The sequence below is a fragment of the Miscanthus floridulus genome, chromosome 2 (genome assembly GCF_019320115.1).
Source record: "Miscanthus floridulus cultivar M001 chromosome 2, ASM1932011v1, whole genome shotgun sequence".
Taxonomy (NCBI): domain Eukaryota; kingdom Viridiplantae; phylum Streptophyta; class Magnoliopsida; order Poales; family Poaceae; genus Miscanthus; species Miscanthus floridulus.
In genome coordinates this window covers 3,664,615-3,725,562 of record NC_089581.1, presented here as the reverse complement: position 1 = coordinate 3,725,562, position 60,948 = coordinate 3,664,615, and the positions used below count along the sequence as shown (strand labels likewise).

Sequence of the window (60,948 nt, the reverse complement as noted above, 5' to 3'; positions counted from 1 at the left end):
ATCGCAGTTGCTGCATTGTGTTCATGATTTGTGATTTGGTTCCGAGATGAAAAGTCATAGTTGCAGAGTCGACAAACAAATCGCGAACGCCAATCTACTAGACTGTCGTGGGCCTTAACGAGCCAACTAAGCCATATACTAATACAACTACGTACTGAGTGTATACCTAAGGAGGTGCCCATGGGATTTGGGCAAGACGGCCGCCCCGCTTGCTCGCCCTCAGGCCGACCATGATCCCACCCTTGGAACCAAATACAACTAAAGTTACCGGATGGCGGATGTGTTCCAGCTAATGTACCATAATTCAAGCTAATATAAAATATATGTTGGTTGCTTCCTCGGTCTTTGAATAAATCAATTCTTATAATTATTTTTAGTTAAACCTTTTATGTTTGATTAAATCCGTAGAAAACACAATAAATATCTATGACACTAAATAAATACACTATAAAATATTTGTTATGGTGTATTTAACAATACTAATTTCGTAAATTTGACACTAAACCTTTTATGTTGTGTGGCCGCCGGCGTAGGAGATCCGGATGAGGGCTGGCATTGGCACCACAGCAAACGTACATGGAGGATGGACAGGTCAGCGTGGGCCCATGAAAGTGGCACTTTAATTTAATATATATATTGTATATTTCCCTCGATCTTATCTTCGGTGACTCATTTCCGCATGTGAATTGTGAACAGCCACGACACTCTCACTCTACTTATCAAGTGTCACCGGTCACCCTATCTTGGTGGCTCTTTTGCGCGTACCCCCCTCGAGTTATGGAACTTGTTATCCTCACATAGGAGCACCTCCTTTATCTTCAAATCCAAAATGAGGGAACGAGGCCCATGTTTTAAAGAGTTTCATGGTTTTGTTGTCCCACTAGGGAGAACATACGCCAGACCAAGGTGTAATTTTACTTTTTCCATTTTTACGAAACACAATACATACACGAACTCACCTTATATCATCTTTTCTTGTACGCTGAAAGATGAGATGGTATTAGTGATGATATTAATAAAAACAGGACCTAGAGTAATAGCCACATATCACTAGGTTAGTGGTGCAGCGTTCAGTGGTCACAAATCTTGTGGCTTATGGTTGCACAACCGCTGGAGAGAAAAAACAAGTGGGAAACAAAAGACGAGAGAGAAGAACACCATGAGAGAGGAGAACGAGGGCGAACAGGAAACATAGAGCTGGTTCGGCTGGACTAAAAATTCCACTGTTCATGCTGGTTTCTACTGTTTATGCTAATTTTTTGTGAGAAAAAACACTGCTTTGGCTGAAAAAAAGGCCAACCAGCCAACCGAACATGCTCATAGACTGTGCTTGGCTTTGTTTTTTTTACTGTGGTTGCGACTGTGGCAACATTTGATTCTCTTTGTGGCCATTGTAGCTACGAAGGACTTGGCGGTGGCTGCTGCAGTTAGGGCAGCCGATTATAGGCTGATAAAACGTAAGTTACTCCTTGGTATCATTATGGGATAGACCAGCTAACCCAAAATTAAAATTTAAACATATGCATAACAATGTAAAGTAGCATTTCTCAATTCAATCGTAGTACAGGGTTTCTTCTCCAAGTTGCCTGTTTATCTGCCACGACTTGCTCGCTTATCAGTTGGCGACCCAGGGGCGCGTGGGGCCCTTGTCCGGACGGCACGGGCCCTTCCCTTTTGCCTTTGTCCGGACGGGAACGGGACGGTTTCTATAAAGAAGGCTTCTATTAGCCGCGTACAGATAGACAAGCAATTCCAGTCCAACCAACCAACAACAACCGGAAGAGCCCCTAAAAAAACGGAAGAGAACTGGAGAGGAGAGGAGAGGAGGCTCACCAGTCGCGACCAATTCTCGTAGAGAGAAGCAATCAGAGATCAGTCATTCAGACATGAGAACCCATGTGCTGTTCTTCCTCACATTCGCCCTTCTCACCGTGCTCGCGCAATCCAGCAACAGGCACCACCACCACCACCACTCCCATGTTCAAAGCAGAGGTAGGCGCCCTGATTCCTTCTTCGCTCTTGCCAAAAATCCACCTCTTTTGAGGTTTTCCGACCAGTGAATCCAAGATTTTGTTTGGTTTTTTTTCACTGGTTTCGGTCGCAAAGCTCAATTAGCATCGGTTATTCAGTCTGGCTCACGGGTTCCGAATCGATCTCTGGTTTCAGGGCAGGGAGCAGGAGGAGAAGGAGGAGGAGGGGAGCTGGCGAGCCGGGGCAAGGCGGCGGCGCGAGCGTGGCCGTGCTGCGACAGCTGCGGCGGGTGCACCAAGTCGGAGCCGCGGCGGTGCCAGTGCCTGGACGCGGTGCCCCGCGGGTGCCACCCGGCGTGCAGGGACTGCGTCAAGTCCAGCCTCAGCGTCGACCCGCCGGTGTACCAGTGCATGGACCGCGTCCCCAACTTCTGCCAGCGCCGCTGCACCGCGCCCGCCGCCGCGCACTGACCGTTCGGCCGGCCGGCCGCCCAGCCGAGCCGACGACTGATTTGTGATTTCTGCTTGCTCTTGACCCACCAGCCACCAACCGCTCCAACCTTTTACCCACCCACCCGGCGGCGGATCCTGTGTCTCAAGCTCAAGGCCAGCTGTGGATTAGGATTTTTTTTTGTGTGTAAAGACTACAGAGAGATGATGAATCTGTAATCTGATGTGGGAGCAACCAATCTTGGACGCTGCACATCTGTGGTGTCGTTTTTATTTTTTTTCTTTTTGTATTTTGACTGCTCTGTATCTGTATAACTCTTCTTCTCCTGTGAGGTGACGAACACGGTGAATCACCGAGATTGGAGAAAAGAAGGCTTTTCTTGCCGTTTAGTATGAGCTTCGACAGGGAACACCGTCCATGGCTTGGTGTGGATCTTTCGTCTGGATTTTTTTAGAAAACATGCCTTGGCGTGGATCTTTCGTCTGGATATATTATTTTGGGAGCAGAGCACAGGCGCTCGTGCCTGTTCATACCTGGACGCTAATCCGGTCTCCGGCGGCAGGTCGAGGACGAGGCTGATAGCCAGGCTCATCCACCGAAACAGGAAGGTTGTTCTGCGCCACAAAAAGGAAAAAAAGAAAGAAAAGAAAAAAGAGTTGCTCTCACTGATCCAAGCCCGACGACAAACAAAGCAGTCACTGAAAGTGGAGTGGATGTGGAGGGGCTCCAGCAGCGACTCCGCGCGAGCGAGGGGCTCCAGCAGCGACTCCGCGCGAGCGTACACGCGTCGCAGGGCGCACTCACCCTTCTGGGTCAGTTTCACAGATGCGCATTTCTCACGCGTATACGCCGCAATTGTACGCCGCCTCAAGTTGCAGAGGCAGGCTCACGGAGCCAGCGAAGGGATATCCCATCCCAACAAGAAGCCTTCTGGTTTCTGAACAGGTATATTTCGTCGCTGGAGAGTGAAAAGCCGGTTTTATTGGAGACCACGGATTCATGGCAAAAATCGACAAGCCGGTGGGCTTTTTGTCTTCAACTAGCAAAGGTGTCCGTGTTTTGCAACACAATCCAAAACGTGTTGGAATAAGATATTATATTATTGTTGGACGTGAATAAATTATAGCATGGGTTATGAGTTTAAATCAAAAATTGAATTAACTTAGTGATAAAAATCTTTAGTTCTTATAATAAGGAGTGAAAGATGAAAATGGTTGTGGTCTCCTATCTATTGTTTGTTTTTGACTCTTATTATATTTATTAGTGTAGGGGACCGTGATGTCTAAGATGTGGTGAATTAGGCGACCTAAAAATCTACTCTAAACTATGGTCTCTAATTCTACCTTAGCAAAACCTATACAAGAAAATAATCTATCTAAATGTGTAACTACGTTTTTGCTAATGTGTTGCTATCTCTGCCACAAAAGAGTTTTGCAACCTAGTTTCCAACTCTATCAACTAGCCTATCAACTAAGCTAGGAAAGTAAAGCACACAACCTAGGTAAAAATGTAAATGCGGAAGGTAAATATGAGGTAGAGATACAAACTCCTGTCGACGACTTCAGCATTTTTACCGAGGTATCGAAAAGCACTCGAGCTTCCCCTAGTCCTCGTTGGAGCCCCTCGCAAGGAATCCTTCGCAAGGGCCTTTCCCACGCGCAAGTGGGTCTCCGGTGTGTCTTCCGGCAAGCCTCTCCCGGACCACTCCCCGCCGTCTTCACTATCAAGCTTCCGGCCGAAACGCCGCGGGCCTTGTTCCCTTTGATATACTGTGGCGGCCACAACACAAATGCGGTTAGTGTGGTCTCGCAAGACTACAAGCCCCGCCGAGTACAAACACGATGCGCGCAAGCACCTTGGGTTTACAGGTATGCAAACCTCACTAGCAACTAGACCTAAGCCTAGAGCAAGCGCATATGAGCGTGGTATAACTAACCTAAGCACTTCACAAAGAACTAACCTAAATATTTCGCAAAGCACCTACGCTAATCACCAAGTAATCTTTAAGTTCTATGCATGTGGAGAGCACAAATGAGGTGTAGCAACACCCTCCTATCTTCCCTCAGCTCCCTCAATCTTCAAATGGCCGGTTGGGGCAAATATTTATAGCCCCCAAGTCAAAACTAGCCATTGTGGCCGAGATCCTCTTCTCTGTATGGTCACCGGACAGGGCGGTGCCAGGCACCGGACAGGGCTGTGACCAGAGCGGTGCCCAAGTCCCCCTTCGTTGCTCTCTGAAATTTTAGGGTGGTGGCGCCGCCACCACCTGTCCGGTGCACCGTCACCCCATGGCGGTGACCAGGGCAGTGCACGCGTTGCTGTCCGGTGCCCCCTTCTCCTTCCTGCTGCAGCAACCCTCTGTTTGGTAGCACCACCACCCCATGCCTAGGGCGGTGCCCCCTCTTGCTGTTTCTTCGCGTTTCTTTATCGAGGCTTCGTCATCTACGCGTCTTGGACTCCTTGCTTCTCTCCTAAGCTGTCAACACCTCCTCTAATGTCTTTTCTTGAGTGTTGATCAATTTCTTCACGTTCTAAAGTTGGTCCAAGTCCGCGTTGCATCCTATTTTGACTATAAAATAGACACTAGTAAACACATTAGTCTAATTTTATTGTGTTGATCATTAAACACCAAAATCAAAATAAATGGACATAGGGTCCATTTTCCTTATAATTAGAACACAAAAAGGTGGAGAAAACCACGAAAAACAATGAAAACAAATTCAGAAAAGACGAGCTGGTGTAAAAAACAACCATGAGAAGAAAATTTTGAACATACTTGAAGCCAGTAGAAAACGGTCATGACCAAAATATGAATGCACTCTAGAAAATAGCCATGGAAAAAATCAGAAGATATTTACGTTTAATTGAGAACGTAAAGCAGGAGCAAGTAAAAACGGACAAACCATAAAAAAAAGTGAAAAAAGAAAAAAAAAAGGAACAAAATAGAGAAATTCTAACCTTCTTTCCTCTCTGGCGGCTGGGCGCCGGCGGCCTCCCCGGCGCCGTTGCGGGACTCTCGGCCGGCGGCGCTACCCTCTGTGATCTCCAACTCGCCGCCAACGGACATCTCGGTGAGTTCGCCTCGGCCTACTCCTTTTTCGCGCCAGTTCGGCTCACGCCTCTTCTCCTTAGTGTGGCCTAATACTACTGCAGGCCTTCCTCTTCAGCCTTCGACATCATAGAGAGTGGAAGCATCTGGGTGCCGACGACCACCGATTTAGCCCATTGAGTAGTAGTTCCAGGTATTTCCCCCTCTTCATTTTAGTGTTTTCCTGTGCCTCAATCTGTACATTAGCAGAGTGTCGTTCGTGGGTGCCAGGTTATTTTTGGATCCTTGGCTGCTTTACTGAATCATTGGTTGTTGTTGCAATTTTAGTTGACAACGGTCAATCATATTATGGACTGACGCAAAAAAACAGTTCTGATGATTCAAGCCAAGGTTAGTTGCCACTTCCCGGTTAATAGAACATGCTTGCCTAGGGGTTTGTAAGATTGTTATTTGTGCAGCAAAATAAAGTGATGCGCTTTATTGCTCTTGCCTCCGGCTGCACCCTAGCAATGAGCACCATGATTGCTTTTTTCTTACGAAACTACATGTTTCCTCCACGGATTTGATTTCACATGATAAGCACTGATTGCATTTGTTATTATTACGCACTGATTGCATTTGTTCTTATTTTCCAGGCCATCATCTACCTACATTGAGGAGTTCCACATGGTCATGGCCATGCCGACAATTATTGATTGAGCAAACCCAACTTAAACAGGTTTTTTTGGCCAATATTGTTTCAGTTTGACGATTTCTTATTAACTGCCCCCATCATTTGTACAGTTTGCATGCCCTTATGTACCATTGATACTACCTTCAGATAACGGATGAAACCTTTTTTTAGGCAATTTCCACAAATTCTGATCATGATGTGTTGGAAGAGTTAGGATAATTCTAGCAAATTCTGATTTCTCAATTTCCAGTTAGCCTTAATGTTGAGTCTGTTTACGCCTATAACTCTTGCTGCCTTATAGATTAGTGCAGAGCCTCCCCTGCATGTTCCGCCATATCAATAGAGATGCTATACAAGTCTACAACCCATTCTTTGAAAGCAGTCACGAAAAGGGCGTACCCAGTGCAGAGAGCTCCCGCTCTGTGCGAGGTCTGGGTAAGGGTGTTAGTGGCAAGCCTTACCCTCGCCTGTGCAATGCGAGGAGACCGCGACTCGAACCCGGGACCTTCCGGTCACAGGCGGTAAGACTCTACCGCTTGCACCAGGCCCGCCCTTCGAAAGCAGTCACGAAAGATAGAAATAATGTGAACCGCTTATAGATCGCATTTACCCATTACCTTTCCCTGTGTGCTTCCTCTCCTGAATGTTATTTTGTTGTCAATTCTTTTTTTTAACGTTTGCAGCTTACTACATGTATTTGTGACATGGTATAACCTGACAGGACCATACGGCTCATGAAGCGACCTAAATATTCGAGTGTTTTTTTTACTGCAATACAGAATCTTATCAATCCATCCATGTTTCTGCTTCCGTGCTCCACAACATGGTCAGTGTACATCCAACCAAATATCAGTAAGCTTAGTGTGTAACTAATCTCGTCAACATGAGGTTGAGGCATTACAATTATTAATTTTTCAGATAGCTAATCTTCAGAAACACGGTGTTCTATTGGACGCATGATCAGAGCATGCTTGCTGAAAAAAAAAACAGATCAATCCTATTTCAGCTTAGAGGTTGGCTGTGACAAGGTAATAATCTTGGCATCGTTAATTTCATGGTTCGATGGCTTGCTAATCAGAATTTCAGCAGCCATAACATTATTATTTTTCTGTTGCTATAGAAATTTGGAAGATTCTGTTGCCTTAAAAGCTACATTGATCTCTTCGTTGTCCTGTATGGTTCCGTAAGCTGTTGCCAAATGTTTCCTACCACAAACTGTGTACCTCTTCCAGTGCCATATTCAACTCCCTAATTTTTAGCAGCATATCTGGATTTTTATCCTCTGCCACAAAGTTCCTAACAAGCTCTATATCCTTCTCATGATCATTGTTTACCACATTTGCTTAATTATTGTCACTCCCGCCTACAGGAAATACATGACATTTTCGACTGCAGGCTTCAACTAGCAGTAACCAGACAACTTGGTATTTGTCGCTTTTCATGATGGATGCCATTCGGTAAGTAAATGATATTTTTTAGTCTTTAATTGGTTACATACTGTACCATTCCTCCTACTTTGATCTATGGCGCACCTACAATTTTTGATCCACACATTATTGCTCTTCATAATCCTATATCTATGCGCACATATGCATGCTTGATATGAAATTATAAGAAACGTACATGCACATATGTTTTTTTTATTATCATGGTCTTATATGTACCATTGTGGCAGGTAGGTGACGCACATTAGAGTTACGAATATTATTAACCTTTTTCTATCAAAGAACAAGAAGCGCAATTTAGACAGGAAGAGAACCTTACTCTAATTACTGCTTAAGTAGTATTCCTATTTACACTACGGGTTTCTACCTACTCCCATAGGGTAATTCATGATCAAATGGATTCCATCAGGACCAATTTCTTCTGCCAAAAATCATATGGCAAGATGAGACATGCTCCATAGACCAGAGGATCTAGGGGGAATAGGGATTATTAGTACCAGACTCATGAATGGGTGTTTCATCGTAGAATGGATCTCCAAATTGGTTAAAGGAACCAAGGCCATTTGAGGCAAACAGCTTAATAACAAATAAAATCTATTTTCAGTCTACGGTGAAAGGGTCTTCTCAATTTTGGCAAGGCCTACATAAGATTAAACAGATGTTGGGATGACACTTGGTTGGGTCATACCCCCTTAAAGATTCAATTTCCAAACCTGTACTGTATCTGTTGTCACCCCTCTATTTTGGTTAATCAGGCTTATGGGGGTCCTTGTCGATGCGGGACCCATGGGGTTTCCCACGGAGAAGAGAGAAGAAGACCTAGTCCAACTAGGATTCCCTACATGTAATCCTATTAGGACTAGTTACACGTAATCCTACTAGGATCTTTACTTTATAACCGACTAGGACTCCCGCCTCTCCTAGACTATATAAAAGAAGGCAGGGGTCCCTAGATCAAGACAGAGTTCGACAGAACAATTGTACAACACGACACTTCATAATCAATCCAACGCAAGAGCTAACACCGACTGGACGTAGGGCTTTTACTCGATCTACGATCGAGGGCCTGAATCAGGATAAATCGACTGTCTATTGCGTTAACCATTGAGTTCTGCATACGCTGAAGCCCGAACATACTGCCCCGGGTACCCCCGTGGCAGGCTATCGGTGGTCAAACATCGATAACTGGCGCGCCAGGTAGGGGATTTCGGCAACTTTGCATCCGAGAGCTTGATGGACCTCGACAACATGATCTTCTCGAAGGGATCGACCTTCATCTTCGGTTCATGGATCTACGAGGCAGGCGACGATGGCAAGCTCCAAGGTCGTCTTCTCAAAAATTCAGATCATCATCAAGACCATCCTATTTCGACGATAACGACAGATCAGCTTGCCGGAAGATTCGCACAGCTCGTAATGTCCAATCCGACTCGGTTTTCACAAATTCACGCATCCGATTCAAACTCAAGTTCCGCTTCCGAAATGAAGTCTTATCCGAGTTCTTTCGGAAAGCCGAGTTCTTTTCTAACAAACTGTGGAACCTGACGTCAACCTGTCAAGAATACTACTCGGAGTACACCCAGGATACTTCAAAGAAGTCGGGTCCTTTTCCGTTCGGACTCCATAACATGGCAACATCTTATCAAACATGGCACGAAGGATCCACTTATCTCATGCTTAGAATGCCGCTGAAGGGAGCCCAGGAAGGTCTCGTTTTAACCATAACATCTCAAGACTGTATCATTCACTGGCCAGATACCGTTCCTAAGGATGACGACACCCAACTAGTCGACGACACGATAACAGCAATTCTACCCTACCAAGAAGGAGATTCCATCTATGACTTTGAGACCTCTACTGAAGTTATCAACAGCTCTGGCAGTACGGAAATCAACGATGATGACAGAACAACTCACGCTAGAGAAGTACTCATGATTCGCCGTCCTCAATCACCATTGATCCCCCCTGAAGCACCCGACATAAGGTCTTCAGATAAATCCGAGTCCAATATATCACCATTTATCCAGGGGCACGATGGTGAGACTGAGAGTTAGAGGCAAGCGAGAGAAAGAAAGAACAAATTGAAACAAGGACGACAACGCCGTGCGAAACAGCGAAAAGACACTTGGATCAAATATGAATCAGATCTAGCCGAGTACAATAGAAGAAAATCAGAACGAGAGATCGAAGAAGGATGAGCAACGAATACACCCTACGATAAGATCTGAGAAGCACTAGAAGAACTCAGGGCGACCTCACATCCCAATGAGAAACAAGAACAACTCCGAGATTTCCTCCGATCAACAGTCTTTAGAACGAACGACGGAAAGGCAACATCTCATGAACAGGAAGATCAAAATCAAAGAAAGTCTGCTTTCGAAAGACTAGGACCAAGTGGAAGTCACAACGGAGAGAGCCGAAGAAATCACAGTCAAAATAACCGAGTCAAGCAACCAAGAAAGGCCAGAAGCAGAGCACCTACTCGGACAGCCACACAAAACTACTCTCACCAAGACAATAGTTGGTAAGAAGGGGGCGCAGAATCAGAATATACAGAAGCAAGAACGCACGATAGATTCCCTTGTTTCGTAAACAGACTTGCTTTGATACGACTACCTCACAAGTTCAAACCATCCAACCACTCCAAGTACGATGGCAAGACCGAACCAAAGCAATGGCTCAGGATTTCCTCACAATCGATTGAATTAGCCAGGGGAAACGATGACATCAAAACCTTGTTCTTTCCCATGGCCCTAGAAACCATGCCGCTTCAATGGTTTGACAAATTGAGTCCAGGATCAATTAGAAACTGGGAAGATTTGCAAAGAGCTTTCTGTGAAAATTTTGCGGGAATTATTACACACCCAATCATCCACGCAGAATTAAAAGGACTCAAACAGAAAGGAGGTGAAAGTCTCAGAAATTACTATCGATGATTTGACGAACTACGAGCTCAAGTACATGACATCACACAACGAGAAGTAATCGAAGCTTTCTCTCATGGAATCATGGCCAGGTGGCAATTTCAAGACTTCTGCAAAGAAAACCCAAGAAATAATGAAGAATTCAAAAGAACAGTGGAAAAGATGATTACTACAGAGGAAAAAACAAGAAAAAGATTCCTAGATAGAAACAACAGAGACAACCCGGACAGACAAAATCCTCGAAGCAATAGACATCAGGAGAGAAAGCGAGGTCTAGACAACACAGTAGCAATGGCTGACAAATCAAAGAAATTTACCAAGCCCAGAAGATATGACGATATTGAGAACATACGTTGCCCCTTGCACCCTAATGGAAAACACACTATCAGAAATTGCTACACCTTCAACGAAAGATACACTAGAAAAAATAGCAAGGAAAACAATAAAAAAAACAATCAGAAAAAAGAAAGAGACAACCATGAGGACAAGGGATTCCAAAAATCCAGAGAGACAGTAGCAGTAATATTTGCCGGGATTCTAGACTCCAAAAGCAAACATCAAGAAAAACTAGTGTTAAGAACAATCATGGCAGCAGAACCTGCTACACCAAGATATCTCAACTGATTAGAGTACCCAATCCAATTCTCAAGAGAAGACCAGTGGACCAGCGTAGGAAACGCAGGCCATTACCCATTGGTTCTAGATCCAACCATTGCCGGGATGACTGTTACAAAAGTACTAATCGACGGAGGAGCCGGACTCAACATTATTTTTTCAGAAACTCTAAGGAAGATGGGACTACAACTCACCGGGATGATCACACCAACAAGCACAGCTTTTTATGGCATAGTACCCGGCAAGACAGCAATGCCACTTGGACAAATCACTCTACCGGTTACCTTTGGGACTCCCTCGATCTACCGCACATAGTTCATCAAATTTAAAGTCGCAGATTTTGATTCATCATATCACGCAATCCTTGGGTGCCCGGCACTAGCAAAATTCATGGCAATACCGCATTATCCATACCTGTTGCTCAAGATGCCAGGGCCTAACGGAGTTCTTTCTCTTCGGAGCGATCTAAAACACGCATTTGACTGTGACGTACAAGCAATCCAAATTACAGCAAAGGCACATGCAAACGATGGAAGAAAAGAAATAGCCACCATCGCCGTAGAAATATGCTAAGAAGAACTAGAGATACCGGCTAAAAAACCAAGCATTCTAGCACCACCAAAAGAAGCCGACGTCAAGCAAATCGACCTAGGCACCGGTGATCCGGCAAAAACAGCAACCATCAGTGCCCACCTATCAGCAAAATAGGAACTCGCGCTCACCAAATTTCTTCGGGACAACAAGAATATCTTCGCTTGGAAGCCGGCCGACATGCCAGAGGTCCCAAGAGAGTTGGCTGAGCACAGAATTGATGTCAATGAAGGCTCTAAGCCTATAAAGCAACGACTACGATGATTCTCTCCCGACAAGAAGGCAGCAATAAAAAAGGAAATTACAAAATTAATGGTAGCTGGATTCATCAGGAAAATCATCCATCCAGATTGGCTAGTAAATCCAGTTCTGGTACGGAAAAAGAACACGGACGAGTGCCGTATGTGTGTTGACTACACAGATCTCACCAAACACTGTCCAAAAGATCTGTTTGGACTACCACGCATTGATCAGATAGTCGATTCAACAGCAGAATCTGCCTTATTATCCTTTCTTGATTGCTATTCTGGATATCACCAGATCGCATTAAAAGAATAGGACCAAAGCAAGACATCTTTCATCACTCCATTTGGCGCCTACTGCTACAGGACCATGTCGTTTGGACTTAAGAATGCTAGAGCCACTTACCAAAGAGCCATCCAAACATGCCTCGGTGATCAGATTAGAGAAAACCAGTGTTTCCTAAACGCTAAACGGTAAACAGTCGGTCATCTACCGTTTAGCCATTATTCGGACAAAACGCCCCATTAAACGGGCTAAACAGCCAATTAAACGGGATAAATGGGTGATTAAATGGAAACGGCGCACCACCGTGTAGCGTTTACACGGTGTTTAAACGGGCTAAACGACCGTTTAGGCGAACAGTGGAGAAAACATAGAAGCATACGTGGATGACGTGGTTGTAAAAACAAAAAACTCGGATACACTAATTGAAGACTTAAAACAAACCTTCGAGAATCTGAAGAGGTGGAGGTGGAAATTAAACCCAAATAAGTGTGTATTCGGAGTTCCATCTGGACAACTACTCAGATTCTTGGTCAGTCATCGCGGAATCGAAGCAAGCGCCAAGCAAATTCGAGCAATAACAGAGATGGGCCCTCCTCAAAACATCAAAGATGTACAAAAACTAACAGGTTGCATGGCGGCACTCAACCGTTTCATATCAAAACTCGGTAAAAAAGGGTTGTCTTTCTTTAAACTCTTAAAGAAGGCAGACAAGTTCGAGTGGACGGAAGAAGCCAATGAAGCTTTCAAGAAACTTAAGGAATACCTCACATCCTCACCAGTCCTAACACCTTCAAAGAAAGACGAAGACATGATGCTATACATCGCGGCAACTTCTACTGTAGTTAGCACGGCAATAGTAGTATAAAGAGAAAAAGAAGGTCACGTATATAAGGTACAATGGCCAGTATACTACATCAGCGAAGTGCTATCGGAATAAAAAATCTGGTACCCGCATGTGCAAAAACTACTCTATGCCCTACTGACCACTTCACGCAAGCTTCGCCACTATTTTGAAAGCCACAAGATCACCGTGGTGACAGATTTCTCACTAGGAGACAGTTTACACAACAAAGACGCAACAGGGCGCATTTCCAAGTGGACAGTTGAACTTGGTGCTCTCAACATCGATTTCACCCCGCGGAAAGCAATTAAATCCCAAGCCCTTGCTAATTTTATTGCCGAATGGACAGAAATTCAACAACCCGTGTCAAGCACCATCCTTGATCATTGGAAGATGTACTTTGATGGATCACTCAAGCTAGGCGGAGCCGGTGCAGGCGTCCTCCTAATTTCTCCAGATGGAAAACAACTAAAGTATGTCCTTCAGATATTATGGCAAGCCACCAACAATAAAGCAGAATATGAAGCTCTCATACACGGGCTAAGAGTAGCTATTACCCTTGGAATCAAGCGATTACTCGTATACGACGACTCGGCAGTAGTCATCAACCAAGTCAACAAAGATTGTGATTGCACTAAAGAGAACATGGATGCTTACTGTGCAGAAATCCGAAAACTCGAAAAATATTTCCAAGGATTAGAAATTCTACATATCCTGCGGGATTCCAACATTGCAGCAGATGTTCTTGCCAAGCTTGGATCCGACAGGGCAAAGGTCCCACCCGGCGTATTCATAGAAGAGTTATCATCTCCCTCTATCAAACAACCCGGTGAGACAACCACAGAACTCACAGCCAAAGGCAGCTAAATTCTTGTGATCAACACTTCATGGACACATGTTTTTATTGATTATATCAAAGAAAATAAGTTGCCAGCGGAAAAATAGGAAGCCACACAAGTCGTTCGCAAAAGAAAGAATTACGTCCTAGTAGGGGACAAGCTATACAGAAGAGCCGCATCATCAGGAGTACTTCTAAAATGCGTCTCATTTGAAGAAGGCAAACAAATACTAGACGAAATACACTCAGGTTGCTGTGGAAATCACGCAGCCTCTAGAACACTAGTCGGCAAAGCATTTCACACTGGTTTTTACTGGCCAACTGCTTTGAAAGACGCAAAAGAACTCGCCAGAAGGTGCAAAAGTTGTTAGATGTTCGCAAGACAAGCTCATGTGCCAGCCCACAACCTCATCTGTATACCACCTGCTTGGCCCTTCTCCTGCTGGGGGCTGGATCAAGTAGGACCTCTCAAGAAAGCAAAAGGCGGATTCGAGTACATCTTTGTAGCAATTGACAAGTTCACCAAGTGGATCGAATATAAATCACTCGCAAAATACAGCACAGCCAAAGCAGTCGAGTTCATCCAAGACATTATGCACCGCTTCGGCATGTCTAATCGAATCATCACAGATTTGGGTTCTCCCTTCACAGCTACAGAATTCAAAAGTTGGGCACAAGTTTCAGCATAGATTACACGTCAGTCGCACATCCAGAAGCCAATGGATAGGTAGAAAGGGCTAATGAACTCATACTAGCCGGATTGAAACCAAGACTATACGAAGAACTAGTAGACTATGGATCAAAATGGATTGAAGAATTATCCAAGGTTGTATGGGGGCTACGGACTCAAATAAGCAGAGCCACCGGATACTCACCTTTCTTCCTGGTGTATGGATCAAAAGCTGTACTACCTGCAGACTTGATCTGGACATCACCAAGGATAGATCAATACAACGAAGGAGAAGCAGAACACATCCAAAGATTAGAACTCGACAGTACAGAAGAAGTCAGAATAAACGCTACCCTGCAATCAGCAAGATACCTCCAAGGACTAAGACGCAACTACAACAAGAACACCCAGTTTCGATCGTTACAAGTCGGAGACCTAGTACTAAGGAGAATACAAAAAACCGATGGACGCCACAAACTACTCAGTCCATGGGAAGGTCCTTTTATCATCACAAAAGTCATTGGACCAGGAACATACAAGCTCATAACTGAAGACAGAAAAGAAGTCAACAATACATGGCACATCAGTCATCTATGAAGATTCTACGCATAAAAACAACTCAAGGGAAAATATGTATACAAGACACAAGAGATCAACATTTATGATCAACAAAGATAACGCCATGTATCATTGTAACACATCAACATTCATGATCAATAAAGATGATTATCTCTCGACAAACGTATGTCTCATGTCTCTCTCCGAGTTGTTTCTTAAATGCAAAATGGCTGAAAAGACGCCTGAGCATCCCGGTCGAGAGCAAAATAGTTGAAAAGACGCTTGAGCCCGCCGATGAGGGTAGCTAACAAGCTAACACCCAAAATAAAACGCAAAATGACTAAAAATACGCCTGAGCATCCTGATCGAGAGCAAAATAGCTGAAAAGACGCTTGAGCCCGCCGATGAGGGGAGCTAACAAGCTAACACCCGAAAAAACGCAAAATAACTGAAAATACGCCTGAGCATCCCGACCGAGAGCAAAATAGCTGAAAAAATGTTTGAGCCCGCCGATGAGGGTAGCTAACAAGCTAACACCCGAAATAAAACGCAAAATGGCTAAAAATATGCCTGAGCATCCTGACCGAGAGCAAAATAGCTGAAAAGACGCTTGAGCCCGCCGATAAGTGGAGCTAACAAGCTAACACCCGAAAAAACGCAAAATGGCTGAAAATACGCCTGAGCATCCTGGCTGAGAGCAAAATAGCTAAAAAGACGCTTGAGCCCGCCGATGAGGGTAGCCAACAAGCTAACACCTGAAATAAAATGCAAAATGGCTGAAAATACGCCTGAGCATCCCAACCAAGAGCAAAATAGCTAAAAAGACGCTTGAGCCTGCCGATGAGGGTAGCTAACAAGCTAAAACCCAAAATTAAAGCAATACGACTGAAACTAAGCATGGGCTTAGATAAGAGAAATTTCAAGACAAGACCCTCTAGCTACTTGTTTCAAATAGCAAGAGGCTCGGGGGCTACACTGGAGATACCCAAGAACTCAAAGACCTATGTATAACGAGTTGTTTACATGGCATAAAAGAAGGCCAGACAAGCACTCAACAGATTAGGAAAGCGCGCAGAGTTGTTTACAAGGCTAAGACGAAAGGAAGACAAAGTACTCGGCAAGTCAAGTAACTCTAGCCAATTGGACAAATCATCTAAGGAATAAACAAGGCATCTGGGTAGAGAAGACCCTCAACAAAAATCTTCATTCAAAAGAAGCATAATGTCATATTACAAGGCACGGGCCTTGTAACAGAACCGACCAATTATACGAAATTAAGTAAGAAAATCATCCACCAGAGCAGACGATTAAACAAACTTAAGCCCGTATAACCCGGTAGTCCGTGAAATCACGAAGGATTTCAAACCAATTCGTGTCCCAGCCATGATCATAATAAGTTTAGCGGTCACCATCACAACTTACATAAAAGTTCGCATCACAGATACATCAGAGTTTAAACATAGTTATTACAAACCAGTTCGAATAAAAGTAGCGGAAGTCATTTGTTCAACCACACACACACTCATGCGGAGTTTAAATATAGTGCCAGCGAATGATCATCTCCAACAAAAGCATCATATGAGACGTAAGGAATGACCATGCCCATGGTCCTAAGCATCACCCATCGCAAGATAAAGGCAGTTGATACAGTAGCCATAATACATCTGCCCATCTGCAACAAGTGGGAATAAAACCCTGAGTACGAGAAGGTACTCAGCTAGACTTACCCGATATAACCAAAAATAAATGACACCAAGGATTATGAAGGGCTTTATAGTAGGATAGCTGACTCATTTGCAAAAAGAAGCATTTTTAGCATTCCGAGAACCTTTAGAAAAGCATTTTTGCCAAGTTAATTATTATTAACCTGTCGACTAGATTTGCACCTATACTAGAGTAAACATGTGATTAAGCAGATAATGATAACCAACGATCATTAAATAACTTCCATACTGTCATATTCATTATAACTGTCCAAGTGTTCCATAAACATTTACTACGATGAAGTAACTCAAGTCAAGTGCTCACTATCCAGGAGCGATGGCGATTCGAATCGATTCCTAACCAGCTGGTGATTTATTCCTTACACAAACCTCACTCACCCGCTAAAGTGAGATATTGATCACCGAGTCAACTTCCCAGGTATCTCGAGTTTGTCAGGAACCACATGTACCCGGGGGCCGACCGACTGCACTTTGGTCTTATCATCCCGCCCCCGTGTCCTACCACACCTGCTCCGGCACAGTGCATTGCGGGCAATCTACTCGGCCCAAAAAATCTCCCAGCTTCGCGGTCGAAAGGTACTTTATCCGGCCAGCTAAATGTAAGGCATGCGTTCAACATGACTCGAGGCCCAACAACGGTCGGTCCTTAATCGACACAGACGGAAAACACTACAGTCCGAAACTCTGCAAGTCTCCGTCCGGTCTCAATTTTATTTAACACTTAGTTATACCATGACTTCATAGTCATCCAAGCAGATCTAGGTAACCACCTATAGCTCGCAGGTGACAGGAAATCACCCGACTTCTACCGGTTTAAGCCAGCTAAGCAATGACTCGACTGCGGATACCAGGGTAACAAGGATATAGTATAACAAAGGTAAACAAGGTATAATGCAGCAACGGTTGCAAACAACTCCTGAACGTAATGCATCAATTAAAGTAAAGCATTTAATTAAATGATTGCAAACCGGGAGAAAATGCTCCGGGGCTTGCCTCTCTCGAAGGAGCTCGAACGGTGATCGGGGCACTCTGGGAGTTCCTCAACGTCCTCCTCGTCGGCTTCTGGCACTTCCTGCGGCTGCACCTCGAGCTGCTCCTTGGGCTCCTCGGGTATGACGACTGGGTTCTCGGTTTGCGATCCTGTATGATGCAATGCGCGTAAGTGATTATGCAAACGGTGCATCGAAGGAGATGAATGCAATGGATATGTTTAAATGCAAGGTAGTCAACATCATCCAAGAAACTATACTACAAGCACATGTCATCTACTGCATTCTCTTCTACTACTAATATGTTAAGTCAACATATCTTATGAAATGCTTCAAAGATACACCAAAGCTTTACTAATTTCTTAATCACACTTAAAGCAACACTTGCTTAAACCCTAATTAATAATAGGTTTGAATAGCAACATATATTTCTGATGCTCCTAAAAATCTGAGAAAATTACAGTAGCATAATACTATCCTAAACAAACTACCATAAAAATTTCATGGCATTTGGATAAGTAAACTATCCTACACAAAAATGACAAGCTATAGCATAAAAATGAGCATGAAATTACTTTGTACTATGAAAAGTGTCAAACAACAGAATTAATATTTTTCCTAGGTTCTTCATAGCATATAATGACTGTCCAAAAATTATCACATGCATGTTTTATACAAAGTTTGCTCTCTAGCAAAAATAACAAAAATCAGCCATTAAAGGTACTTGAACTACACCTAAAACTTTTCCCACAGTACATGCATGAAACATATTTTTCCTAGGAAGTAAATGACATAAGAAGATTATCAAACTTGAATTCATATTTTTCTGAAGCCTATAGATTTTTCTACACATTTTTTAAGTTATCAGCAATATTCATGATTAAATAAAGTTCTACAGAAAAGTATTTCAAAAATGACATGCAAAAATTTTCCCAAGTAGATCTGATGATAAGGAACCTATCAAAATTTGTTTCAACAAATTTAGAGCAAATTTGAGCACCCAAACATTTTTCAAACCATTTCAGATTTCAAATAATAAAGAATAAATGAAAACAAATCACTTAAACGTTACTGGGCCAGCCCGCTGGAATCAGCTGGCCCACGGTCGTTTTCGGCCTGCGCGGCCCGAGCGAAAGGGGAGCGCGGCGGCCTGGCAGGGCTTCGACCCACGGCCGCTTTGCCTGGCCGGCCCGGCTGGCTGGCGGAGGCAGAGGCCTCGCCGGTGTGCGCGCTGGCGCGGCGGCGCGGCTCGGCCAGCGGCCGGCGGCCATTATCGGCCGGGCCAGGGCAAGCAAGTGAGCGCAGGAGGTTCGCGAGGCATTGGCGAATGCGAGCAGGCAGCTAAGCAGGGCGGAGAAGGGGAGGAAGGGGACGTTCCACGGCAGCCGAGCATGGTGGCGCCATGGCCGACGGCGGCGAAGCTTGGAATAAGCGCTACCTTGGCTCAAACGATGGCACAACCGCGAGCACCAGGTGTCGGAGAGCGAGGCGGATTTGCTGGCGCGAGGAATCGAAGAATGGCGCGGTGGTGCGGGAGCTCGACGCCGGCGGAGCTGCGGCGCGGCGAAGGCGGAGCTTGGGGCTCACGGCTCGGGAGGAGAGGGAAGGCAGCGTGGGCGGGAGTGAGCGAGCGCACGGGCACCAGCAGGTGAAGGCGGGCACGTGGGCGCTTGCGCAGGCCGGCTGCGACGCGCGGCGACACCGACGGCGCATGGCCGCCACGCGGCGGGCTGGTTCTGTCGTGGTCGGGCGCGCGGCGCGGCGTGACAGCGAGCAGGCGCGCGAGTACGGGCGAGCGGGAGGCGCGACGTGGGCCTGGGCCGGCGAAGCGGCTGCGGGAGCAAAGGCGTGGTGCGGAGGCAGGCCGGGCCGCCTGTGCGGCTGGGCCGAAAGCGAGGCGGCGGCCCACCAATGAGAAAAATCCTTTTTTTCCAATTATATTTTCAAGAAATTTGTAAATGCCCTCTTTCAAATATTATTTTGAGCAAGAAAATGACCTCTTTTGAAAATGTACCAAAAATAAAAGTTGTTTAGAATTTAATTCTCTACAACTTTGCTTTTATGACCAAAGCCAAATTCTTTCTAGATTTTGAATTGTAACATCAAAGTCCACGTTTAGCTCAAAACCCTAATTTTTGGAATTTATTTTTGAAGCCAAATTTTGAATTAATTTGAATACAAACATTGCTCCAAAAATTGAACTGAACATTGCTAGATGATTTACAATAGTAGCCAAACATGTTTTACTAACCTAGCAAGACAACTTCAGGGCAAAACAATTCTTAAACAGGTGTATGCAACATTCAGGTTTCACGCATGTTTCAGATGTTTCAAAACAATGTTTCAATTGGTATGCACATGATTAAGCATGTATGATTTGGATGCTTGATGATGCATGTTATGCGTGATTTGCAGTGCCTAAATGTAGGCATAACACCAGGGTGTTACAGGCCTAAAGGTCAAATACATCAAGCTTCATCATCAGGAGAAGAGAGAACAATGTTGAGATTATCTACTATTCTACTAGCTAAGTCTTCAACCTCAAGCTCCATCCTCTCAATGGCATCAATGTACTCTTGACTATCAGCTTCTTCTGCTATCTTGAACAAAGGAGCCGCTGGAGAAAGAACCCGGACCTAGGCCAGAACATTCTTGGAACACAGTTGAGCGCACCTCTTCACAAACTCTTGGAAATGAGTCGGAATTCGAGGAATCAACTGAGCCCAAGATTGCCCGTCATCCGCTGGAGTTCGAAGAACGTCGGCTACTAAAGGAAAGGATTTCCACAAAGCCTTCTAGTTTTCAGTAGCCGTCACCAACTTGCCAGACAAGTCTTCAATAGTTTTTTGGGCCTGCACAAGATCTCTATCAGCTCCACGCCTAATCAACTTAGCAAGCACGAGTTCCTCTTCAGCATGAGTAATTACCTCCTTGGCCTTGTTATAACTTGTACGAACAAGAGTCTTCATTTCTTCAACGCCCTCCGAGAGCTTCTGCTTTTCAACCCGGAGAGCTAGACGAAACAACAGACAACAAGTCAGCAGAAAGGAGAGTTTGAATACAGAAAGAAACAAAAAGAACCCTCAATACCGTTGCACTCCTTCACGGCCTCCAAGTTCTTCACGGCCTCTGAGTTCTTTCGAGCCTCCTGAAGAGCGGCATCTCTCTGCTTCTCGATCTCAACAGCCCGGACATGAAGAGATTTTTCTTCATCCTGATGCGTTTGACGCTCAGCCTCCATCTCGGCCCGGAGGAGGTCAAGATCAGCTTTCAAGACGCTCACTTCTGAAGATAACTTTTTCTCGTTTTTAGACGAGAAAAAGAAGCCGGTATGATCATGAGAGAAGGACTAAGCAAAAAGATACAAAGAAAAACAAAGAATGAGGACCAAAGAAAAGCGAACATCCAAAGAAGGAACAGTGAAAAAACTTACCTGGAGCTTTTCTCCAAAAGAAGTCGCAAGGGACGACAAGTTTCCCCAGGCAGCAGTTAACTCCGATAGCCGATGTGTAGCATCAAACTGCTGCACCACATCATCGGCAAAAGGCGGACCACCGGAGGCAAGAGAAGGAGAAGGAGAAGTCGGCCGAGGCAAAGAAGGAATGACCAGAGCAATCTCCCGGGAAGAAGAGGCCAATCCTTCAGAAGGACCCACCGCAATGGCCACGGTCACCTCCGGGGCAACCAAGTCGGCAACAGCATCACCACCAGAAAGACTTGTCGCCCCCGCAACCACTTCACTAGCGGTGTACTGCGAGTCTTGAGGTTCAGTACTCGATGACACAACGGAGGGCCGAGAAAAAGCCAATGGAGGGACGGGAGATGACGAAGGCCTGAAAGTTAATAAAAGAACTCGCCGATGAGAACAAGAGAAAAGGAGAACAGAAGCAAAAAGGTGAAGCCAGAACCCACTCACCCAGCCACCTTTTTCTTCGCAAAACAGAAAGAGGACCTCGCAGGAGGGACCACGGCGGCAAAGACGTCCCCACCACTTGGTGACAGGGGCGGTATAGCCGATACCGTAGCCCCGGAAGAAGCCGGGACTGGAGCCTCGGAAGAACTCGGCACCGGAGCTGCGGAAGAACTCGGTACCAAAGCTACCAAAGAACTCAACACCGGAGCTTCAGAAGAACCCATACCCGACGTCCGGTTACTACAAAAAGATCAAGACTAAAAGTCAAAACAAAGAGGAGAAATTCAATGGCAGGGGAATATGAAAACAACTCACCGCCGCATGATAAGGGGTACTTCATCATCCTCTTCCCCCTCGGTCTCAACTAAGGTCACTAGGGCACCCGCTAAAAAAGAACAAAAGTACTCGGTTCAAGATAAAAACAAGAAAACAAATGGACAGAGAGTATTAAATATGCTCACCTAAGAGCATGCTAGCTACAACTGGGGTACCTGGATGAGTACTTGGCTTGCGAGACTTCTTGGGAGCAGGCAGACCAGATGAAGACCCATCCATTCGCCCCCTCTTTGAAAGACTACGAGGACCTCGAGGGACTAGACGAGGAACATATTCTTCATATACATCAATAAATCCGAAAGAAACCCCAGAAAACACTGTGGAAATTGGGAACTTATTGGTTGCACCCCAAATTCCTACGAAAAAGAATGAAACAACAAAACAAGGAAAAGTTAAGCAAAAAATGGATACAATAGAAATACAGGAAGTACCCAAACAAAGAAAAAACGACTTACAGCTGGAGGCGGGTTGTTGGTAGAGAACTCGGAGACGGTAAGCGGGACAACGCTTGCTCCTTTCAGCATCTTCTAGAGACACTCGAATACCTCTTCATCGGTCAACTCAAGGGCTGGGACCATGCGTGAAGGATCCTCAGCCCCAGAGTACTCAAAGCCAAGGTGCTCTCGCTCCTTCAAAGGCTAAACTCAGCGACGAAGGAAGCTCGAGACTATGCCGAAACCGATCAAGCCCTGCTGTTTCAGCATACTAATCCTATCAAGGAATGGCTGGATTGCTTGAACCTCAGCAGGCGTCACAGGGTTCTTATCCCATCGGTCATTGACTAAGAGACCAGATCCAGAGTGGACAGCAAGAGAAGAGATCAGATTGGCGGCATAAAACCAGTCGGCACGCCAATCTCTTATAGAATCAATTAGGTCAAAATCAAAGAACTTGCTCTTAAGACCCTGGCGAAATTGAATCCCACAACCACCAAGAACACTGGTTTCTTCACGGCGGGGTTGGGGTTTCAGGCGAAAGTAACGAAACAGAGAAACAGAAGGGGAATTCCAAGAAAAGCTTCACAAAGATGAACAAAGACAGAAAGGTGAAGGACTGCATTAGGAGCAAGATGATTTAGGCAAATCCTAAAATAGTTGAGAAATTGATGAAGAAAGGCAGAGGCGGGAAGACAAAGTCCAGCGCGAATGAAAGAGACGAAAAGAACGATCTCACCAGGACCTAGAGCAGGGACCCGATGCTCGCCTGGAACTCTCCATTCAGCAAAGGCCTTGCTCTGGATCAAGCCGTCGCTGACAAGCTTGCAAAGCTGCTCTTCAGTTGTTGTCGGAGCCGGCCAAGACTTCTGGGCGGCCCTTATGGCCACAAACTCCTGATTCTCAATCACGGAGAGTGATGACTCCTCGTCCACGAAGGAAGACTGAGACTTGCTTGCGGTTTTCTTCTTACCCATGTACTAACAGAGGCAAGAAAGCAACTAGGGGAAGAGAAAGCTTAGACGGCAGCGCTAAGACAGCAGTGGCAATGGCGACGGCGGATGACTGAGAGCTAGAGTTTGAAGGCAAGAGAAGGGCAGTAAAGAAAAAGAAGATGAAGGGTCTTTAAATAGATTTTTACAGCGATAAAAACGGCCCACCAGGCCCGTTAAAGCACCGCGTGAAAACGCAATGGTCCATTTACCGACACAGCTAAAATGACGGAGGGCACAAATCCACACAACGGTACAATTCAACGGGCAGATTTCAGATTTATCCATCCAGCACTACTGCGGAGTTATCAGATAACTGCAAAAACAACCCGTCAACCAAGAAGAAAAGAAGGGCAACTTCACAAGGAACATAAGAACTCGGTTCTTACGGAAAGAACTCGGGAATCTCATGAACAACCGGAACTACAGCAGAAAAATAAATGACAGCTCAGAAGACCAGATTTTTTTCATTACAAGCCCCTTGAAAAATAGAAGATTACAAATCTTACAAGACCCAGCATACTCGGTACCACGAAAAGCAAAGTAGCAAAGAAGAACACAGACACGGCTAGGCTCTGTAACGACTACGTGTCCCAAATTACTACTCAAAAGGATAAACCGCCATCGGCAACACTGTTTTCTTCAAAGGACGGACGCAGTGCATCCAAGGCGAAAATCAGTAGCACGGCAGGACAACATGGAGTAGAGAAGGCAGACAGGCATCTGTCTACCCAAGACCGATGTGATGCTGGATATGATGTTGATTTGCACCAGACAGTCTCAAGACAGGCGACGAGGATCAACCCAGAACTGCTAGATGAAGGAACGAAGTCCACATCACAAGACTTTCTCCAACTACCGCCACGTACATCCTGATACAATGCTGCTGCGGGATTAGCCTACCTCTAATCCTTATCACAAGACTTCCTCCAGCTACGACAAGACACATGAACTACAAAACACATCCAGGGGCTGCTCTATTTCACAAACTACCATGTTAATGATCATAAAGGTTTCAACGGAATGTTCAATGGATAAAAACAAGCACTCTGAGAAGGTATTTATAGATCAAAGGAGCGGTGCACATGGACTAGGAGTACCAACGAAATAAGCCTAACAAAGGACACAGTAAAAAGACATGATTCAATAATGGAAGACTCAGGCGAGAGGGAAGAGTACTCAAAGACTGAGCATATTCAGAAGAATATACCGGCACAGTTAACCCGTGAACGAAAGGCATTTACACTCAACCACCACTATACAACTACATCTGATAACAACAGACTACCAGAGGATACGTCAAAACTCTACTTATGCTCGGGGGCTACAAAAGGAGAGGTATACAGTTCTATCGAACAACTCAGATTCAAGACCCTATAACTTTTTGTTCCAAATAGCAAGATGCTCGGGGGCTACAACCCGGATTGATCAGAAAACAACCCCGAAGAGGTGCTGCAAATACCAAGACAATTTCAGAAAGAACCTGGATTGATCAGAAAACAACCCGGATAAGGTACATACAAGTTCAGAAAGAACCTGGACGAAGTGCAAACAACCTGGAAGAGGTACATCAAGAACCAGAGAAGCCTAGAAACGACCTGGATGAATAAAAACAACTCGGAAGAGCATCACGGCTTAGTCAAACACTAAGCTCGGGGGCTCGGCATTCGCTTCAACTACGCCCGGGGGCTCAAATTCAAGGATGAAAGACCAAGAATATAAGTACTCAAGACTACAACAAAGACAACACATCAAGACCCTTCATCCGATTTCTATTCTAAAGAAAAGTACTCGGAGAAGGCTCGGGGGCTGCGGGATACATAACCCCAAAATTTTTTTGAAGACAAGAATCTGGACCCTCCAACTTTTGTAAGCAAAAGCAAGAGGCTTTGGGGCTACACTCACTGAGTGCACTTTTGTCCAAAAGTGCACATCAGCCGAAGAAAAGACAAAGAAGACCATCTCAAGGTTTCACTCCAGAAGAACCTGGAACGGATTTTCAACAACTCAACGAAGACCAAGAAGAACAAGAAGGCTTCTAAAGCTCATCCATGAAATGCTCGGGGGCTTGTCGATGCGGGACCCATAGGGTTTCCCACGGAGAAGAGAGAAGAAGACCTAGTCTAACTAGGATTCCCTACATGTAATCCTACTAGGACTAGTTACACGTAATCTACTAGGATCTCTACTTTATAACTGACTAGGACTCCCGCCTCTCCTGGACTATATAAAGGAGGGCAGGGGTCCCTAGATCAAGACAGAGTTCGACAGAACAATTGTACAACACGACACTTCATAATCAATCCAACGCAAGAGCTAACACCGACTGGACATAGGGCTTTTACTCGATCTACGATCGAGGGCCTGAACCAGGATAAATCGACTGTCCCTTGCGTTAACCATCGAGTTCTGCATACGCTGAAGCCCGAACATACTGCCCCGGGTACCCCCGTGACAGACTATCGATGGTCAAACATCGACAGTCCTGGGAGTCGAATTTTAGAAGGTGATTAAATGACAAAAAAAAGAACGGGAAAGCTTGATTGATCCTAGAAAATAATGTGCATGATGACGTTTCTTTGGTGTGTGAAAGCTATTCGTTCCTACGATGACATGGAACTATATTGTATTTGATCAAGCTTTGAACCTTTAGCCCACCAAATTGTACACCAAATTTAATAGATGACTGCAATTCTAATATTTAGACTGACTAATAATGATACAACACTCAACTTTGATACAATCCTTCTTTAACATGTTTCCACCTCATAGGCTGCAATTCCTTGCCTGCAAAAAGGTTGCTTCAGTTGCCATTGTACACTAAACGCTTTGCGTGAAAACGTTCAGGTTTTCTAATTTGTCCGATTTTCATTCCATCAGATGTTGTCCAATTTTCATTCTTTTTTGCTATCATTTGAAGAATGATGGCTTCGGTTACATTTCTGTGCAGGTGCGGCACATTTGATTTGCCCAGAAGTTGTCTAATTTTCATTACAAGAAACATGTAGCTTTAAGCTTTTATGATCTTTTTATTTGGCACACAGACATGTAATGCAGCGCATTTCTATCCTTAGCTCGCGCCCGCACATTGCGCTGGGGGACTGCCTAGGACAACAAGTGTTTGTGACGATGCATCCTTATTTTGTAATGTACAGTGCTCCTTTTGCGTCTCACACCCTCCACTGCGTGCAGAACCTACTGACATCCTATTAAACTCCACTCTCTCATGACCACTCCATATCAACACATTTGAATCCACTTTCCTCCAATGATTCATATTATTATTGAATCATGACAACGACCACTCGCCCGCTGTAACGAGCGGGGAACTGACTAGTTGGATTAAGATTCTTAGATGTCTATTTTCTTATATTTTTCTATTTAGATTAAGATTTCTATTCAGGGTACCTGAAATCGGAGAGATCTAATTGGATTATGATTCGTAGCTATCAAATTATCTTAAGCAGTCTTGAACTGTTATATAAAGAGAAAGGCTATAGACGGTTTTTGCATTCACAAAGTTAGTTAAGGAGGGCTATAAATATAGATATAGAATTGATTGAAAGGGGTTTAGCTGCCGACCACTGTAGATCCTGTTCATTTATTTATGTTTATAATCACTACGATTCTTGATTTTGCTAATTCGAGTTTGTAATACAGATCTTTGGTGGGATTCACGTCTTTTTGTTTTATTACAAGTGCAAACAAACACGGCCATAGCACTATATACACCTAAAAAACATGAACCTCTTTCGTCCAAGATCCCCTTCGTGTACGCGCCCGGCCTCTGGATTTACGTGGCTGGCTCGGCCTCGGATTCACCGAAGACGGATCAGACCGATCACAATTCAATTCATGCGGTGTGCCTCGGTGCCTCATTGCGGTCGTGCGGAAGACCGAACGGCGAAAGACACAACACAATCACATAACGTCAGGTGTGTTGCGTTTTTGGGCCAGCCGGCCAGGCTATTATTATAGCAGTTTATAAAAATTATATAGTAGTGTGTGATAAAAAAAATATAGTAGTATACATCTAGTGTGTTGTGCTTTTGGGCCTGGCTATTATTAGCAATTATAAGAATTATACAGTAGTATACAGTAGCATGCCTAGAGAGGGGCCATTCGATTTTTGGGGCCTGGAACGACAAATCCCTTCCTGTGCGTGTACAAACTCTGAGGTCTCCCAGTCTGACACGATATTAATGCCACTCCACGTTTTCAGATCTGTTTCAAGTGTTTTTTTTAGTTAAACAGGTTAAGGGCGCGTTTGGAACCCCTCCACAAACTTCACCGTGAAGTAACTCCACAAAAAAACTAAAGTTTGTAGAGCACCTCTTTAGGTGCTTTTACAACTCCATTTTTTCTTGAACAGAGTGCATTGAGCTGAAATTGTTTGGCTAAAACACGTGGAGCAGAGCTAAAAAACGTGGAACGGAACAGTCTCAAACACCCCCTAAGCTTCACGCGAAAAAATAGAATTATAAGAGCAACTAAAGGGGTGCTTTATAAACTGTCGGTTTTTGTGGATCTGCTCCACGGTTTAGTTTGTGGGCAGAGTTCGTGGAGTAGTTCCAAACACAACCTATATATCCGTTATTATACCAAATCAACCCAATACGAAGCTACCCGATGATATTAAATCTCGATCACTGCCCACACGTCCGTCCTATCTAATTTCAGTACAAAGACCGGACCCCCCGCGTCCGCATTCAATACAAAATCCTCAGAGCTTACGCATCTGCGTCCAAATACTGAGGTTTAGTAAAAAAATTATGATGCCGGTGCAACACACGGGTATATATCTAGTCCCTAATATAATAATAATAAAGAGGCAAAATTTTCCGTCATTTTTTTGTCTGTTTTCTTCTAACTACCGGATAATGGAGAATTTCTTCTATCCGAATTTATATATATAACCCGTTTATAATAGTTCTTGTCTAGCGTGATACGGAATCTGACTGCAAAACGTATTGGATCATATATGTGACCTGGGTTCATAAATCATGCTCATATGTTCGTCCTGATATATGGTTAATTAGTGTCAGCGAGTTCAAATAGGAGTGCATCTTTGGTGCTATTTTAGTCCGTGAGAATCCTAATCCAAGATTTCTCTTATCTTTAATAGTCTAAATAGGAATCTAAATCCAAACACAAATATAAAAAAGACATTGAGAGAAATTATTATTATTATTATTATTATTATACTCTAATATTAAACCACAGAAATTTGTTCCTAATATTAAACCACGGTAGTTTTTATCTCTTTTTTTCGTTTTTTATTCTATGGTCATTTTTGATCGGGGTACACAATTCCAACTCTGTTTTCCTCTGATGCATTTTCTATTTGCTCTGTTTCCTATTTTCCATGTCCACTTTTGGTTTTTTCCTTTTTTCTGTGTTTGTTTTTCCCGTGTCCAATGGAGTTTCTACGCCCTATTCGCTCGGCTTATAAGTCGTATTATTTCAGCTAACAAACAATATTTTTCTCTCATAACAAATCAGCTAACAGTATACTTTCAGTCGAGGCTTATCAGCCCCAGCCACACTGGTTGCTCCGTTTCTGATTTGCATGCGACCATGTACGCTCCCGATTTTCTTTTCCTTTTTTCTGTGTCCGATGCGGTTTCCGATTCGTTGGTTATTATCTTTGGTTACGCACGTCCTCTCTTCTGGTTTTTTTGTTTTTTTTTCTGAATAACAAATAATAAATATAATATTATGAGCCATTTGAGCTATTGATTCTTTACTAAAAAATAGAGAATACTACAACTAAATTATTAATGTAGTTTTGATTAGAAACAATTTATTTTTATTAAAATTTGGATCAGCTGATTAATTAAATGATAAACTGAAATCTTGAGTACATTTGTCTGCGGTGCTATTTTAGTTCAAATATGTCCGCTGCTTTCCTTTTTTGATCTGTGAGTCCACTTAGGAGTTTGTCGCTATTTTCTTTTCATATTTTATTTTGCCTGCAAGTCAAATCCAACTCTTAGACTTCTTATTAAGTTGGCTACTTCCGTAATTCTTCACTCCCATCGTTCCCTCTTCAGGAAAATATAACGTGGACACAAAAGGACACAAAGAAAAGGGAAATTGATAGTGAAAAAAAAACGTACGTGGAAAAAAATAGATGAAAGAAAAAAAACAGAATGGACACGGTACCAGGACTCCCATGGATGGAAAACCAACCTGTTTACTATGTATTTAGACATAATGAGTATGTAGAAGCATAATAACAGCTATGTATCTAAAAAGTCCAAGCAACTTAAGATTTGGAACAATGGGAGTACTTTAATTCGTTAGACTTAACAGGACATTGTCATATTATTAACAATATTAGCTTTATTGTGGATGTCATGATCATAACAAAATAAATTATAGCCATTAAAATTATGAGAAAGGTAAAATATAAATAGATATATAACATTTTTGTCCTTATGTTCTATTAAGGTCTGATAGTTTTTTCTTGTCCCGTTACAATGTACGGACATATTTGCTAGTAGTATCTATTCCTCACAATTTTATAGAATCATTAATTTAGAGGCCGTACCTTTCATCATATATCCCATGATCCCGCCGCGAGTGCATCGTGTTTCTTTGGCTGATCTGCACTAACTATACGTCTATACTAAGAACAAATCACTGGCCTGTGATGAACTGATGATCTAGCTAAAAGAAGAGTTGTTGTGTGCAGTTGCTCGGTTAGTTTTTTGGACGAATTTAACAAAACGCATGCAAATGCATAGTTTTTTTTAAACTGCAAATGCATAGTTTTGACAAGCTTGAAACCGTGTCTAAACTTTGGTTAGCAGCAAACGCCGTGCACGGGTGAATATGTTCACTTCAGTGGCCTCATGGACCATATGGAAAATTAATATATATATATATATATATATATATATATATATATATATATAGGGAGAGGCTATTCAGCAGTCGGCTACAAAATAAGTTATTCTGTAGCCACCTCTATTTACCATAATTTTATATACTAATTTACCATAATGTCAATACATATTTACGATAGTTGGGTTACTATAACACATGGGAATATTTACCATAACGTTATAGTAAACCACTTAGTAAGGAGTTACTGTAAATCTCGTAAATTAACATAGTAATTATCGTAACTCAAAGTGGCTACAGAATAAGTTATTCTGCAGCCAGCTACAGGATAGTAGTTCTATATATATATATATATATATATATATATATATTGGTTCTAAAATAACACATGAGAAGGACTGCCCACGCACGTGCTAACACAAAGAGCAAAAAGTCTCGCGGCCCTCTTTCTAGTTCGGAGCAGGCCGGCAACACGCTGGATCGTCCCGATCCGTGTTCCCCACTAATGGAATCAACGGCCCGCAAGGAAAACGGCCCAACCAGCCGCAGCCCAGGAGGGGGGGAAGATTCTGGATTCTGCGGCAGAGCGGAGACGGGCACGGGCACTCCTCCGCTCCGCTCCTATCCCACGATTAGTACCACCTCGCCAGCGGAAGGCAGACGCGCGCGAGCTCCCGCTATAAGACGAGCGCCCCGTGCACCGTTGCTCCGTACTTACCTGGACGGGGCCGACGGGCGATCACGAAGGCCCGTGGCCTGGGTCAGTGGCCCTCATTGCACTTTTGGAGGTTGCGCTGGCTTACCATCTCCCCAGGCGGGAGAGTGGACGTTATAATTTGTGGTAGAGTTGGGGGTACGCGTTCGCGCGGCCCCCGCCAAATCAAAGAAAATTATGAAATATAAAATATAATATCTTCAATTTTAAATTAAAATTTTAATTTTAATTTTTAAACATATAAGTTGTTTTTAAATTTTACTGTTGAGAAATTAAATCATGAAACCAAATTATTTCAAATATGTAACTTCTTTTGAAGTTATTTGTATTTAAAGTTTAAATATTGCATAAGAGATATTCACTGCAGTAGGAAATTAAATCTTGAAACCATGTACAAATTGACTTCTTTTGAAGTTATTCGCACTCCTGTGTCGAATTTAAAATTTCAATATTGCATGGGAATACTGTAAGTGATGGTAAAGTTAATGACGTCGCGTTATTATTTTATTATATTATATACACGTGCAAATCCACGAGGAGGAAGCTGGACCCAGCAATGGCGACCCTCGGAGGCCTGTTCCCCTCTTCAGTCGCCGCATCCACCGCCATTCGCGCCCCCGCCCCCGCCGCGCCGACCGGCGCCAGCAACCGCCAATCCCCGCACGCCCGCCGCTTCCCGGTCCTCGGACGCCGCGTGCCGGCGATGGCCGCCCTCCGCGTGTCGGGGGCCGCCGAGCCCCTCCTGCGCCCCGCCGCCGGGGGACACCCCAGGCTCCGCGTACGCCGCCCGACCGATCCTACCCGTCCCGCCGCGGCTAAACATAGCCCTTGCCGCCCCTGCTATTCTGGGGAGGGAGGCGGTGGCTCTCGATGGTGGTGAAAGGTCTGACGGGATGGAGGATGTGCAGGTGCGGACCCATGCGCAGGGCGAGGGCGGCGCCGGGCGTGGCGCCTCGACGGAGGGGGACGCTGCCTTCTCGTGGGCACCCATCATCCTCCCGTAAGATATTTTCTCCGCCACCCTCTCCGATTGTAGCGTTTGGGGGATTGTCTGGAGCGCGCACGCGCTGGGTGTGAGTTAGGATGCGTTTCTACTCCGATTGAACCCTCCACACCGTCTGATTGCACGTACTATGTTGTGGAATTAGGTAATCGGTGCACTGTGAAATTGTATGTGCAATGCTGTGGAATTAGGCAACCAATGCACTGTGAGAATTGTATGCACAATGTTGTGGAATTAGGCAACCAATGCGCTGTGAATTGCTTGTTGAGTAGATAACTTGTTCAGGGTATTGATGAGGACTTCGCTTCATAAATCATAGTGGAATTGACCTGCTGTACTGTACTGCATCTCAGCAAATATGCTAGCATTTTCAAACTGTGATCCTTCCATTTCAAGCAGTCATAGAATGCATGATGATATAATTTAGGATCTGTCTAATATTTTTGTAAAGTGTGAAGGAATTTGTTAATTTGGAGCTTTGCTTCGGTGATACTTGTCATAGCATTGCTGCTTCGTGTAGACATTCGAAAATAAACAAATAAAAAGGGGGTAATTGGGAAGCCTATCGAGCTTGCAACCTCTCAGTACTGATGATCACTGTTTGGAACCTAGGTTCTTCTTCCCTGCGTTGGGCGGTCTCCTTTTCGGCTATGACATTGGCGCAACCTCTGGAGCGACCATCTCTGTGCAAGTTAGTCCATGATTTGGTTGTTTTTTTTTGTGAGTTTTTTCTAGTCGGCATACAGTCTCACTGCCACTGGTGTATTCCTCGTCAGTCTCCTGATCTCAGTGGCACCGATTGGTTCAGCTTGTCATCTTTGCAACTAGGGCTTGTGGTAATCCAAATTTCTAATTTACCTAGGCTTTCACTTCTCCTTTCACATATCAGTTATCAAGATGAAAATGAGCTTCCTTTCTTTTTTTATTCAGGCCAGCAGTTCACTTTATGGTGCTCTTGGTGGATCTCTTCTTGCATACCGCATTGCAGATTTTCTAGGTGAATTAAAAAGCTACACCTTTTTTAATTGTCCTTATCATTTGTTTGATAAGGATGTGAACAACTATCATCTTGATGCAGGAAGGAGAATAGAATTGGTCACCGCAGCTGCATTATATATTCTTGGTGCTTTAGTCACTGGATTTGCCCCTAATTTTGTAGCGCTAATCATAGGTCGTGTCTTGTATGGGATTGGTATTGGTTTGGTGAGTATCTGCTGGTACACCGATGTTTTTTTATTTCCTTTTTCTAGAATGGTCCCAGGTAATTGTTATTAAACGAACCTAATTTAGGAATGCATATAGGAAATGATTTTCTGGGGACAATTAGCTATACATTCACTCAAGCTGAGGAACACAACATTCACTGATATAAACTTATAACACCGTGATGTCTGATTGTAGTTCTCTGATACGTAGTCGTTTGCTGAAGTGTGTAACAGCAAAACTAGTTGGCTGATGTAGCTTTATGGTCATGTTCTGATATAACTAATTATAGAATAAGTAGATATAAACATGCTTGCACTTGATTTTTCTGATATTCCGATGATGGGTTAAACAAACATATTGATGTTGGTTTGAAATATATTGTTTGCTAAGGTATTTAATATAACTTTCTGCTTTAATTTCTGAGGTAGTTGGCACAAGGTTGTTTTGCATGTAGCACTTTACAGTGGCATGTTTTCCACCAACTTTTAACATCCACTAGCATCCAATTTGTCCAATGCTCCATGCTTTGTTAAAAAGGGATTGATATGTCTCGATGAAACATGGGCCTCACCTGTGTCACTGTCACTGATAGTGGCAAATAAGGGATTATGCAAATTGCAATTGTAGGAAAAGGATTTATCCTAGTAACAATTGAAGAGGAATAGAATCCTAGTAACAATTGAAGAGGAGTACAATTGCAAAGGAGCAGTGCATATTCAGCTAGGGGTTTGGGAGAGTTGGTGTTATGCCACTGAACCATTACGGTGCTCTGTCCCAGGCAATGCATGGTGCCCCTCTTTATATTGCGGAGACTTCTCCTTCACAAATACGTGGAACATTGATATCTTTGAAGGAGCTGTTTATTGTGTTAGGAATACTGGTAATTACCAAATCTCTCATGTGTTCTAACTTCATATACCCATTTCATGCTTGCTGACCATTAAATAATTTTGTGCAGTTAGGATACTCTGTAGGAAGTCTTGAAATTGACAATGTAGGAGGATGGCGGTACATGTTTGGTTTTAGTGCTCCGCTTGCAGCTATTATGGCTATTGGTATGTGGACTTTACCATCTTCACCAAGATGGCTACTTCTCAGGGCAGTTCAAGGAAAGGCTTCTATGGAGGATAATAAAAAGAAGGCAATTCAAGCCCTTAGAACATTGAGGGGCCGCTCAACAAGTGAAAAGGTTTTGACAGATGATGTTGAAGATACAATTGTCTCTATTAAGGCTGCCTACGCAGGACAGGAAGCCGAAGGAAACGTTTGGGAGGTATTTGAGGGAGCTAGCTTGAAGGCCTTCACTATTGGTGGAGGTCTGGTTCTGTTTCAGCAGGTATTTTGTTCTCCTTAACCCATGTATATGCATCTACCTCTTGAAATACGAATGCCTGTTCTTTTTGAGTGGTAGTATGGACATGCTGGATTGGTATTATCGAGCTAAACTCTTATTTGGCAGATAACAGGTCAACCAAGTGTTCTATATTATGCAGCTTCAATACTTCAGGTACCAATATTTTGCTCTGAATTTTTTGGTGGTATAGTTTTTGTATAGAAAGCAGAAGTAGGATATTGTTATCTGCCCTTTGCATTTCTTGAATTCACACAATTCAACATCTCCATCGCTAAAGTATGCCATATGTAGACTGCTGGGTTCTCAGCTGCATCAGATGCTGCCAAAGTAGCAATTTTGATTGGGTTGTTCAAGGTAATGCAAAGGATCTACATCAGTACTAATACAATAGCTATTTCTGTATCAAAATGTGTATGCAGAAATCTATGTTATGTTTCCTTCAATTTTGAGTGTGTAACTGTTATGACCGGAATACAGTATGTAAGGAGAAGGCCCATAGGTGGCTGACCTGGGCGCCTGATGCATGGGCTTAGGGCCCAGGATAATTAGCTATATTAGAATTATGGGCTATTGCCGAGTTAGTTTCCTATTTTTTAGAAGGACTATATATATAGATGCATTGTAAAACGATTGATATTAAGCAGAAACAATATATTGTTTCCGGCTTCCTCAGGGAGCCGGGATTGTGCCCTAGCCCCTCTTCCCTACTGCTCACGCGCCCTCAAGCCTCGCCACGGCGCCTACTCGCCGGCAGCGAGGTCCCAAGCCAGCTCTCCCTCCCTCTCATCCCTACAGGCTTCGTAGTATCCCTGGTAGGATCAGGAATCCTATCAATCTGGTATCAGCTTGCCAGGCTACGATGTCGCTTCCCTTGCCTACAGCCACCACGCAGCCGGCCGTCACCCCCACCGCGCCGCCATCCTCCATGAACTCTGCGATCTCCGATGTAACGGTTTCCTCCGGGGCGCCCCTCACGCTGCATGCGTTGGCCTCCGTCGTCGTCGACATCCAGCGCGAGATGCGGGAGATGAGGGCTGCCTGGATCGGGCTCGTCCAGCAACCGCAGCCGCCGACGTTCCCGGCGCCTCCCCATCCGCCGCCGCCCACATCTTCCACACCAACGCCATCTGCTCCGGCGGCGTCTTACCCCTACGGCATGCCGCACTCGGGGTCCAGCGTTCCCCTCCATCAGCTGCAGTGGCCGAACTCGCCGTCGCCGCTACCCGCCTGGCTGCAGGCCCAGATGGCGGCCTCCGCGCCGATCTACTCGACAGCCGTCTCCTCTACGCCAGCGACTCCGGCTCCGTCATCGACGATCGCGGCCTCTTCCCTGCTCCCCGCCGGCGACATCTTCTATGGGGGGGTAGATGGACCGCTGTTCCAGGGAGCACCTCCACCCTCGGCCGGCCAGTACACAGGGATGGTCGACCCCGGCCTTGCTGCGGCGCTCGCCTTGGGTGGCGCCCAAGCCGGGCCCAAATTCTACAAGCTGGAGTTCCTGACATTCGATGGATCGGTGGACCCCCTCAACTGGTTGAACCAGTGCGAGCAGTTCTTCAGGGGACAGCAGAAGCCGGCCTCGTCCAGGACTTGGCTCGCGTCCTACCACTTGCGCGGTGCAGCTCAGACTTGGTATTATGCCCTGGAGCAAGACGAGGGGATGCCACCATGGGAGCGCTTTCGAACCCTCTGCTCACTCCGTTTCGGACCGCCGGTTCTGGGTACCCGTTTGGCGGAGCTCGCCCGTCTTCCCTTCGTCTCTACGGTGCAGGACTACTTCGAGCGCTACAACGCCGTGCTCTGCCATGCCCGCGACCTCTCCGCTCGCCAAAAGGCGGAGTTGTACGTGGGCGGCCTCCCGGACCACCTCAGGAAGCAGGTACAGATGCGTGCGCCGCCGGACCTCCAGTCCGCCATGTACCTGGCGTGGGCCTTTGAGGACTGCACGTCTACGCCGACGCCTTCACCACCAGCGCGCGGCGCCCGACCACCACAGCGGTCGGCCTGGGCACAACAGCAGCAGCGCCACCCTAACGTCGCCCCTGCCGCGGTCGGAGCCGTGCCGCCACCGGCCCAGGGGCCGTCGCAGCCCCGCCCGTGCGCCAGTTTCGTCGTCTGTCTCCTGCCGAGCAACAGGAACGTCGCCGTCAGGGGTTGTGCTTCAACTGCGACGAGCCCTACGTTCGCGGTCATGTGTGCCCGCGGCTCTTCTACCTGGAGGGCGACGACTACCTCGACGACGAGCCGGCAGCCGACGCCCAGGATGGGCTGCCGGTCGACCAGGACGCCCACGCGCCGCCTGCCGCTAATGCCCTCGTGGTTTCCCTTCAGGCTGTTGCAGGGATTCGGGCGGCTAATTCCATGCTGCTGCCCGTCTCCATCCAGGGGGAACGTTTCCTCGCCCTCCTCGATACCGGGTCGACGCACAACTTCATGGCCGGGGAGACCATGCGTCGCCTCGGCCTCGTTCCGGCCGGTGGTGACCACCTGCGGATCACGGTGGCCAATGGTGACCGCATGCCCTGCGAGGGTATCGCTCGAAACGTGCCCATCCGCATCTACGAGGACTTCGCCGTCACCTGCGTTGGTCTCAACTTGGGCGGTTTCGACTTCATCATCGGCTTCGATTTCATCCGGACCTTGGGCCCCATCCTATGGGACTGCGAGGCCCTCACGCTATCGTTCTGGAGGAACGGCCGCCGCATCACCTGGCAGGGGGTGGCCGGTGCATCTGCACCTCAACCGGCCGCCTCTGCCCAGCTGTTCGCCGCGATGGCACCGGACTCCCGGCTGCCCTTGCTGGACGCCCTCCTTCAGCAGCACGCCGCCGTCTTCGCGGAGCCCATGGGGCTCCCGCCGGCGCGTCTCTACGACCACCGCATCCACCTGCTGCCCGGTACCGCCCCGGTGGCGGTGCGCCCCTACCGCTACCCCCAGCTGCAGAAGGACGAGCTGGAACGGCAGTGTGCGGTTATGCTGGCGCAGGGCATCATCCGGCCCAGCACGTCGCCGTTCTCCGCGCCCGTTCTCTTGGTACGGAAGGCGGATCAGTCTTGGCGTTTCTGCATCGACTACCGCGCTCTTAACGCCAAGACCTCCAAGGACAAGTTCCCGATACCGGTGGTCGACGAACTGCTGGATGAGTTGCACGGGGCGAGATTCTTCACCAAGCTTGACCTCCGCTCCGGGTACCACCAGGTGCGGATGCACCCCGACGACATCGACAAGACGGCGTTCCGCACCCACCATGGCCACTTCGAGTTCCTGGTCATGACGTTTGGGCTCTCCAATGCCCCGGCCACATTCCAGGCCTTGATGAACGACGTCCTCCGCTCCTATCTCCGGAGGTTCGTGCTGGTATTTTTCGATGACATACTTATCTACAGCTCGTCGTGGGCCGAGCACTTGCAGCATGTCAACATCGTCCTCAACGCCCTGCAAGCGCACCACCTACATCTGAAGCGCTCCAAGTGCTCCTTTGGGGCGCCGTCCGTGGCTTATCTGGGCCATGTCATCACCGAGGGCGGTGTCGCCATGGACGCCGACAAGGTCACCGCCGTGGCGGCATGGCCGCTTCCCCGCTCCGCCCGGGCCCTCCGCGGCTTCTTGGGCCTGGCGGGATACTACCGGAAATTCATCAAGGACTTCGGCATCATCGCTGCCCCGCTGACGCGTCTCTTGCGGCGAGACGCGTTCCTGTGGGATGACAACGCGACGACAGCTTTCGAGGCGCTCAAGCGCGCCTTGACCACAGGGCCCGTCCTGCAGATGCCGGACTTCGACGCGACCTTTGTGGTCGATTGCGACGCATCGGGTGCGGGGTTCGGCGCTGTCCTCCACCAGGGCGCGGGACCCCTCGCCTACTTCAGCCGACCCTTTGCAGTTCGGCATCTCAAGCTCGCCGCCTACGAACGCGAGCTGATCGGATTGGTGCAGGCGGTGCGCCATTGGCGCCCTTATCTATGGGGGCGGCCCTTCCTGGTTCGCACTGATCATTATAGTCTCAAATTTTTGCTTGACCAGCGTTTGTCCACCGTTCCTCAGCACCAGTGGATCAGTAAACTTTTCGGCTTCGACTTCACGGTGGAGTACCGCCCGGGACGCCTGAATACCGTGGCAGACGCCTTGTCCCGCCGCGATGTTGGGGACAGCGCAGCCGCTTCAGCACCGGGAGCGTCCGGGGCGGCTATGGCCGTGTCAGGGCCCTCGTTCTCCCTCCTGGAGGACATTCGACGCGCGACGTCGTTGGCACCGGACGGCCAACGGCTGCTGCAGCAGCTGCAGGCCGGCGAGCTCGGCAAGTCATGGCGTCTCGACCACGGGCTCCTCCTCCATGGATCCCGCGTTTATGTGCCGGACCATGAGGATCTCCGCCACCAGGTGCTCCTGCTGGTCCATGCGGCCGGCCATGAGGGCATCCAGAAGACGTTGCATCGCCTCCGCGCCGACTTCTACTTTCCGCGGGACAAGGTGCTGGTTCAGGACTTGGTGCGTTCCTGTACCACGTGCCAGCGCAACAAGACGGAGACGCTGCAGTCGGCGGGACTGCTGCAGCCCCTCGACATGCCCTCCCAAGTGTGGGCGGATATCTCCATGGACTTCATCGAGGGGCTGCCGAAGGTTGCGGGCAAATCCGTCATCCTCACCGTCGTCGACCGTTTCTCCAAGTACGCGCATTTTATTGCACTCGGCCACCCCTACACCGCCACCTCGGTCGCCCGTGCTTTCTTCGACGGCATTGTGCGCCTGCACGGGTTCCCCCTCTCCATCGTCAGCGACCGGGACCCCGTGTTCACCGGCCATGTGTGGCGGGACCTTTTCAAGATGGCGGGCGTGCAGCTCCGCATGAGTACCGCTTTTCATCCTCAGACGGACGGCCAGTCCGAGGTGGTCAACAAGGTGATAGCTATGTATTTGCGCTGTGTGACAGGTGACCGGCCTCGGGCGTGGGTGGACTGGCTGTCATGGGCGGAGTATTGCTATAATACTTCCTTCCATACCGCCCTCCACGCTACACCCTTCGCGGTCGTCTACGGCCGCCCTCCACCGGCCATTCTGCCCTACAGACTGGGGACGGCCCGCACGAAGGCCGCCGATACTATCCTCCGCAGCCGTGACGAGATGCTTGCCGAGGTCCGTCAGCGGCTCCTTCAAGCTCAGCAGCTGTCCAAGAAGCACTACGACGCCAACCACAAGGAACGTGGAGTTCGAGGTGGGGTCGTGGGTCTGGCTGCGTCTTCTCCACCGCACCACGCAGTCCCTCGACCCGCGCGCCAAGCGCAAGTTGGGGCCCCATTGGGCTGGGCCGTTCCGCGTTCTCGAACGCATCGGTCGTGTCGCCTACCGTCTCCAGCTGCCGGAGGGCGCTCGCATCCACGACGTCTTCCATGTTGGCCTCCTGAAGCAGCATCGCGGTGACCCTCCACCGACTCCAGGCGACCTTCCTCCAGTACACGACGGTAGGGTGCTGCCCGCTCCGGAGCGTGCCTTGCGCGCCCATCAGCGCCGCGGGGTCTGGCGCGTTTTGATCAAGTGGAATGGCCTTCCTGAAGGTGACGCGACGTGGGAGCTCCTCGACGACTTCCGTGCTGACTACCCCGACTTCCAGCTCGAGGACGAGCTGTTTTTGCAGGCGGGGAGAGATGTTATGACCGGAATACAGTATGTAAGGAGAAGGCCCATAGGTGGCTGACCTGGGCGCCTAATGCATGGGCTTAGGGCCCAGGATAATTAGCTATATTAGAATTATGGGCTATTGCCGAGTTAGTTTCCTATTTTTTAGAAGGACTATATATATAGATGCATTGTAAAACGATTGATATTAAGCAGAAACAATATATTGTTTCCGGCTTCCTCAGGGAGCCGGGATTGTGCCCTAGCCCCTCTTCCCTACTGCTCACGCGCCCTCAAGCCTCGCCACGGCGCCTACTCGCCGGCAGCGAGGTCCCAAGCCAGCTCTCCCTCCCTCATCCCTACAGGCTTCGTAGTATCCCTGGTAGGATCAGGAATCCTATCAGTAACAAATCTATTCTTCTCAGTTGCTAATGACAGGCGTTGCGGTATTCAAAGTCGACGACGTTGGAAGGCGCCCATTATTGATAGGAGGTGTTGGTGGAATTGTGAGTTTTTATTCCTTCCTTCTACTTTTGATTAAGCTCTACATATTACGTGGAAAGTGGCGCATACACATACTCAAATTTAGTCTGCAATCCCACTTAACATGAACACTAAACAATACTGGTGTTTTAGGCACTGTATTGATCTAGATTAGAATGAGATACCTGGTTAACTTATTACTAACTTTATGCATGTTCTATCAGGCTTGTATTCCTACGTTCTGATTAAATTAACCTGATTTTTTCTTTAACATGTAAATGCAGGCTTTGTCACTCTTCCTACTAGCAGCTTACTACAAGATTCTGAATGGCTTCCCCTTCGTTGCTGTTGGCGCGTTACTTCTTTATGTCGGTGCTTACCAGGTCAGGGCTTCAGTTCTGTACAAGAAGCCTGACAATCAGAACAATTTGTTTCTTCAGGAATCCACAAGCTTATTATTTGCCTTTGTATTTCAGGTCTCATTTGGTCCAATTAGTTGGCTAATGGTGTCTGAAATCTTTCCACTCCGAACAAGAGGGCGTGGGATCAGCCTTGCAGTACTAACAAATTTCGGCTCAAACGCTTTGGTGACATTTGCATTTTCACCCTTGAAGGTATTGCTTCTCATAGTTGCTACCTCATGTTCAATTTCATGATGTTTAGTTCCTAAAAGTGGAGACCCCAAAATAGTAAATTACATAAAAAAAAACGTGCCAATATCCAGTAGTTGTGCCCAACGAATGCTTCTCCACTAAATAGTCATTTTTATCCTTCGTCATAGAGAAAACTCTTGTAAATCTTGTATGGTCAAAATTCAGCCTCTTGTTAGGTCGAAACTCTAGAATAGTTTATTGTGGCTATCTATTCAAAGTAATGATATCAAACCTTTCTTTTTATTTTGCACAAATATGGAAACAAACTATACTGTTGTGGATTTGTCGACAATGAATACTTCTCTGTGTACCACAGGAGTTCCTTGGGCCAGCCAATATATTTTTCCTGTTTGGCGTCATAGCAGTGCTCTCCCTGGTGTTTGTGATCCTCGTTGTTCCCGAGACCAAAGGACTGAGCCTGGAGGAGATCGAGTCTAAGATCCTGAAGTAAAATCGTGTGATCGTGGCTCTACAGCCCCAGTTGGAGATCTGAAATATCAATGCCATTTTCAAAATCGATGCTCACTCGTAGGATCAGAGTCTGTCCAAGTTCCAGAACTTGAGTACACATGCATGACACGTCTCGGTGTAAAGCTTGGACATCTTTCTCCTAGTGTAGTTAATATTTCTGAACATGCTTAGTATAACTGTAGCTGAGTCATAATCACGTCCCTGTGGTACATTGTTACCTCGTCCGCGGTTGCTGCCTGTAAATAATCTCAGCGTTCTTGTGTCTATCTATGCTGTAATCTGCATGTCACTAGTAAAAGCTGGTCAGCTGCCGTGTTCTGCAGAAGTTGCATGTTTACGCCTCGCCTGTGTGCTGGTGTAAAATTGTGCTCATATGAGAGTGCCGTGTTTTGCGAGTTTTCCCTGTTTTTGTCATGTGTTTCTTTGATCTTTTTAATAAAATAAAAAGGGGCTCTTGCGTTTGTACCTTGTTTTGTATCGAAATTGTGATTTTGCCTCTATTTTTTTGACTTTGTGAATTTACCCCTATGATTTCAAAACGAAGCACCAGTTTGTCCCTGCTCCGTCATCCACCCCCAACGGTGTTAAACTTTGTATAAAAGGACATGAATGCCCATACGATTTTGTTCCTGTTTGTTATTCCTAATTGTGATTTTATCCTGATTTGGAATTAGACTTGTTTATTGTATGCTGACAATTGATATAATCTTTTGTATGTGACCAAAAATCTTCAATGTATAAGAATGCAAGTAGAACATCGGTTAACAAACTGTATAAGTAGATGCATGCACTGATAACCTTAGTACCTTACCACATAGGAGTGTCATACAATACATGTTTTTTCAGCAAAAATAACCGCCATACAAGTTGGTTCATGTAACACTACAAGCACTAAAACTATACCATGTATTTACTAACCAAATTGGAAAAGAGAATGACATGAATAAAAAGATATTCAACATCGGATTAATATAACCAAATTGAAACAGATGGCACTTTAATCTTACGAGAAATCTCCTGCACAGCCAAGTCGCCGACGGCAATAACAAAGTTGTTGTTCTCTATGCCTACATGCTGCCCTCATGGTGAGGCGATAGTTCTTCTGTTTGGTGTTCCCCTCGTATTTCTGGAAGTTGCGGGGGCCTCGGAAGTTAGCTGGAGTGGGGTGCCATGGACGCGATATTCGAAGGTCCTTATTTTGACCTAATTGGGTGTTTAGTTTGCAGCTATGTGCTGGGCTTCATCGGTGGCGGTGTTCATTATTGGGGGCAGTCTCAGGGCAGAAGAAGACGTTCTCCAGGCTCCGAGTCCAATGTTCCTTGAAGTGATATCCATTGAGCAATCTCCCAAAGATCAGTGAATGATATGTTATCAAATGGCAATAGTTTTCCATCCGATGAAAGGGTCTCCAAAATCCACGACTCAAATGCCAAAGTAGAGATATACTGATTTGTCTTAGTGAAATGCCAAAGCTGATGCTAATTTGTTTCATTAGCAATCACTCTGACTCACATAATGTACCAACATAAATTGATATGAAGATGGTAGTAGAGACATCTCCAGAACCTTCGCTGCCATATTGCCTTGCATGGCTGTTTTTAACAGTTGAATCCTTGTATGCTGCAACACCGAAATGGAGTGATGAACTAGGTGTGCAACAACACAAAAGAAATAGTAGAAGATACCCTGACAATTTTCTTCAAAACTAAATCCACCCCTTTCATGGCCAGCAGTAGAATAAAACAATTTAGGAGTGATGATCCTTCCACAACTCAACTTGCAGCAGGCTTCAGAGTCAAATAAAATAGCATCTTGACATGACTGAAACAAGACAACTGGCCTCCAGAAATCCAGTGTAACTGCACTAGAGATATACACCATACATTTCCAATTTTCTTGAGCAATGTTGATGCCCATGTATACCATGACAAAGCTACTAGCAGGATGGTGGCCAGAAATGTTTCTGCATATATAAGACACCCATGGGGACTTCCAGCCATGCATCAAATAAGCATACTGTTCATCAGTTACGTTGCCCTCCACAAAAAACTGGCAATAGTTCCACTGTACTTCCCTCCAATAATTTGACTGAAGCAAACCAATCCACTCACTATGACACCACCACACCAACCATGTCCTAAATCTTGCAGCTGTCTGTACATGTACTGAAATAGCAAGTATTGATCCGATGCATGTTTTTCTCATCTCTAGCCATGGAGGTTTTGGTGTCTTGCTACTTTGCCTATGGTTGGTTCTACTAATATTGAGAAGATTATTGCCCATATCTGAGATGCAATGGTAGCACAACTCCACTGACTTGCAGTAATCACATGAGGAAGTATAAGTAGCCTGTGGCGTCAGGACCGACACTTGCAAGGACTTGCAGCCAACGCCTGTGGAAGTCCTTCCGCTTTTCGGCTCTGATGTCAGCTCTGTATGATTCATTGTACTCTGATCCATCAGCAAGATAGGCTCCATAGCTCCTAGTGGTTGCTGCAACCAGAGCACGGTTGTGGATAGGCTTGGACTTCCTAAGTGCTGACTTCCAGAATTCATCGCGAGCATCAACGGCCAGTTTTACACTTGTTCGCAGTAAATCTTCTGCTTCAAGATACTGCATATGGACCTCCTTGATGAGGTGCGGCCTGGTGATGAGGCAAGCGGCGCTCTCGAGCGGGTTGTTGATGTCGGCGCCGAGCACCTCCAACTGCGTGGCAAAGCCGCCGTCGACGACCTTGGCGTCCGGGTCGCGACACGACATCGAACACCTGGCGTGTGTCTCCCAAAGGTGTTCTGTGGTCTCGATGGATATGGTGGGGGAGACCTCATGGGGCAGCATAGAGGTCGACGAGGTAGAGGTGGATGCCATTGCTGTGGTCGGTGTCGCTGGCTTGCCGAAGACGGAGCCGGTGATGTCATGGTCAGTGGCCTGCTCGGTGATGTAGAATTAGGAAGCGAGGGAGATGTCCAGAGGTGGATCTACCATCGTGATTGCCACGGAAGGTGCAGTGGGAGGCGTCACTGGCTTGCCGGTGACTTCGTGCTCGCGGTCTGGGCGGTGCGGCGGTGGCGGGCCAGGACTCTAGGCCCATGAGGCGCGCGACGATGCCCGGGGTGGCCCCATCGGTGGCCGGGTTCGGCACCGTCAGCGGGGCAGCAGGAGGTGGGCATGGGAGCCTGCGTGGGGAGGAGGAGCCAAGGAAGGAGGGGAGGAGGCGGCGTGGAGACCCACTGCTAGGTGCCGCCGGGAGCCACGGCCAGGCACCGGAGCCTCACCGCAGCGGACGCGAGCCGGGGGGAGGGGTCAGGGCGGAGCCCGCCGTAGGCCATGCGACGCCCCAGCCACTGCAGGCGCGAGCCTGGGGAGGAGCGAGGCGGAGTGAGGATGAGCTGCGCCGCCGCCAGTAGTCGCACCGCCGCCGGTACTTCCCAAACCCTAACACGCGAGTCGCGTCGTCGGAGTGTGGCGGAGGGAGGAGACGCGCCGGGGGGAGCGGGAAGGAGGGAGGATGAGCCACGCTGGGGGGAGTGGGAAGGAGGGAGGAGGAGCTGCGCCACCGCCGGTAGCTGCGCCGTTGCCAGGCCACGAAACCTTCTGCGAGCCATGACTTCTCGTCGGGAACGGGTCGAGTGAACAGGTGAGAAACAGGACCGAGGGGTATCATTGTCTTTTCATGTAGGTGCCTTTTGTTTTTCTTTTTTTTACCATTTAATCCCAACATTTTAGACGGTGTTACAGAGCAGGCACTACTGGAAACCGGCAATTTGCCGAGTGCCTGCGGCACTCGGCAAAGCTCGAAATACACTCGGTAAAGGCTTTGTCGAGTGCCCCACTCGGCAAAAAGCAGTTGGCAAAGAACCCGTCGGCAAAGGTTTCTTTGCCGAGTGCCACATATCGGGCACTCGGTAAAGCCTTTGCCGAGTGTCACGTCAGCACTCGGCAAAAAAAACCGACGTCAACTCTGACGGCCTCTTTGCCGAGTGCCACCTCAGCGGCACTCGGCAAAGAATTTTTTTATTTAAAAATTCTTTGCCGAGTGCCATACTCTTGCACTCGGCAAAGAACTTTTTTTTCTTTTTTTTAAAAAAATCTTTGCCGAGTGCCATGGCTCTGGCACTTGGCAAAGCTGGGGAATTGGGTCTTTGCTTCCTAGCTTTGTCCGAGTGCCATGGTCACGGCACTCGGCAAAGCCCTCTTTGTCGAGTGTGGCACTCGGCAAAGAGAGGGAAAAAGCTATTTTTTTGTTTTTTGCTTTCCATCAGCACAAATAAAGAAATCACATATATATCAACACACAACACAGGATATATCACATACACATCCATATTCCATCACATACACATCCATAACCCATCACATACACATCCACCATCCATAATACATCACATACAAATCCATTGTCCATAATCCATCACATACATTCACATCATCTATGACAATATCCATCACAATATATATATGTCTCTAGTAGTAGTCCAACATAAGGCTAAGTCTAACATAAGTCCATGCAACATGAAAAGAAACAAATAAATGGTACCTACTGCCAGCCTCCCCACCCAGAGTGTGAACTGCCACCTTGAGGAGGGCCAGTTGTCCACCTGGCCTGTGGAGAAGAGCCACCATGAGGAGTCGGGTTCGAACCCACCGACTGTTGCTGCACAAAGAAGAAGCGAATTCATGAGTATCTACAGGAGGGCCGCACAAGCTAAAGGAATAAACAACCATATATACTCACCGGAGTCCCTACAGGAGGAGGAGGAGCCACAACTGGAGCGAGCAGCGACTGGGGCACGACCACACCTAGCAAGGCCTGAAGGCTCGCCATGAAGCTGAACATGTCCTGTAGCCTCTACGTCTCGGCCGCCCTCTGGGCTTGTACAGCCTCCATCTCCAGCCGATGGGCCTCCGCCTAGGCCGCCTGCTGGGCCTCCAACCTCCGTAAGTCGGCCCACAACATTCCACCCACAATGTTTAAACAATGCAAAGGCAAGGTAAATGTGTAAAAGCAATGAACGATGAATAAAACAGTACTAACCTGGAGTTCCTCCATGCTGCTGTGAGCTCTGCTGCCAAGAGCATATGAGGAGGGAGGAGCTCGTGCTCCTTGCTCGAATCTCGGCGAGGTTGGGAACAGAGGCGGAGTCAACTGTGCTGTCCGCCATCCAGTACCGGCCGTGCTGCTTCTCTCCTCCTAGCCTCATCAGGAGGTCTGTGTCTAGGGGCTAGGTGGCCAGATCGAAGTCCTCCCCATGGTGCTCGTGGGCCACCGAGGTGTACTCGCTAAGCTTGCTGTGGACGCTTGCGCTGGTGTACACCTCGGGCCCATCCGTCGGGTTATAGGTGACTTCCGGGGCTGTCGCCTTGCCCTTGTGTGCCAGGACGTACGCCATGAACTCGTTGCATTCCTGGCCTTGGTGCGCCTAGGACTGCGAGGAAAACATAAAGATGATTATAAGTAATAAGAATTAAGCGTTAGAATAAATAAATAAAGATGAAAACACAAAGAAGATTACCCATGTCTGGGCGTACGCGCTGAGGCTCCGGTTGCCTTGGTGGTGTGGCGCCCCACCCATCTGCAGGCGGTAGTCCCGACGGATGTTGTGCTTCTCCGCCCAGTCCTCCGAGAGCCACCTGTCCACAATGGCCTCCCAGCAGAGGTGGTGCCTGGCGCACCAATCAGAACATTGCTGCATGCCATCAAGTTATTGATATGTCAGAAGATGAAATGAAGCCTACCTATTCTTCATGGAAGGAGTCAGTATTAATGTTTCATACTTACTGAGAGGTACTGCTCCTTGGTGAGCGTCCTGGTCCTGGCATCGGCCTTCCTCACCACCTGACCAAGGACGTCGGCGCTGTAGTTGATGATGCACTGGAGCCGCGTCTCGTGGTAAAGGTCCGAGAGTCGGGACCTACAGACCTTGTCCTGCACTCGCGCCGCCCGGTCCTCAAACCCTTCGTCGCACCTGAAGAAGTCCTGCATACAGATATCATGTATCGTTTCATTATTTCAAGAACAACCAATGAGGTCAGTTTCAATGCTCCACTCCTATCCGAGACAGAATTTCGGCAGCACCTCCCCGTTGTTCTTCCGATACATGTCCTACAAGGGAGAGTGTGTATCCGGAGAACAACAGGGAGGTGATGCCAAAAGTCTGTCTCGGACCAGACCGGACCATGGAAACTAACCTCATCTACGCATCCGCGGGCTATCCAAGACAATCCGAAAGAGATACGGTCGCAGATATGCAAAGATCTGCATACCTCCGACCGTATCTCTTTCGAACGGGAGATGCCTAACTAGACTACATGACCATATAAAACATGCATGCAAAGGAGGAGGGGGTTATACCTAGGGTGGCGGTGGAGTCAGGCTAGCGGGGCAGTGGCGTGTCGGTGCAGTGGCGAGGTGATGCGGTGCAGGCAGACCAGCAGCGCCGACGAAGACGATCGGGGTCGCCGAGTTCCTCCCACAGGTTCTTCTCCTACATAAAAAGGCAATATGTTAGAATCCATTGAAAATTTCGGCAGCACCTCCCCTGCACGGGGAGGTTTCCAAAACCTACAAAAAACGTAGGCGCGATGGCCAACAACCACATATATACCAAACATAGGCACGAAGGCCAACAAACATATATATACCAAGACGAGCCATGTACTTTAGTTCTCTTTCCATGCAGATAAAAGTATCGAAGTAGTACAACAACAAGTACTACTACCACTACAACTACTACTAACACTACTACTATCACTACTTACTACTAACAATACTACTAACACTACTAACTACTAACTACTACTACTTACTAACTACTACTAACACTACTAAGTACTACTACTAACTACTACAGGTGTAGGGCATACCTTCGCGACGAGAATGGCAACAACGAGGGTCAGTGACGACGGCGGGGACGACCGCAGCGGCGTGAGAGTCGACGGGCCTAGGCCGGCACCTTCCTTCTCCTCCTCTCTTCTCCCCTTCTCCTCTCTTCTCCCCTGCCTCCTCCTCTCTTCTGTAGTGGCGTGGTGGCCGGGGCGGGGAGGCACGGTGGCCAGGACGGGCACCGCGGTGCGGCGGCGGCGGCGGCTGAGGGAGAGAGAGGTGAGAGGGAGAGATAAATGAGAGAAAGAGACAGAGAGCGCGCCGGCCGGGCGTGGTTGAAGGAAACGGCGGCTTTGCCGAGTGCCAGATCGGCGGCACTCGGCAAAGTCAATTTTCTTCGTCGAGTGTCGTGATCTGGCACTCGGCGAAGTTTTAAAAAAAATCAGCAGCTCTTTGCCGAGTGCCAGCTGGGCGGCACTCGGCAAAATAATTTTTTTTTGTTTTTTGCCACCAATTTTTTGAAGCTTTAGTACACTACCACAAACAACATGTTTAAATTTGGGACATTTTCATTGCCTTTTGGCATATTTCTATAGTTTATTTTGTTTTGTTGAATTTTTTCAGAAAATGTAACTTTGAACTGCAGGTGCATCGAATAATGGATTACATTCGTTCAAAAAATGTTATCCTTGTTTCTTAGTGTACATTTAGGCTAAATCCAGGAACTGTCTCGAAATTTCGACCAACGTGCTCACGGAGCAACGCCGCCAACTTGCGTGGGAGTGGTTTTTTAATTGTATAAAATACGAACGAATTCCAAAAATCATGAAACTTGTCGAGTTGTCGCATTTTATACAATTAAAAAACCACTCCCATGCAAGTTGGCGGCGTTGCCCCGTGAGCACGTTGATCAAAATTTTGAGACAGTTTTTTGGATTTAGCCTAAATTTACACTAAAAAACAAGGATAACATTTTTTGAACGAATGTAATCCATTATTCGATGCACCTACAATTCAAACTTACATTTTCTGGAAAAATTCAACAAAACAAAATAAACTATTGAAATATGCCAAAAGGCAATGAAAATGTTCCAAATTTAAACATGTTGTTTATGGTAGTGTACTAAAGCTTCAAAAAAATTGGTGGCAAAAAAACAAAAAAAAATATTTTGCCGAGTGCTAAGTTTTGGCACTCGGCAAAATAAATTCTTTGCCGAGTGCCAAACGGAGGACACTCGGCAAAGAGGACGCCGCTGGATGCCGTTAAGCCCCTACCAATCTTTGCCGAGTGTCTGCCTTTGCTGAGTGCCAAGCAAAGACAAAGGCCTCTTTGCCGAGTGTCATATTTTGTCGAGTGCGGTGCTCGGCAAAGAAGGTCTTTGCCGAGTGCCCGAAATTTAGCACTCGGCAAAATTTTTTACACTCGGCAAATCACGTGTTTCCTGTAGTGTGGGGTAGACGGGAGCTTCGTTTGAAAAAAAACAAGGATAAAATTACAAAGTTAAAAAAAGAGGGTAAAATTACAATTAAAATACTGGAAAGGGCAAGAACACTATTTTTCCAAATAAAAAAAGGAAGGCATGAGCTCGTCCATTCTTTTTTTCCAACAGAGAGTGTTGACACCGTTTTTTTGCACGTGTTAAAATGTTCGGAGTGGACTAATCGGCAAGGGGAAAGTTACTGTATACTTTGATAGTCGATGAAAGCCAACTTGTAAAAATGGTTGCCGATAGCTGGTGATGCCGATAAAGGGAGGCTTGAAGACTACTGCCGATGAAACAGGGAGTATGCCGATGAAGGGAGATTTGAGGACTACTGCCGATGAAACAAGGAGTATGCTGATAGGGGAAGACTTGAAGACTATTGCCGATGAGACAGGGGGTATGCCGATGGGAGGAAGGACAGTGAGATTTCCATCGTAATTAAGGCGGACAGGGAAATAGATAGGAGTTGATTTCTTTTTCTATATTTGTTAGAGTATGATTCATGTAAGAGTCACGTGTTTCCTTAGATATGGGCTTGGTGTCCTAGTTGTGTTTGGTTGTGTTTCTTTAGATCAGGGTATAAATATGGAGTGAGGGGCAATGTAAATATATATATCAATCAATATCAAAACCAATTTTTACTCTTATTTGCATCTACTTACTTTTCGGCGACTTCGTCAATTTGCATTATTTTCTCTTTACGAGTTCTCATTGATTCGGCGAGCTGCATCGCTTCAGTGCGACCTTCGGCGATCCTCGAGTTCCGTGTGAGTACCTCTTGGCCGTGACTTCTGGGCGTATCGCTGTTGTCAGGACCAAAGTGCTCGTATCTTCATCCTTGTCGATTAACAGGTCAAATAGACTGGCACGCCTTGGATATCGATTCGAGTATTAGCCCTTTGTGTTTGCAGATCCACTTTTGCATCAACACATCTTTTGGCATGCCCGGTGGGACCAATCAATCCGATCAATATGTTCAATTCCGAGATCGATGCGGGGAACATTATCACGGTATCAGAAGAAGATCTTAAGGAAGAACAGAGGCAGGCTATGGAAAAGGCCGTAGAAGAATACAGACAGCTGTGTCTGAAATCGTTTAGCCTGAACAAGAGTGGACAAGTTATCCAGAAGCAAGATTTGCCGTTGCCTCGGCAGGTTACCTTTGATTCCAACCCTGGTAAACTTCAAGAGATGGTTAATTCTGCAGTAAATCATGCTTTGATTAATCATTCCAATGTGTTGTCCAATACTGTTTATAATGCTGTGGTTCGAACTCTCAAAGAAGGACAAGCGTCACCGCATTATGTTGGGCCTGCCTATCACCAACCAGAGCCGACATCTGTCAATACTCCATCGGCTCCCTCGGCCATTATGGGTACAGAAGTTACTTCTTCTCCAGTATCAGCAGGCTTACCTAATATTCAATCTACACCGGTACGATCAGATCCGATACTACCAGGAGGATGAATTCAGCTTAGTACAGATCTATCAGCATCAGCTATGTCAGGCCCTGTGTCTCAGAATAGCCAGATTCCTACTAATTGGTGGGGATATGGTATGCCTCCGGAGTCATCTGCTTTCAATCCTGGATTACCTCAAATATTTAACGCAGTAGGTAAAGCTCCTATACCATCGGCTGTTTCGCCGATGGCCCAAGTGCCTCAATATGCCACAACAACTACTGTGCAACCAACTCCAGGGGGTTTCCAGATGCCTGCGGTTCAAACGCCCAGTTCAAATCCATCGGCAAGTTTACTGCCGATACAGCAGAAAGCCCCTGTTATGAGTCAAACTGGGGTTCAGTTTATGCCTCAAGCTGGTTATAATTATCCAACAATATCAGCAAATTACCAGCCATCGGTGAGTTTTGTACCGATGGGTTCTAATAATAGTTGGTCAGGACAGTTACCTGTTCAACACACAGTTCAGCAAAATCAACAGATTGCAGGGATTCAACAAGGTTATATGCAAGCTGGTGTTCAGAATCAAGCATCGGCAGCTCAGCCGATGAATCCTTTCCAACAGGTTAATGGACCACAAGTAACGGCAAATATGCCGATTGCTGGAGATCGTGGGCCACAAAGATATGTGGAAGGATATCAGTAGGTACCTCCTGTAGAAATTTAGCCAGTTCGTCAGCAGGAAGCTGATGCTTTTTGGGCCGATAGGATAGCAGCAATTATGAAGGATCAGTTTGGGATAAAGCCCAAGGTCAATACTTATTCTTATTGGACTCCATATCCTCCTGCATATGATTTAATTCCTCTCCCAAATCGGTACAAGGTACCAGATTTCACTAAATTCTCCGGGCAGGATGATACATCAACAATGGAACACGTCAATCGCTTCATTATTCAATGTGGAGAGGCAGCTAGCAGAGATGAATTAAGAGTTTGATTATTTTCATCATCTTTGTCTGGATCGGCATTTACGTGGTTCATTTCATTACCACCAAATTCTATTATTACCTAGGCTGATTTAGAAAAACAATTTCATAAGTATTTCTTTGCTGGAATCCATGAAAAGAAGCTTACCGATTTAGTAAAATTGAGACAGCGCAATGATGAATCGGTAGAGAGCTTTGTGCAAAGACTACGAGATGTAAAAAATAAGTGCTACAGTCTGGTGCTGGATGATCGGCAGCTTGCCGATCTGGCTTTCCAAGGGTTATTGCCACATCTTAAAGACAGATATGCTTCTCAGGAATTTGAAAGCCTCAGTCATCTTGTGCAAAGGATCTCCGATCAAGATATTAGGGTTTTTGAACCTAAAAAGAATTGGAGTAAAAATGTATCATTTGTTGAAGAAGTAGGAGATTCTGATTCTGATGAAGAACCAGTTATCGGCTTAGCTGAGTGGGTTAAGAATAAAAAGCCAATATCTTGTCCCTTTGATAAAAAAGAGCCAGAAAAGTTTACCTTTAATATCACCAAGGCTGACAAAATATTTGATCTTCTGCTTCAAGAGGGTCAAATTAAGCTGTCACCTAATCATGTGATCCCATCAGCAGAAGAGTTGAAGAAGATCTTGTACTGCAAATGGCACAATGCAACTTCACACAGTACAAATGAATGCAAGGTGTTCAGGCAACAGTTACAATCGGCTATTGAATCTAGGAGAATTAAGTTTGATACTTCTAATGCCCAAAGGCCGATGAAAATTGATCAACACCCCTTTCCAGCAAATACGTTGGAGGCCAAAGGGAAGACCAAGGTATTGACGTCCGAGGCTGTTGAGAAAAACGCATCAGTGGATCCCCAACATCGGATAACTACCGATGATACAAGAAGTAAGGGATTGCTGGGAGAAAGCAGTAGTTCCAAAAAACCTCCTCGACCTGGCATTGTGATTACTCATCAAAGGCAGCAGGAGGGTTGGCGTCAGCGTAATGATCAATATCGACAACAGCAAGAAGAAAAACGTCGGGAAGAATGGCATCGGCATAAAGATCATTGGAGGTGCCCGTTTTTATCCATTGCTGGGAAGAAGGTATTAAATTGCCAACTGTTGAAAATTGCCCTGAGTGCAATGGTTATTATGGGGTCAATCGGTCAGAAAGAAGATTTCAACCTGGCAATCGGGTTTATTTATCAATAAGCCGATTAAAAGCAGAGCATCAGTACATGATCGGCTGGGGGGCAGACTTAGTGTACATGAAAGGCTTGGTAAACGCGCTGGATGTTTTCCGAGGAATCAAGAGGAGCTTGAGGAAATGGCAAATGCAAGAGTTCCTGATGAGGAAATATTCTACAGGGACCCTAATATACGCCGTGTGGAATCGACTAGGACCTGTTATCAGCCGGTTTGGAAAACCAAGTTTCCTCGATGGTGCCCGGAGGGTCTAACAAAAACACAGAGAAGGAGGATGCAACGTGAGCGTCAGGAGGATTTATACCAAGAGAAAAATTCCTCCAATGAGAAGTCCGGTCATCAGCAGTGGCAAGTAAAACACAAAAATAAGGGTCCATCGGCAGATGTTAATATGGTATTCATGTTGCCGATGGAATTTTTAGCACTATCTGATAATGAGGAAGAAGTTGTTCTCTCTGACCAAGTAGCTCAGTTGACACTAGATCCAATGATGGCTGTTTTTGAGAAACCTACCGATGACGAGAGACAGCATCTTAAGGCTTTGTTTGTGAAGGACAGAGTTGATGGGCAGCCTGTGTCTAAGGTACTTATTGATGGAGGGGCTGCGATTAATATTATGCCTTATGTGATGTATCAGAAACTTAGTAAGGGAGATCAAGACTTGACCAAAACCGATATGATGCTAAAAGATTTTGAAGGCAATGTGTCGCCGGCTAAAGGGGCAGTATGCGCTGAACTGACCATCGGTAGCAAAACCTTACCGACGACGTTCTTTGTTATTAACGGCAAGAGTGCATATAATCTGCTTCTAGGGAGGGATTGGATTCATGCTAATTGTTGTGTTCCTTCTACAATGCATCAATGCCTCGTACAGTGGATTGGGGATAAGATTGAGGTTGTCCCTGGTGATTCTTCTTATATCATCGCATCGACAGAATCAGATACTTATGAACGAACTAAATGCATATCAGGAGAAGTTTGGGAAAAAGAGTTCCTTAGAGTTGCTGATTATGAAATTCCACCGATCCAAGCAGTCGGTTCTGAAGAAGAATTTTAATGGATAAGTTTGTCGATGATGGAAAATTAGGTCAAGGGTTCACATCGGCAGATGATTTAGTAGAAGTAGATATCGGTAATGGCGATAGGCCAAGACCTACTTTTATTAGTGCTAAGTTAGATTCCAAGTGTAAGCAGCAAATAATTGATGTGTTAAAGGAGTATAAAGATTATTTTGCTTGGGATTATACTGAGATGCCTGGATTAGACCGATCGGTAGTTGAACATCGGTTACCTATCAAATCTGGATTTCGGCCATATCAGCAGCCAGCGCGCCGATGCAACCCTAATATACTTCCTGATATTAAGGCCGAAATAACTAAATTAATTGAGGCAAAATTTATTCGGTAGTGTCGATATGCAGAGTGGATCTCTAACGTGGTTCCTGTTTATAAGAAAAATGGAAAACTTCGTGTTTGTATTGACTTCAGGAATCTCAACAAAGCCACACCGATGGATGGCTATCCAATGCCGATTGCTGATTTATTGATTGATGCCGCAGCCGGACATCAGATTATCAGCTTTATGGATGGTAATGCAGGCTACAATCAAATATTCATGGCTGAAGAAGATATTCCCAAGACTACTTTCAGATGTCCAGGTCATGTAGGGTTGTTTGAGTGGGTAGTCATGACGTTTGGCTTGAAAAATGCCGATGCTACCTATCAGAGAGCTATGAACTTTATTTTTATGAATACATCAGGCACATTAGTGGAAATCTACATTGATGATGTGGTGATTAAAGTCTGGAGATATCACAAAACATCTAGCCGATCTACGAAAGATACTGGAGTGTACAAGGAAGCATGGATTAAGATGAATCCTAATAAATGTGCATTTGGCGTATCGGCAGGTCAATTCTTGGGTTTTATGGTGCATCAGCGGGGCATCGAAATCAGTAGGAAGTCTATTGATGCAATTAACAAGGTGGTTGCTCCTGCCAATAAGACTGAATTGTAATCTTTGATCGGTAAGATTAATTTCATTAGAAGATTCATATCTAATCTGTCGGGTAAGATCAAGGCTTTTAGTCCATTACTTAAATTAAAAGCCGATCAGGAATTTATATGGGGAGCTGAGCAGCAGTTAGCCCTCGATGAAATTAAGAAATATTTAACAAATCCTCCAGTGCTAGTTCCACCTCAACACGGGAAGCCTTTCAGGTTATATTTATCAACTGATGATACAGTTATCGGTTTAGCTCTTATTCAAGAATTTGAAGGAAAAGAACGTGTTATTTATTATTTGAGCAGAAGACTAGTGGATGCTGAGACGAGGTATTCGGCCATCGAAAAATTATGTCTATGTTTATACTTTTCGTGTGTCAAATTAAGGCATTATTTATTATCTGCCGAATGTACGGTCATATGCAAAGACGATGTAGTCAAGTATATGCTGTCGATGCCGATATTAAGTGGTAGAATCGGCAAGTGGATTTTAGCATTATCAGAATTTGAACTACGTTACGAATCAACTAAGGCAGTTAAAGGGCAAGTGATGGCTGATTTGGTCACTCAGCATTATGATTCAGTGGACTCTTTGGAAGTTGCTCCCTGGACACTTTTCTTCGATGGGTCCACACGTGGTGAAGGAGCAGGTATCGGCATTGTGTTAATTTCACCTCAAGGAAGGAAGTATGAGTTTTCATTGCCGATTGTTGCTACGTCGACGAATAATCAGGCTGAATACCAAGCCTTGGTAAAAGGGTTAGAATTACTGAAGGAGATACATGCCGATGCTGTTGAAATCTTTGGTGATTCTATGCTAGTTATAAATCAATTGGCTGGACTTTATGAATGCCGAAGTGAAGCTTTAATTTCGTATTATGAAAAATGTGTGCAATTGTTGAAAGAATTTAGGGATTTTCGTCTTGAACATATCCCTCGATTGCATAATGAGGAAGCTAATCGACTGGCTCAGCATGCTTCAGGGTATCAACTTATTCAGGAAGTGCTAACATCGGCAGTTAATACCGATGACTGGAGAAAGGAGATTGTCGATTATTTAAAGGATCCATATAAAAAGGTTGAAAGACGTGTAAGGTTCCAAGCTACCAAGTATGTGCTCCTCGATGATGAATTATATTATCGAACTATAGATGGAGTTTTACTCAGATGTGTTGGTAGTGATGAATCGAAAACTTTGATGGGTGAGATTCATGAAGGAGTGTGTGGTGCGCATCAATCGGCTTTCAAGATGAAGTGGATGATCAGAAGGAATGGATACTATTGGCCGACTATTCTTGAAGATTGTTTTAAATATTTTAAAGGATGTCAGGGATGTCAAAAGTTTGGTAATATTCAAAGAGCGCCTGCATCGGTTATGAATCCTATAATCAAACCGTGGCCATTCCGGGGATGGGCTATTGATCTCATTGGTCAGATTTATCCGCCATCGAGTAAGGGACATAAATTTATTTTGGTTGCTACCGATTATTTCACAAAATGGGTTGAGACAATTCCTTTGAAAAAGGTGACATCGGTTAATATGATTGATTTTGTGAAAGAGCATATTGTTTACCGATTTGGTATTCCTCAAACTATCACTACCGATCAGGGCACTATGTTTACGTCAGGAGAATTTGATGAGTTTGCTGTAGGTATGGGAATTAAAGTTTTAAATTCTTCTCCATATTATGCTCAAGCTAATGGTCAAGTTGAGGCTTCTAACAAAGGGATCATCAAACTCATTAAGCGCAAAATTGAAGAAAATCCTAGGAGGTGGCATACAGTATTAAATGAAGCCTTATGGTCATATCGGATGTCATGTCATGGTGCAACCAAAGTAACGCCTTATCAGTTAGTATATGGACATGATGCAGTATTGTCTTGGGAAATTGAAGTTGGCTCTAGGCGAATATGTTCTCAAGATCAGCTGACAGCCGATGATTATAATACTCTTATGAAGGATGAGTTGGAAGATGTGGCGGGTCATCGGTTAAGGGCTTTAGTTAGCATCGAAGAAAATAAGAAAAGAGTAGCCAGATGGTATGACAAGAAGGTGAAGATAAAGGAGTTTGTCGATGGGGATCTGGTCTGGAAATTGGTTTTACCGATTGGGACCAAAAGTTCAAAATTTGGAAAGTGGTCTCCTAATTGGGAAGGTCCATATCGGATAAATCAGTCTGTTCCTAGTAACGCATATATTCTAGAAACCCTCGAAGGGGTTGTGTTTCCTAGAGCATTAAATGGAAAATATTTAAAGAAATATTACCCTAGTATCTGGATGGATGCATAAAAGTATAAGTGCCGATAACAGTCCTATTGGTTGGAATTACTCAAGGATGTCAATGTCTCATAAAGTGCCGATATAATAAATAAGATTACAAGCTCAACAAGGATTGGATAGCTAATATCGCACGCAGGCGAATTTGCTCGGCTTCCTCCATTTCTTTGATATCGTCTTCGGCGCTACCCTCCACGGGCTTGAGTTTTTTCTTCATAGCCAAAGCTTTGCGAGCCTGGATATCTCTTTTTTGCTAAAGGGTTTTGATGGCGTTGGGTAGCTGGCTTTCTTCTTGTTGAGCATGAGTTAAAGCTGCCTCGATTTCCTTCAATTCAGCCAATAGAGCCATCTTCCTTGCTGATAAATCCAAGATTTTCTGCTTAAGTTCAGCACCCGAAGTCTGCAAGTTGCCGATGCCCTTGTGCTTCTCATTGGCAATTTGTTTCAGTTGTAGCATCTCTTCCTTGAGTTGAGCCTGAGCTGCTCTATCGGCAATACGTTGGGCAGCCCGTTGATATTGTAATTGGTGACTCTCTAAATGGGCTGCTGGGAAGAGTACTTCTTCAACATCGGCAGGGATCTGGCCACGAATTGTTTTGAAAATTGCCTTTGCGGGGTCCGAGTCATCTACCAGTTGGGCGGTATTCTGCTGTAGCAAGTTCAGGAGAGCTTCCAACCTGGACTTAGTTTCTGCCGATATTGTTCCCAGTACAAGGGAAGAACTTGTTTCCTCTCCATCATCGTCAGAGATGTCAATAGCGAAGGAGAATAGGCTGTTTGGGGAGTCTTGTTTCTGAGAAAAGAAAAGGAGGTCGGTTAAGGATAAGTATGAATATTGTAAATCAGCTAGGTTAATCGGTTTACCTGTTTCAAGGCAATTTCCTGTGCTTGACTGGAAGAAACAACCTGGAGTGTGTCGTGTGAGGGATCAGTTGAGCTTGCCGATGGGATGTCCTCTGTGACTTCATCAGTGGTTGGCTCTTGAGGTATGATGACCGATGACATTGGGGCAGATGTAGGGATCGGCATGGACCTTTGTCGTTTTGGCTGTGCCTCGGCATCTGTTAAAGCTTTGCGCTTTGCTTGGGCATCGGCAACGATTGGCTGGGGGCATCGGCACTTGTTGGTTGTGAAGCTTGGACATCTGGTACGCTTGCCGATGTACCCAATTGTTGCTGCAAGACAAGTGTAAGGTATGATATTTAACGGATAAAATGAGAAGTCAAGAGAATACCTCTGAAGGTTTGTCAAAAGAAGTGGTGCTTGATATCGGAGGAATTGCCGATGATGATCCAGTGGTAGCTCTTACCCCCTGGTGATTAATGTTAATACAGTTTGTAATCGGTATAAGTAGAAATAAACAAGGTTGTTACCTTAAATGCCTTGACCAAGGTTGTAGCAGCAGCTGATGGAGTGGCCCTAGCTGTAGCCAATCTGGACTTAGAGGTGATGGTCTTAGTACGGATCTTCTGGTGGGTCAAAGCAGTTAAGGTGGGGGCGTTGTAGCCGATCGGTGATATCGGGGAAATAGGCTGAAGATCGAAGGGTTTCCCACTTTTGCTCACCGATGGCGCTGGGTTGTTAACCTATCATGCGAGAGTCAGTTACTGATATATGTAGGGAAAAAGCAAAAAGGAGTTAAAAGAAACTTACTGCGTCGTCAGGGATGGCATATTCAGGGTCGATCATGTGCCGATATGTGTGAGCAGAAGTTGCAAACAGTTGTTCCTTCCACTCTCGCCACCATTGCTTGTATGACTCGGTGATGAAGGATACTGGCATCCAGGTGGATATATCAACATCTGTGATATCGGCATCGGGGGAGAGTTGTACCACCTTGTTCCAATCTGTTCCACAGGTGATTGTTTCCCTGGGTTTGATCACATCGGTAAAGCAAAGTTTGATTGGCAGTTGCCCAAAAGCCAATTGACGGGATACTGCCGATGGGTTGTAAAATTCATATGAAATGTTGGTGTTTTTCCCGCTACCAAATGTATTCACTGGAATTACCCTGGGAGTAATGATGGCCATCATGAGTTCCTTATCCTGATTCAGGGTGTCATCGGCAAAGTTGAAAAGAAGGGGAAATCTGTTGTCCTCGTCAATATAAGGTACCCAGGCCCTATGATCACGAGAAAGACCATTGTAGAAGTTTTGGAAGAATCTGCCGATCTGGTCTTCATTGGCCTCTGTTCTGGGAAGGACAATTATGGCTTCACCAAAATTAAGGGGTGAGCGTGTTGCCGATTCATCATCCCCAAGCACATGGTCTTCAGCAATTTCTCATGGGAATTGTTGGGCAAAAAAGTCCCATTGCAAGCGTTTGTGCATATGGGCATTTAGCCACATGTTGATAAACCACCACGGGGCTCCTAGGTTGCCGATGGGTTCGCCAAGCAGAAGTTTCTGAGACATTTGATGAAGAAGATGATAAGTGGAGCTCAGAAGGTATCGGCCAAGAGGAAACCTTACGCCATTAGCCAAAAGTTCAGCTGCGGGGAGGAAGGCGTTGGTTGGTCCTACTGATCGACCACAGAAAATAAATTTTTCTAACCACATATTTAAGAATGTGGCATGTTCCCTCTGGTTAAGTGTCCCAGTCTTCTGGTATTCTTGAATGTATCCCGTCCAACCGCCGATGTTGCGGGTATTCACCCTATATTCAGATTTTCTACCATAAATGGAGCCTTCATCGGCAGTTGAAATATCTAAGCCAGTGAGCATGTGGACATCGACAAGTGTAGGAGTAGCTGTGCCATGTCCAAACATAAAAGTGTTTGTTGTGTCTGACCAGAAGTAAGCAGCTGCAATCATCATCGATTCATTCTTCTGCATATCGGCAATAGATAGCCTAATGCATTGGTCTAATTTCCGTTCTGC

General features: G+C 45.9%; 3 protein-coding genes, 1 long non-coding RNA gene and 1 other non-coding gene across 11 annotated transcripts; 4 read left to right on the top strand and 1 right to left on the bottom strand.

The window, feature by feature from the left end:
* The first annotated feature begins 1,746 nt into the window (after window positions 1-1,746).
* On the top strand, window positions 1,747-2,735 carry LOC136537679 (Bowman-Birk type trypsin inhibitor-like). The gene is made up of 2 exons (XM_066529636.1): window positions 1,747-1,992; window positions 2,167-2,735. The coding sequence occupies exons 1-2, from the start codon at window positions 1,887-1,889 to the stop codon at window positions 2,439-2,441; spliced, it is 381 nt and encodes a 126-aa protein (XP_066385733.1). The 5' UTR covers window positions 1,747-1,886; the 3' UTR covers window positions 2,442-2,735.
* A 2,637-nt stretch (window positions 2,736-5,372) lies between these two features.
* On the top strand, window positions 5,373-26,750 carry LOC136537678 (uncharacterized). Of its 6 annotated transcripts, none has more exons than XR_010779125.1 (8): window positions 5,373-5,492; window positions 5,575-5,663; window positions 5,798-5,860; window positions 6,106-6,969; window positions 7,062-7,171; window positions 7,513-7,600; window positions 26,314-26,388; window positions 26,492-26,750. It is a non-coding gene; the product is annotated as an uncharacterized lncRNA (long non-coding RNA). The 6 variants fall into 6 exon arrangements; XR_010779123.1 differs by having other exon boundaries at window positions 7,264-7,600; XR_010779124.1 differs by lacking the exon at window positions 26,314-26,388.
* Window positions 26,751-31,100: 4,350 nt separating this feature from the next.
* On the top strand, window positions 31,101-31,266 carry LOC136541157 (U1 spliceosomal RNA). Its single transcript, XR_010780251.1, has one exon. It is a non-coding gene; the product is annotated as a U1 spliceosomal RNA (small nuclear RNA).
* Window positions 31,267-31,642: 376 nt separating this feature from the next.
* LOC136515302 (D-xylose-proton symporter-like 3, chloroplastic) lies at window positions 31,643-42,221 on the top strand. 2 transcript variants are annotated; one of them, XM_066508939.1, is made up of 14 exons: window positions 31,643-31,883; window positions 32,014-32,105; window positions 32,721-32,799; window positions 32,885-32,944; window positions 33,039-33,105; window positions 33,187-33,311; window positions 34,093-34,194; window positions 34,273-34,650; window positions 34,774-34,821; window positions 34,960-35,022; window positions 40,707-40,787; window positions 41,049-41,147; window positions 41,241-41,378; window positions 41,734-42,221. In XM_066508939.1, the coding sequence occupies exons 1-14, from the start codon at window positions 31,662-31,664 to the stop codon at window positions 41,866-41,868; spliced, it is 1,689 nt and encodes a 562-aa protein (XP_066365036.1). In that variant the 5' UTR covers window positions 31,643-31,661; the 3' UTR covers window positions 41,869-42,221. The 2 variants fall into 2 exon arrangements, with proteins under 2 accessions (XP_066365036.1, XP_066365040.1); XM_066508943.1 differs by lacking the exon at window positions 34,960-35,022.
* Window positions 42,222-44,214: 1,993 nt separating this feature from the next.
* Window positions 44,215-44,649, bottom strand: LOC136535983 (homocysteine S-methyltransferase 1-like). Its single transcript, XM_066528425.1, has one exon. The coding sequence runs from the start codon at window positions 44,647-44,649 to the stop codon at window positions 44,215-44,217; it is 435 nt and encodes a 144-aa protein (XP_066384522.1).
* Between the last annotated feature and the right edge of the window lie 16,299 nt (window positions 44,650-60,948).

Bases quoted from the DNA above. Each gene is read 5' to 3' on its own strand.
- LOC136535983 (XM_066528425.1), bottom strand. From the start codon at position 44,649: ATGTCGTGTCGCGACCCGGACGCCAAGGTCGTCGACGGCGGCTTTGCC.
- LOC136515302 (XM_066508939.1), top strand. From the start codon at position 31,662: ATGGCGACCCTCGGAGGCCTGTTCCCCTCTTCAGTCGCCGCATCCACC. The intron at 31,884-32,013 runs GTACGCCGCCCG...GAGGATGTGCAG, and splicing joins GGGGACACCCCAGGCTCCGC to GTGCGGACCCATGCGCAGGG. The intron at 41,148-41,240 runs GTCAGGGCTTCA...TTTGTATTTCAG, and splicing joins TTTATGTCGGTGCTTACCAG to GTCTCATTTGGTCCAATTAG.
- LOC136537679 (XM_066529636.1), top strand. From the start codon at position 1,887: ATGAGAACCCATGTGCTGTTCTTCCTCACATTCGCCCTTCTCACCGTG. The intron at 1,993-2,166 runs GTAGGCGCCCTG...CTCTGGTTTCAG, and splicing joins CTCCCATGTTCAAAGCAGAG to GGCAGGGAGCAGGAGGAGAA.